Source organism: Paramacrobiotus metropolitanus, unplaced genomic scaffold (assembly GCF_019649055.1).
Source record: "Paramacrobiotus metropolitanus isolate TYO unplaced genomic scaffold, Prichtersi_v1.0 Parri_scaffold0000086, whole genome shotgun sequence".
Taxonomy (NCBI): Eukaryota; Metazoa; Tardigrada; class Eutardigrada; order Parachela; family Macrobiotidae; genus Paramacrobiotus; species Paramacrobiotus metropolitanus.
Genome location: NW_026570306.1, coordinates 185,240 through 237,435, shown reverse-complemented (window position 1 = coordinate 237,435; position 52,196 = coordinate 185,240). Strand labels below are relative to the sequence as shown.

Below are 52,196 nucleotides of genomic sequence, written 5' to 3'. Positions count from 1 at the left end.
TAGGCAACTTTTTATCCTTATTTTTAGCAAGATTTGTAGTGTCTTATGGATAGTAACTATATAGCATCAGGCATGGGAAGCCTTCAAAAGCAGCATTTGTTCATGTGTTCTGGAGTTCGATACTCAGCACAGTCATAATTTTTGGTAATTTTTATATGAATTTCAGTAGGATTTATATTTGTAAATATACGGCAGTATTTATCGTCAATTATCAGCGGTATTTGGAGTTGTACTTTTAGTAACTTCGTAGTGGGCGCAGTGAGTGCGACCTTCGTGATATTTTCGCATTGCACACCAAGAGAAACTGGTATCAACTCTTCAAAATAATTTTTGGCGAGTATTATTTTTCAGTGGATGAATCTTGCAATTATTAAGTCGCTGAAAAGCCAGAATGTTATTATTTAGCTATAATATTAGTAATTTATAGGAAATCAGTTTTTATTTTGGCGGTATATGTAAACTTCGATTTTCGCGGTATGTAAAAGTTGTAGAGCAGTGGCTCTATTGAACGAACGCATCAGGAGTACGCTGAGAAATCTTACGTATAGCAGAGCTGAACATGTAGCAGAAATTTCTTTTTCTTTTGAGAAGCAGTAACGAGTGTTTTGTAGTATTTTTGCGAATAGCAGTTTGTGTCGCGTAAATCACAGAACATCAAAACTATAGTAGTACTGATGTGGCGCCCCCCGGTGTCATCTCTCCACATCAGTTACTAGCTAATCCAATTATATTTTCAAATGAGCATGGCAGATTTTTGCTTTATTGACGGTGGAGTATGTGAATTTTAGTAATTACTATAGGCAGAAGTAGTAGTGCAGCGGCTATAGGATAAATCTGTACAGCAGCGTTATAATGTATGTTCAAGTGAAAAACTATACAGCATGATTTGGAAATTCCTTTTATCGAAAAATCAGTAGGAAATTATTTTTGGGATGAAAATGCGGATTTCAGAATTTATCAAAATTGTGTTGTAATTGAGTAGCGGTAGTTATGACGTTTATATGCTTCCGTATGGTCTATGGTATGAGCCAGTTAGATTTCAGTACGACAGTCAGTCTTGTGTGTTTTTGAGCGGTAGAATTCTTCAGTGTTTCAGTCCGAGATTTTCAGTGGCAGATACTTGATCTGATAGCGGCGTTTGAATTATTTCCTTTTGTTGAGAATTTCGCGTTATCATGTCTAAGCGTGGTGAGATTATTAAGCAGCACAGTGGTGCTCGAGCTCTTGTATTTCCTGAGAATGCATTCGATGATCGCGTGAAAATGGCAGACAGTGTGAGAGAGCGTGTGATGGAAGATCTCTCTTCCAAGGTTCTCGATTGGCATGTGAAAGACGACTTGAAGAACGAACCTAATGCGGCGAAAGTGGTGGAGAAAGCAATGTTGAGACTCCAGTGCAGTCTCGTGAAGTTCCGAAAGAAGCAGAGAACTGACCAGCGGGTCTCAGCAGTCAGCTATGAGTAAGGAAGAAGCGGACAAAGAGTTCTTCTTTCGCAAGTATTATCGTCCCTACAATCTTCCGCAGCCGAGAATTGATCCTCATTTTCCTCATGGTTGGTAATGGACATGTTTTCGATTTTATGGAATTGTTCTCACTTAGTACCTTGACTTATCGGTGATTATAGCTTTTATTCAGAGATTTTAGAGAGATTCCCTTGTGTTTGTGGAGCAGTATTTCTCAGCATTTCAGATATTTTATTTGCGGATGTATCGGCGTTTTTGTTAAGTATTTAGTTGTAGATTTATTCAGAGGATTTATTAAAGCTTTACTTCGGGTCTCTTATTGTTTGTTTGCGGATTAAAGCGGTGATTTTGCAGTGATTTTGTTTGCTTGTCAGTATATAGCAGTGTGTCACCATAATAACAGCGGCAGTAGTGGTGTTGGCGCCCCCCCGGTACCAGCAAACCTCACCATTCACTCGCCGTCTGTAACACCAAAAATCCAGTAAACACAGGAGAAAAAGTAGAATTATAGAGTATGAGTAGTTATTATTGCACGTCAATGGCGCGTAACCGTTTGTTCCTTGTAAACTTGGATGTAGGAAATGTGCTTTGCGGCATGTAAAAGCAGTAATATTGTAATATTGAAATTTGTAGTATAGTGGCGTGAGGTGCTGTATCCACTTGTCGGTTTAGCCTACCTTTAATAACGAGTAGTAGTGGAAACTTTAGCTTTTGCAGTGAATCGTAGTATTTTTATTTCGGTGAAATTCGTAGTGGCCTAGTGGCTGAGAGATCTCGCAGTAGTTATTCAAGACGAATAGTAACAGCGATGATCCGAGTTCAACTCCTGACTTGTAATTTTTTTGTTTCGTAGCGTGTTTATTTCTAGTAGAATTATCGAATTCCGTAGTAGTCGAGTGGTCATGAAGTGGCGCTACAGATCTGGACATTGTCATCGGTAGCAGTATAGCCGTAGTTCGAAACCCGAGCAAGTTGAAATTTTTGTATTTCGGAGTGTGTATTTTTGCAGTAATTATGAATAGGGTGTAGTGTCCGAGTTGTTATGCGGTAAGGTGCACTACACAGATAACTCTAAGGCATTCAGTTCCAGTTTGCAAGTAGAGTAAATTTTTGCAGAATTATGTTTTTGGAATTCTAGAAACTTTGTGGTAAAACTCAGTAGGGCATTTATAACAGTAATTTTTCAGTATTAGCGGTGTTGTGGTGTTGTAATTTTAGTAATTTGCGTAGTGGCGCAGGGTACATGTTTTTCAGATCATAGTAGGAATAGTATTATGAATTATGAAATAATCAGAAATCAGAGAACTTTTATGACAGAGTATATGGAGAATGGTTGCGGTAATATTTACGGAATTATTATAGTCAGTCATCCAGTAACAGTTTAGGGCGTGGTAATTTACGGCATTTATCGTGAAAATTCGTAGTAGTGCAGCGGGTCCATTGATTAGCATATGTTAAGCTGAGTCAGATTTTAAACGGCTTTACTTCCGTAGCACTTGTTCGATTTCCCCTTAAGGGCGAACTTTTTGCAAAACTTTGGTTCTGTTGTGATGTGGTCAGTGTTCAGTAATTATTCTTATTAGTATTTATGGCGAAACTATGTGTGAAATGTTGAAGCTTGTGTTTGTGGTATTTATGCGGATAAGTTTTCCATACTTCGTATTACTCAGTGAAATTATTAGCGACTTTAGCAGTAGCAATATTGTCAGTAGTTTTACTTCATACTTTTATTGGATTTCGTAAAACACAGAAATTGTACTTCGTATTGAACATTGCGGCAGTGTCAGAATACGCCAGAAAAATAAAATCAAAATAGAACTTTATCATCAGTGTTCATCGCAGTTGAACAGTATTCACTCGGGAATTTGTGCAGAATATACAGAATAAAATCGCAAAAGGCGATTGGAATAAAATTGAACGTAAATATACAAGACCTAAAAGAAAAGATAAAAGAAATAAAATCAATACAGCAGACACGGTAAAAGACTTCGTAATTCAGTTCTTCTTGAAACGCTTGGCAGCAGGGGTTTTCAGATGCAGAGATCCATCAGGTTTACGTGAGAAAACCATAGCAAATGATTTTGGCATATCTCCACGTGTTTCAGTTCCTGGTGCGTTAGGACGCTCAGCAATCACAGAAGTTGGATCGCGCAGCAGAGAAAGCGTGTCCTCAGCAGTCTCAGTTTTTGGCAGTAGCGGAATAGGATTTGCGGCCAAGAGTCCACACAGAGGCATCGGTCCGTGCATCGCAGCAGCATCGATTTTCATAGCAGTTTGACGCAGAATACTTTGTGCCTCAGTTCCGAGATAGGGAATTCGTACTTCGATAGTAGTTCCTTCGCGAGCACAGCGATCACAGCCACGATTATGCTCCTGAACCAACATTCCTGTAATGATAGTAAATCAGTAGGGAAATTTATACAGAAATTGTAGTCGTGAAATTCAGTATTAATAGTCAGAAATTGCGGTTTAATTAGCGGAAATATATAGCAATTAATTTTGTAAATATTTAAGCGGAAATGAAAAGTATGTAGATTTATTGTGGTAATTAGTAGGGAATACTCGCAGTAAACTATAGGAAATTATGCAGTAATTATTGATGCGGAGATAAAGAGATTTAGTAAACGGTGAAATTGTATGTGTTTGATCTTACCGACTCCTCGTACTAATTCGTCCGACAGTCCTTGAGCTCGTCGATCTGTCATTTCGCAGTATACAATCGCACTCACGAACTTGTCTCCTCCGATAGACGTTAGGCATCCGATTTCCAGTAAGAAGTTTCTTTCCTTGTGGTAGTACTTGATCCAGTTGTGTAAGCAGACAGTGTATGTTGTTCGGATGACGCGTTGAATTTCGAATTTCGTCATGGCGTATCCTCCTGCCTCCAGCACAGTCAGTACAGCATTTCGCAGTTGCAGTCGCGTGGTAATTTCCTCGTTGCGATCTCGCTGAATTCGTGACGATACTTCCAGGAAACAACGTCCTTCTTTCACTCTTTTGCGTAGGAACCCAGAAGTTACAGCAGTCTCAATGTACTTGTCGATGTTCAGCATGGTAAATTCATGATGTGCGATGTGCAGTGTAGCCTTTAGATAATCAACATCCACGTAAAATCCAGAATCGGTGTGATGTCCAATGATGGTTCGGACGGCGAACTGAAAAGCTTCGTACAGTCGCATTTTTCGCGTGTAAAAACTCGTAGTGTCACGATCGAAAATCTGTTCGATACCAACATGCAGTCCAGCAGGAGCAGTAGATAAGGAAGCAATAGCGTTTAGCATAGCGGACATTTCAGTAACTATAGGTCACGCTTTAAGGAAAATATAACGTCTCAGTAATAATTCTGGTAGGAAAACATATGAGGAAACAGAACTGAAAATTTTTCGGAAGCGGTGATGACTTTTATAGGCTTGTAGCAGGAAATTGTGCAGTTGTATGTGTGTATGTGTGTATCGCCCTTGTATGGCAGTATGTCAGTGCAACCCGTAGTACGTATGTTCTTCTCATGTATTGTACGCCTCAGTACTTTAGCGCGTATTTCAGTGCAGATGTACAGTTTTACTTCTTAGAATTATGGAATTGTTAGTTTTTGCGGTCAGATTTTCAGATTATCAGATTTTAAATAGTAGGATATCTTTTTCCTTATTGCACGACTTGCGCCCAAACGTGGTTCAAATATGCGGAAATAACCTTCAGTTTGTGGAAAAGTCAACTTTGCGGTAATTTCAGTGTAATTAGTAGCGTATGGTTAACCTCCGTGGTATGGCAGTTACGTATGGCAGACTCTTGAGAGTGATGATAGTGCAGATTTGTTGCGGTCTCTAACTTCAAGAGATACCGACAGTGTTGTGGTTTCGTCAGAGCAGTGAACTCTTTTGTTGTGGTTTTTCGATTTTTGATATTTTCGGTAATCATGCCTCCTAAAGCGATTAAGCGTAAACGGGAAGAGAGCTCTTCTTCTTCTTCTTCTTTCAGTAGTAGCAGTTCGAGTAGTGTTAACTTTGCTGATGAATCGGAAGTGTCCTTCATTTCGATCTCCAGTATTCCTTCGAATGAGTCAGACGTGACGGAAACTCAGAGATTTTTGGCAGATGTTGATCCTTACGCAGTTGATTATATTGTGAGAGAACCTGATCCTGAAATTGGTAATCGCAGTGACGTAGCAGATGTTGAGAGTGTGCACAGCGGCAACTCCAGTGCAGGTCTCGAGAAACCAGCGGAAATGTTCGATTGTTTTCAAGAAGACGGGAAACGTTATAAGGTGATCTCTACGACTGATACTGAGAGTTTTACGACCTTGATGTCTACTCCCAGCGAAACGTATGATGACGAAGATGAATGTGCGTCGTGTTCAACTGGTCCTTTACCTAATACAGCGGAGAGATTAGCTAATTTGTGGATGAATGTTGAAGTTGAGTCAGATCGCAGTTCGGAATTTGAAGAGCAACCCATGGTGTATCACGAGAAAACTCCTCCGAAACGTGATGACAAAGGTAACATAGTCCTTCATCCTGGAACTCGTTTGTTTTTGAATGGCAAGTTGTACCATGCCGGAAAACTTATCAGTGTGAAGAAGTTTAACCATTTTGTGCGTAATATGTCCAAAGAACGGAATCGATATCTTAAAACCCAGTATTTATTTGCTCATCCTGATTCGATTGAGAGTTTGAACTTGATTGCGCAGTTGCATCGGAGAAATGACAGCGTCGTCGACTTTCCCACGCGAATGATGTACAATGGCGGGTTATTGCATTCGCAGCATGTTGATAAACCTTCCCAGCAGCAGTGCGGAAGAGGCGGAAATGAGTCCTGAAATTGTTGAAATTCCTTCAGTTGTGTTGGCGTGAATCTTCTCCTGAAATCCCTGTCCAGTCGCGTAAGAAGCAACGAACTTTTGAACTCTTTTGTTGTCGGTTCTGTATTTGTTGTGTTTTTACTTGGAATGGTGTGTAGTATTACGGTAACTACGCGGAAATTGTCTTTGTTATGCAGTCGTTGTACGGAATGGTAGTATTTTTGTGTCAGTGCTTTTCGCGGTATTTTCTAGTTTTTTACTCTGGTCGTACGGATCGGTGTACTATGACGTATTTCACTTTTTTATTCTTTGATCAGTGTAATCTGTGTGATGCAAGTACGAATTGCGGATGTATGGTTGTTCAGTCATTAAAATTCGTGAGCGTGTTAGCGCTAATGCGGTTGGAGTTTCGCAGTCAGAATTCAGTGTGTGGTTTGAGAACTTTGAATTCGCTTTTTATTTTTATTCGGAGATTTTATTGCGACCTTTTGCTTTTATTTCCTGGTTATTTTTGCTTGGTAGTTATGGATCTTAATGCAGCTTTTAATTATATGGTAGATGCTTTGTGTAGTAACGGTCATCAGTATGGTAGTCGCGGAAATTATCGTGGTCGTGGTAATAATCGGCGTATGAATTACTATCGTCCTTATTCTCGTGGTGGTTATCGTGGAAGAGGTTATAACGGATATCAGAATAATGCTCAGCAGTGGCAGCGCAATCCTCAGTATCCTTTGGCAAATAATGGCGGAAACGGTGTTAACGGTGTTCAGTTGGTTGTACCGGAGAATGTACCTATTGTTGGAGCGGTTATGCCTGTTGTAAATAATCCTGGTTGGCAAGCTCAGAATGCGGAAGTTGTCCAGCAGAACATGGCGGCTTTGCAGTTGAATCAGGCTGTGGCGAATGAGGAAATGGACATTAACGAAGAGAACATTATTCCTCAGCAGCAAGGTCAGAATGTCGGTAATGCTAACGGTGTTGTTGTTGCGAACGATCAGAATCCTGTGGCGGTTGGCAATGTGGTGAATCCTGAAGTTGTGGCTCAAGTTGCTAACAATGTCCAGAATGCGATGAATGGCGGAAATGTTGCGGCAGAACCTTCTCAGAATGTTGTGGTGAATGAACCTTCAGTTGTGGTTCCTGGTATTGCGTATGTTCCTATGAATGGTGACGGAAGACCTCAATATCCTTCAATCAATCCCTCGGATATTTTTCAGCGTAACGCAGAGGAAGAACGTCGTAAACAGTCGGCAGAGCGAGTTCGTATGGCGGCGGATGCTAAACGTAATGATTTGTCCGGTTTGCAATCTCGTTCCTCATATCCTGATGTGCAGCGCAGTCGTCTTCGTGTTCAGTCTTCAGATAATCTTGTCGCTCCTGATCCTAGAGCTCATCGTCGTAATAATTCTGTTGATAATTCTTTGCAGTCAGCCTGTAAACCTCAGTGATGTCATGGTTTGTAACTCTCTGTGTTGGCATTTTTGTCATGATTTTGCGGTGTATTGTGAATTTCTTTTCGCGTTTATATGTTCTCAATTTTTGCTGTATATACGTTTGCGAAAGTAAGTCAAGTTCTCAGTTCAGTCGTGTGTTCAATAAACGTTCGGTGTATGGATGAAGTATGAAGTATGGAAGTGTGAAGATGGAAGTAGCGGAAGTAATTGGAGCAGTAATTTTGGAGTTATAGGACATTTTCCATCGTATTTTAACTGTGCGGTATGATATGGTAAGATTTTAGGCAATGTAGAATTTCGTAGTGCATTGGCTCAGTGATCACAGTTTATGGGCAATGTTAGCGGTATTAACGGGTGCTATTACTCAGTATTACTATAGCTTGTGAAATATCATTTTGCAGTATGTAATTCGAGATTTTATTTTTCGTATAACTTCGTAGTAAATGGGCAGTTGAGTATTGGTATGAGTTCGGTATAGTCTAGCAGTGTATATACGTCAGCGTGTTGAAGTATTACAGTACTATCTCAGACATATGATTTTGCGGTGTGTAGTTTGAACTTTAATTTTTTGTGGATTTTCGTAGAATTACGGCTAGTAAGACTAAGAATGTTTCGATAGCGGTCGGCATTTACACTCTTCTGTCAATTTTGGGTGTGCTATAGATTTCATAATATTGCGGTATGAGAATTAGAGTTTTATTTTTCGTGGAATTTCGTAGTGTGTCGGCCTTGTAGTATTTTCGGCAGATGTAGTAGCGGCATTCTAGCCTTGTAGTTCATCAATTGACTCACTCTAGCTAAGAGATTACTTAACAATAATATGCGATATGCGGTTTTGAAATTAAATTTTTGTTAAATTATGTAGTATTATGGCAGTATGGATATTCAGTGTGATCTGTCAGATAAAATGCAGTTAGTGATCATTGTTTCAGAATTAACCTTTTTGCATTATGAGCTTACGCAGTATCGGTTTGCGGTGTGGAATTTTGAACTTGTATTTGTGCGGTGATATCGTAGTGTGAGCGATAGCTTATAACACACAAGTGGTCATTTTGAGTGTATTGAGCAGCAAATAGTATTGCTTGCAGAATAATCGGTAAAACTTCAGTTTTTAGTATTATTTTTGCAGTATGAGCAGTGTTAACCTTGTCAGTGTAGGAATTCGTAGTGTGATGTACGGTCTGAACGTAGGTGATTTTGACCAATGAATTTGTTCCAGCTTTGTGAATAATATCAGTAAGCAGTTGAATTTTCCTTTTTCTCAAAAATTGATAGCGGTGTAGTATTTTTGTGCGTTCCCACCCTCCCAATCCCGTTTCAGAAATAATTATGGATGCAGCATGAAATTGGTAGTAGTATTTTTCGTGATTGTTCGTAGTAGAATGGCTCTATGAGAACGGTGCTCCTCCGGTTGCAGCGGTTTAAATCAACAGTTGTTTCCAGTATTACGCGCTTGTTCTAATAAGCTCAAAAATAGAGTTTTGTCAGTAGAATTTTGAAATTCCTTTTTGTGGTAATAACTCAGTATGTTTTCTTCATAACATCCATATGCGGTGATACTGTTGGCGTCCTCCAATGTCACCAATCTGCACTATTCTTTTGCATTTGTTTTAACAATCTGTCAGTTTTCGAATTTTGATATTCAGCGCTTTGTGCAGTAATTTTCATTTCGGTATCGGTAACTTGTAGTCCAGTGTTTCAAATGGAATATCAACCAGTTTAATCAAGGAAGCGTTATTAGCAGTGCAGCATGTGATTTTCGGTATTAATTTTTGTTGAACTTTGTAGAGTAATGGTTTTATATCACTGTATCGGCGGTCATTAAAAGCTTACTCCAGCATATGTGATATTCGCTTTAATAATTATAAATGCAGAATTTTCAGTACCTTTTTACCTTTTGCGGCGTGTTAGTAGTAACTTTTAGCAGTATCGGAGTATCGTAGAGTAGTGTTCGCATATGCAAGGAAATCGTACCAGAACCTTTCCTAATAACTTTATGGGGTGTGTGAATTTCGATTTTAGTTTTTGCAGTACTTCGTAGTAGTTCGGCTTGTTGGTGTAGATAAAATTGAGCATCGAGCAAGATTCCTTAAATATTAATATGCAGTAGTTCAAATTTCCTTTTTTTGTAACACCATAATAACATCTTATATATCTTAACAACATCTTAAAACCATAATAAGTCTTGACGCCCCCCGTGGCCCTTAAAACTTTTAACACCTTCAGATAATTATAGATGCGGTATGTGTATGGTTAATATTTTCGGTATCGATAGTTCGTAGTTGATCGGCTTTGTGTTGTCTATACAGATGGATGTGTGGAAAGTTTTATATAAATCCTTACTTGCGGTATTCTGAGTCTCAGTAGTATTTTTAGTAAATTCTTGTAGTTTATCGGCATGTTGAGTCAGCGCGACGTGTAACGGTTTTCTTTAACCAACAGTGCGTTAGAGCTAATGCAGATGGCCAGTTTCGTAGGAATTATCTTTTTGTCAAGATTTCGTAGTATATGAGCTTTATGACGGCAGTGTTGCAGGATTAATTAGCGCCTTTTCTAAAAATTCAGTCTGTGCAGTATGTAGTCGAATTTCAGTGTTTTTGTCGAATTTCGTAGCTTAGCGGTCTTTATATCCATTTCGATGTCTTCTTAATCTTCTGTAGCAGTTAAAACCAGTGTATTTGCAGTATGTCGGCGGTAGAACTTTATTTTTGTGAATCAGCGTAGAATTTCGGCTTTAGTGTGTGTTTCTCATCATCCAGTTATAAGCTTATAAGACTCAGATTTTGGTGCATGTAGCGGTAAAACTCCCTTTTTCGTTGAATGCTCGTAGTTAGACGGCTTAAGATCCAGCAAATCCAGACAGTATCTATATCGTCTATTATTTGTAATAACTTTGTTGCGTTTAAATTTTGAACTTTTTACCTTGTTTCTCGATATTACCTTTGCAGTATGATTTTCAGCAGTCTCTAACTTTGTGGCTTATCGTAGTGTTTCGGCTTTAATCGCTTGTAGATCTTTGCATCTTAAGTACAGATTTACTCTTCATTTTCAGTAGCAGTATAGCAGTTGGCTTCAGTTTTTGTTAATTTTCGTAGTATTATGACTTTCAGGCTCTGCTTTCACGTACAGACAGCAGTGAATTAGCAGATAAGCTTTCGCAGCATGTGCAGTAGAGTTTTTATTTTTGTTAACAGTCGTAGTGTAGTGTCTCAGTTCCCATTCCAGCATAGTGCGTTGTAGAGTGCGTTGTAGAATAGAATGATGCACAGATCTTACATTTTATCAGAGTCAGCAACTTTAGAACTCTCAGTTTTTGTTAATTTTCGTAGTATGTTGTCAGTCTAAGCGTTTTGCATTGCGTATCGTCTGAACTTAGTATTTCCTTATCAGTGCAGTATGATTTCTAGCTTTTTTCTTTTTAACTAGCTTTCGTAGTATAATGTTGGATGGTTCGCTTTCTACCACGTTTCACGGCTTAGCGCAGGTATAACTTTCCTTGTTGCAGTTAGTCTTTTAATCCTTTAATTTTTATTAGTTGTTCGTAGTGCAGTGGTTTTAGTAGACGAATACTTTCGTGCTGTTGCCAGTCGGATAATACGGAATAACATTTAAATGTTCAGTCTTAAAGCACTTAATGCTATAAACAACATCTTTTTCAACATCTTTTTAATACGATAACACCTTGGATCTCATGGACGTTCCTGCTCTCCGCCTTTCCACTTCCTTGGACTTCCGGATTGCCAGTTACGCTCCAGGATCCGATGACCTATAACACTCAAATTCACTAACAACTTACCGGATCAAACGATGTTACTTACCTTTTGATGGCACCGGATAGTCGGGATGGAATTTGGCGATAGTGCTAGATGTTGCACGCACTATGCGGATGGAGCAGATGTTACTTTTTCCTATGTCCCTATGTTCCTTCCTCTTCGTTCCACGTCGTTCCGCAGAGCTTCACTTTTGTTCCACTACGATCCAGAGAAATCTCGTTTGCGGGGGTGACGTGTACTGGTGTCCCTTAGTACACATCGGTACTACTTTACTACTTCTACCCCTACAACTAAGGCTTAGGCTTTACTACAACTCCTACGCGAGTCATGACCGCGACTCCGAGTGTCGACTTCTCAGAAATCCCCAGCAGAGAACTTTGACCGCGACTTGCCATTTCGACGTGACCGCGCTTCGATGACGTAGCTCAACCTATTGTTCTAGTGTATTAGTTGACCTGATGTTCTCATTAGTCCACGTGTAGTGATGCAGCGGTGTGATTAGTCCACGTGTCCTCAGATGTCTCTTATTGGCTAGAGTTTATATCCCTATTGTTCTCAGACCCGTACCTGCGCGTACGAAGAGCCAGCACTTGCGGTGCCCAGGGCTATATAAGGCGCTCGTCGCCCACACAAATGTCAAGAGTTGTAATCCCAACAAAAGTAGAGTCTTGTTACTCGATCTGATTAACTTCAGGCTTTTGCTCTGGTCTTCTCTTTCCAAGTGAGGCTGTTCAAACTGACCTCTGGGTGACCTTTCACCTATTGTCAGGGGTCATTCCTCTACTTCGTCGACGTGCATTATCATCTTCGGATAGTCTCGTAACGTAACAGGCTACCCACTTGATCCCACTTGTTTGCCTTGACCTTTCGGTCCCTTCGATCTTCATGCCCTGTAGCGCCAGGTTGATGGATTTGTCATACTCATACGCTTCGGCTACCATCTAGCGTCGGACAGGTAACGTATAACTTCACGCATTCCTTGTGTTTCCTTTCGTGTCTTCTCTTTCAGCAGGCTTTCGAGTTCCGGATCCTCTTCTTCATCCTTGCATATCATCTCATACTTGTACATCAACATCCTTGAACTTTCGCTCCATGAAATACATAAGAAGTTGAGATTAAGAGTCGCTCTATTCCTCCGACTGGTCGTGGTCTGGGAAGTGCATATTTCCACCGCACAACCCCTTCATTTTATTTTATTATTCCTTATTGCACGACATGGCGCCCACCGGGGGGCCATATTTTTATTTTTACTTATTCTCTATTGCACGACAGTAATTAATTTTGTCCTATGGGCAGCTGTCTTTGCCGTAAAAGCATACCTAAATAAAGTGAAGCTCCAATGTTCTTTATCTCCTCCACAAGTTGGATAGAGTGGCGTACTCCGCGTTGTCATTAAGCACCAGGTTTAGATGCACCTCCAGCCGAAGACATGAGGCTTTTCTGGTTAATTGACCCCGCAGTCGAATTACCAGTATTTGATGTGGTATTCGCGATTGGTATTCGCACCAGTGGTGCATTTAGGTTAAGTGCCGATCGATGGCCACCCCCAAGAGCGTTGTCCACCGCAACTCCAAGAACAAGCAAGAGAATTACGACACCGAACATTTTGAATTTACGCTGTTACTATTACTGTAACTGGGTGCCTGCACACTAAAATTTATGAGATATACTATACGCTGGATTGGAGACTTATAAAGTGGCTTTAGCAAAGCGATAAACCTCACAGTTTTATACGCTCTGAGCTTTTTTCGATTGCTCGGAGCACTGTGGCGCTTCCGGTTTCTGATCGAAAGAAAGTTTGTCACACACTTATATAAGCTGTCACAGGCACTTCGCAATACCCACACGCAAGTAACAATAACGAATCTTTGTTATTGTTACTTGTGTATTTTTGAATTAAAACTCTGAAAAAAAAGATATATTCTGATCTACATTCTGTCTCATGCAAACATATGTATATATTGGTATGATATTCCTTCATCTTTTTGCGGTTTCTTCCTACACATCTTCGTTTATTTACCTATTGTATTGTAATGAATCCATAATTAATTGTCATGATTGTTTGACAAGTATCGGCAGCGGCTTGGTGTAGCCAAGTAAATTGCAAAGACTGCATGTGTCAAACAGCACTAAAATTTTTTGTTTCCACAACTACTTTCAGCACACACGACAGTGCCAGCAAGTTAGTAATAACGTCAGGCGAATCTCGCTTTCACGAGTTTTTTTGCCAGCGACTAGCTGCACATAAAACGAGACAGTTATGGGATACAAATATAAATATGCAAACCAAGAAAAGCACTTTTGTTCACGTCACAGGCAAAACGGAATTAGCCAATAAACCGTTGCCCATCTTCGTTGCGTAATTTACGCGCACTTTCTAGCTTTGTGTTCCTTTTTCAAAACTGCATTTTACTGTAAGCATATTAGTGATATTACTGCAGTCTGTAACTATTTCAGTTTTTTCGTTTGTCATAATCTCAAATTTTAGCAATTATGCGGGCCACGGCAGTGTGTTTCTCTCTGTTGCTTTTAGAACCAATCCCTGCCTCGTGATGTTTACCAAATTTGAATTACTTCCATCTACCAGAATCAGCTGCTCTGCCAGCCATTTAACTAAAACTTGCTCTTCATGTTTCGACCAGTTCCTGTATTTTCTTGAGACCGAACTGTGATCACCGTAGGAATAGGCACAGGCTCAGGTACTGATGGTTCGGAGACGAAGAGCAGAACATGATTAGTTCAGAAACAATATGGAGTTACAGACTACAGTCGTTAGGTGCTAAATAAAACTATTTCAAACATAACATCACTAGTATGCGAGAGAAACATCAGGGAAAGCTGAGGAACCTGCTGATAAGCCTCCTGATCGTAATACATTTCTGTACGATGTACGTTGAAATAAGCTGCTTATTTGAGTTGCCATTTCAAAAAAACTACTCCTGAGTAGTTTCTTTATTTGCTTATTCTGGGCGGGATATGCAAGTTCTGCATATCTGTGTCACGCAATATGGACCAACTGCCGTAAAGGGGAGGTCGTTGTGACGTGAACAAAAGTGCTTTTCTTGGTTTGCATATTTATATTTGTGTCCCATAAGTGTGTGATGTCTAAACTCCAAACTCGGAAGTATATGCTTTTGTGCTGTTCATATCGTTCTGTTTTTTACTTCACTTTTATTGCTTTTAAAATTAACCAATTATTATATGAATTGGCTCTTGGTTGGTGATGGAAATTGAACCATTGCAAACGCAATTTTCGTCGGACGAGAACTAAACAAGAGCTGAGCCTGGTTATCTACAGTAGTCGCAAACAATCCTTTAAAGGGCAGCTCACCAGAAAGAGATTAGGTATCATAACCATGGTTAAAAAAAACATGGCGATACAGTGATCTAGGACAGAGACCACATTAATGCAATGCTGTTAAACTCTAAAGCCACCAGAAATTGTTTTGTCGAATAACTGCTAAATAGTCAAACGGCCGCTGACCGGCGTTTTTGCCGCATCGTCCGTTCAGTTTCGGATCCATGATATTACTGCATGTGCACGGCAAGATACAAGGCTGATACACGTTGCAGACGGCGCCGATGCGGCATGTCGGTGGTGGGCCTGGTGTGGTCTTGAATTCTGGAGAAAGTCCTTCAGAATTACTGGACGCGACTGGTGCACACGATTCGGCAGCACGCACGATCACCGCGGACGACCCAATCACGGCGCTAATGACAATTAACAAGCGAAACATGATAATAATGACAATTCAATTTAATTTAATTGCAATTAGAGGGAGTAATCCATTTCTAGCGAGCTTGGCACACTTCATAGTATGGGATTACAACTGGCAAAACAGCATTTGTTCACTGGAAGTCGTGAAAAAAAAATTCTCTGTCCGTTAACTAATGGTAAGCTTTATAGAAAATTAAGGGTCAACAAAGCGGTTTTAAAACGCATCGGTGAACGTAAGTTGAGAACCTCAGAGCGTTGCTGTCGACAATTGGTTGAAAAATCACAAAAACCTGTCATCAAATCAACAAATAAATGGCGCCGAATCATTACATATTTGGGAAACGCTTCTCTGATTATAAGAAATTTCCAGTTACTTAAATTACAGCGGATGCTGCTTCCGCCCGGCAAGTTAAAGAAACGTAAACATTCCTTCCGGCGAATTTAACTGTTTGTTGATTCCCACGCGGCTAATTTTTTTATGTGGCGTAATAAGTATTGTTTATCACGGTGGTTTGGTCACGCAGAGCGTTGTGTGGTCGAAGGATTTTATTTATTTGTTGCGCTGTCCCGAAACCGGATGTTGACGGCGGTATCCGGAATTTATCACGTTTCATTTATACGTAATGTAGGCATGCTAGACTGTCGTTTCGGACTTGACGGTGGCTAAGATGAAAGTGTTTTGTTTGTCCAAGACGTTCTGAAATGTGTTGCCGGCTACGCAGTGACAGCCCACATGCACTGGCTAATTTGGTTTACACTGAACATGTGGGAAATAATTATGTACTCGTGTTATTTTGCTGTCATCCGTTTCATCAACAAGAATGCTTGTGTTCCTTCCGCAAGAACGATTGTCAATTAATGGGCCTCTCCTTTCTGTATTAATTTTGACGAACCGGTTCATTGTTTTACAACGGTTGGTTGAATAGGCATGCGTGATTTGCGATTGACAACGAAGAAGAGTACACGTACGCTGATATCATGCTCGCCCTGTACTAAAAGACAGTTTGTTGTCTGTTGATAACGATTTCCGGCATCGAGACGTATTGCGGTAAAAGAGCTGGCGCTCTTTCCTGACGAATAATTGTTCCATGGTGCTGTGCCTGTACCAATATGCAACTTAAAATGTAGCTCGTAGTTGTAAAGGTGCAAAAACTGGGATTACTAACTACAAACTTTGAAAACAACCCTTGCAGACTTTTGCAGATGTCGTGTAGTAACTGTAATAACTTTACTCATTTGAGCCGTTCACTTGTTATATGATACTGCAAACAATCATTTAAATCTGATCATTGTAATACTGTCGCGTCATATTTTTAGTACACAAAAACAAGGCAAAAACCGAAAGCACAAACCAACCCTCTGCGTGCATGAATAAATGGCGCTAGGCTGATTATGCATAAAGGTTATGCATCGATTCGAGTGCACGAGTAAATAACTGCAGAAATAGATCCGGTAGCCGCGGTAATAATAGCCCAAATTGTTAATTGCTTATGATTAATGTGTGATACAATACGTAACTGGATTGTTATAAACCAAGAAATTTATTTATCAGAGATTTTGTGGCAGCAGAATGTCGTAATACTGTACCTCGGCTATCCAACAGAAAAGTGAATACTCGTACCACGAGAGTAAACAGCCGTGAAAACATAAATCTCTTGTGGTTGCGGTAGATTTTTTACATATCGGTGGTCATACTCCCACGAGTTTGACGAAGCAACAGAACGCCAAAACCAAACCCGTTGTTCCAATAGACGTAGGGAGAGCGACTCATTTGGCTGACTCTTCGGCCGCAACTGCCGTTGGCTCTCCAGTCCATGACGTTGCTACACATGCCCCTCGCCATACACGGTTTTTTCATGTTACAGATGGCCCCGATTTGGCAGGTCAGGGGTGCTGGGGTTGTGGTTTCATTAGTCACGGTTGTTACGAAATCTGCAGGGGCTCCTTTGGAAAAGCTGGGGAAATCCGTTTGCACCTACGATTGTACTGTCGCTCACAGTTGCTGCAGAAGAGGCGAAAGTGGGTTATTATATGGTTGATGTTGTTCTTGGGTGTTAAATCACCGTGTTATACATATAAAATGCGTCTGAACAGCCTAAATTTATAAGGAGACCGCTGGCGCAAAATGCTTAGTTTGCGAACGGGATTTGGTAAAGCGTTGCTGCAGTTTATTGCAATGTCCGGACGTTCGGTTAATGTCCGGCTTTCGATAACTACATCAACGTTTTTTGCATTCCGGACATTTTTCACATTCAGGATCCGCGTAACGGAAACCAAGATGCGGTATTCCCTGCGTTGTTCCACATGACAAAAATCGATTATGTCATAATTATTACATACTGTTTTTATGCAAGCTTGTAAATGAGGAGCGACGCAGAGAACTGTAGTACTGAAGAAAGTGCGCCGACTTTCGGTGAAATGTGTCCTACCTGAAATCCAGACTTTTGGTGCCGGTATTTTGGTCTAGCAAAAGTTATTTACCTACCTTCGACTGCTATAACCCGATGCAGATTTAGATTTTCGACACTCATGGTCAGATTGCAGTTAGGGTATCAATTCCCCAAGTTGTACGCTTGCGATAACTGAAAGTCCCGGGATTTCGGTATTTGTTAGCACTTAGCACCATCAAAACAGTCAGACATTTTCGGTCACCTTTACGGAGTTGTACCTGAAAGTACCAAAAGTCAATATACTCTGGACAGTGTCGTTAACATTCAAAACCCATACCGAAATTAGAAAGTCAAGACTGCGGCAGCTTATCACCAGGATTGTGTTTATGGTTAGTCAACTTCTGCATGACCGATTTTTCACACGGAGAGAATAATCTTTGCTTCTTACTTACAATCTGAGACGTTGGTTTCCAATGTGGTAGAGACGGTGACACTTGGTTCAGGTGTCGTAGCAATGGGAGATCCACCCGGCGCCGCGGATGCCAGTTGTTGCAGCAGCGCTATCACGGCACTCACTTCTGACTTGTTAAATGTTTCATTTGCGGCGCTCTGGTTGATATGGTCGCGGATATGCGCCAGCAGGGCACTTTTAGATGTCGTCGAGGGAATGCCAGTGCTTACCCGGTCTTCAGTGTTCGGCTTGGCAATTTCCTTCACCGCAGCGTGCACCGGACTCGGCTACAACACTCACGACAATGAACAGGGAAAACATATTTCGATAATAATATACTCTTATTAAATAGAAGGTTTTAAAATAAATTGTCAAGATATAAACGAACATGTTGTTCAAACCTTTTATTGCCATGTAAAAATTAATAGTGGGTTAGCGTTTGCAAACTTCATCTATACACGGAATCTCTACATACAAACACGTGACGTCACGGCCGAACCCACGAGGCAGCGATTCGCTGCCGCGCAAAGTAGATGTATGCGTGTATGAAGGCGGTGCCAAAGATCCATCCACGTAAGGCCCTTACGTGTATGCATGTAACTCCACCCCTTTGCACGCATACAAACAAGTAGCTGAACCAACTGCCAGTTGATCTCGAAATTTCAAACGCTCGTCTTTCATTTTCTTCTCAACGGATATTTTCAGTCGACATATCAGAAGATGTAAAATTAAATTTCAAACTTTTTGATACCTAACGAGTGCATATTTATGACGAATCGACATAGTTATGACTGTTTTGGTTTCTCGTAGACTTAACATACGATGCAAGCAACGCCTCCTCGCTCGGGCTTATGCTGTGTCTACGAGAAACTAAAACAGCCATAACTTTCTTGATTTGCCATAAATAGCCACCCGCTAGATATCAAAAAGTTTGAAATTTGATTCTACATCTTCTGATATATCGACTGGGAAGATCCGTTGAGATGTAAACGAAAGATGAGTTTTCCAAATTTTGGAGATCAACTGGCAGTCAGATCGGGCCGATCGGCTACTTGTATGTGTACCTGCCAGGTGGCTGGCACCTCCGCACACCCGGTCGCTCAAACACGTTGTGAGCCATATATACAAGCCCATTTCTGAGCGGTCCCTACGTCACTTGTTTGTATGCATAGATTTTACAAGCTGTCAACGCACTCCCCGTAATGGTTTCTGTGTTTTGTTTTTGATCGCTGTCGCACCATTTTTACCCCTACGGCGCGCCCCAGCCTCGGTCGGTAGTTACGTTGAATAACTGCGTCGGTAGTTACGCTACTGAATCTTGATGCTGGTGAGCACAATAGGGTGAAAAACGGTTTGACAGTTGTCTTGCAAACATTGTCAAACCGTATCCGGTAATTACAAAAAATTCCTCTGTTGACTATGCTGAGCTGTCAATCAGTATGTGGTCAAACCGGTGATTTATTGGTCGGTATGCTACTTGATTGTCTGCCGCGTTCGTTGGAATTGACAGGCTTAGAATTTTTTGTTGAAAAGCGGACATCACACGATGCGCGTAAAGCACAAAATTCGTCACTTGTCGAGACACAGGATGTTGTTAAAGGCGTCGACCACTGAAGCGCTTTTATGTGTGATAGCGGCCCTTTTCCCACCGGGAGGTGCGCGCAAGCCGGTACTATCATTTTCATAGCGGCGCGGGAAGAACGAAGCAACGTAATACTGTACAAAACATAAGGAAGTTATATTAATTAGTAACGTATTAGTGATTGTTTAATCACAAAAATAACCAACATACCTAAATGTGGAGATCTCTCCAGATCGCTTCCATTAAGCTGGCGCGTGCTGAAATTACTATAGCAGTTTACCTTAATGATGACCGAACTTGTGCATTCGCTAAAACACGAGAGATTTGCGTGTCCGTAAGTGCCGTGCCGTGGATAATTTACTTACAAAATTCATACTGTGTAAGTATTGAATTAAACATTTTGTTTTCATTGAGGGTTTTTTGGTATGACGAACGTTGCGAACATCAAGCTAGTCTTCTCGTTCCCATTAATAACACATTAATTTTGCGATAGAGAAAAGGCACCAAGTGAACGTCATCGCATCCCATGTACAAAGTGCGAGTCATAAAAAAACGTCGTTTACGGCTTCTTTTTTTCTACCAATCATGAATCCCCGGATTCAGACAATGACGTCAAATTCCTCTTTTTGCAACTGTTAATACGAAAAAGTGATTACCGACAGTTACAGTATTGTTAAGTGGTGCTCGTGCTTATAATGCCACAAAAAGCAGGTATCGGAAATTATCATGGGGAGAAATCATCGGATGACAAGCAGCCCATCTAAACATGTAGATAAAACGCCTGACATTCGTGACCCTAAATCTCTTGTAGCTGTGGTGGAGCTGGCGTACTGCCGTGCCCTCTAATGTTCAACGGAATAAACCCCACGTAGACCCATGGACGAGGAGGCTGGCTGGCTGTTTTGCCGCATCGACCGCTCATCCTCCGATTCATCACGTTGCTACATGTGCACGGCCAGATGCAGCGTTGGTACATGTTGCAAACGGCGCCAATTTCGCAAGTTGGCGCTGGCGCTGGGTTTGTTTTAGCCAATGTTGCTAGAACATTTTCATGGCCCCATCTGGAAACCCTGGGTGCATCCGTGAACCCCACGACTGTGTCAATGTTCGCAGTTGCTGCAGAATAAACGATGTTTCGGCACGCAGCAATACAGATAACCTTAACATTATCGCGATAGCAAAGCAATTTTTACAAAACGCGTGAATACGCAAAGATACTTATGGTATTTGCTCCTATTGATGCATTCGTTGCAAGCGGATAACAACCACTTTCGAATTTACATAGATGATGTTAAGCGAACTGCGATTTCATGTTTTCATGCTGTAGTTTAGCCCGACATAATTACGGTAATTATCGAATTTGAAGCCCCCCCCAATACAAGCCCCCGTAATTAGGCCCCCCCCCAATACAAGCCCCCCCGTAATTAGAGCCCACCCCTAAGGTCGTTTGAAAGTTATAAGCCCCCCCCCCCGAAATAGAAGCCCATGGGCTTAATTAAATACCGTAAAGCCCATATTAAAAAATGCCAAAAAGCTGGTTTGAAAAATTGAAGCCCCCCCCCCCAAAATACAAGCCCATGCCCGTAATTAGAGCCCACCCCGTGGGTCATTTGAAATATTTGTAACCCTGGGCTTCTAATTCGATAAATACGGTAAGTACGGCATATTCTCTTCCTTTTACTTACAGTCTGTTTCCACTGTTGTAGACGCATCGGTCACTGGGCGCGGGGTGGTGACGTTCTGTATCCCAGCAGCGATCCCAGTCCTAATTGTCCTAGCAACGCTAACACGGCATTCACTTCGGCCCTGTTGAGCGATTCATTCCCATTCCCCTAGGCACCGTTGTTTGGGTTAAACACGAAGTTCAGCGGGGCTTTGGTGGTCCTTGACGTCGTGGTCGTCGATGAAGTGGTAGGCGCGAAGCTGGTAGCGATATTTGGACTTTCATTGTTCGGCTTAGCAATGTCGTTTAGCGCATTGAGGGTGTCCAGTGCTTTCACCAGTACCTGGGTTAGATTTGTCAGTGCCGCGATATTGAACTGACTAGTGGTGGCTGCATGTACCGGCGCTATGGGACCCATCACCGCGCTGAGCACAGCTAACAACTGCAACATATTTCTGATAATAGCAAAAATTACGATTAATCTATGACGCTTTGGAAAATGCAGCCAACAGCGGCTGTAATATTGCTATAACTTTTTCAGTATGCCATCTTTCTTTCGTAATACAGCCTTAATACATAGACTCCTAATCAGGATATTGTGAAATGCTGTAAACCAAGTGACACCGATCCTCTGTCTGCTGCGTGATTTATGTACTGCTTCTGCACTGCGTGCGGTTAAAAATACGAGTACTAGTTCCAGAGCTACCCTAGTACATTAAAGTTGTCTAATACGTGCTTAATTTTATGCATATGACAAGCTGGCGAATTTTTTAACCGGACTGTTTTTAATAGGTTGGTTTGCCAAAAACTGCAAGTACGCGTACAGGCGCATAATGCTCGTCACCTGTCGAAAAGACCGGATATTGACAGGCACATCCGGTCCTGTAACGCCTTCTTTATGCACGTTGACGGATTGATAAAAAAACACAGTCGCAGGCATTGTTTTTCAGCCATGACAATGAGACTCTACTAGAATGTTTTGCAAATGAGCTGTAAGCTGAAAGCGCATTTACTATGGGTCTTACTGACAAATGAGATGCATAAACAAAAAAAAACGCTTTTTTGTGCAGAAATATGTGTATTACTAAAAGCGCTTTTATTGAGTGTTCTACTGAGATGCCTGCATAAATAAACGATTTTTTTGCAGTAATGTGTAAGTTGTGATGCGTCAAGTTGCAGCGTAAAGATATGGTTTCAAAATTAATCAATTCGTTGTATAGTTGTGCTACTCCATAGGAAATGTCAAAATCACTGGAAGTGCAGTCTAGACCGGCTATTGACAGGCGACAGACAACATCCGGCACTGGAACGCCTCCTTTATCCGCGTTGATCATAAAGCACAGGTGTAGTACTGACAATTTTTTCAGCTGTGAGTCGGCCCATGACAATAGGCACACGTAGAAAGTTTTTAAATAAGGCATAGGTTGACAGCGGTTTTACTGTGTGTTTTATTGAAATAGCACCGTTGAACTCACTCCGACTCTAAAACACTTGCCGAATTTTAATTTTCACCATGCCATAATAGCTCGGCATCGCTAAGATACCATTTCGTGGGCACCTGCGGTTTTGATCAGACGGAACAAGATGCATCAATAAATAAACGATAATTCTGCAGAAATGTGTAAAGTGGGTTGGGGTCGTTTTGCACAGAAGTGTAAAGATATGGGTGCACAAATTAAGCAATTCGTTGCACAGTTGCGTACTCCATGGAAAATGCCAAAAAACGGTGCAGGTGGATGCTTGATACGGAATAGAGACCAAGCGCTTCGGAGGAATGCGTAGGAATACGTAGAAGATGGTAAAGAAAAGATCGTTCACAAAGAGTAGTACGAAAGGTAGTTTAGTATATACAGTAATACTGGTTAGCCATGTTATGGAAAATCTGCACCGGACATTATTTCAGAGATGAACCATCAGCATCAGATAAGCTAAGACCAAGGTGATGATGACCATAAAATTCTTGCGGATATAGAACGGATAACGTATCGTCATGTCACCCAAAGTGCGACGAAACAACTGCCGCCTAGCCAAAGGGAACCCAGCTAACGATTTTGCCGCATCGACCGTTGATTCTCCGGTTCATAACATTGCTACATGAACACGGCCAGATGCAGCGTTCGTACTCGTTGCACAGGGTACCGATTTCGCAGGTCGGTGGTGGCGCTGTGCTTCTGTAACCCGCTTTTGCCAAGAAGGGTACAGAACTTTTTCCAGCAACCCGGGGCGCAACAGTAAATTTCGAGGCGGTGCCGTATCTTGCCGTTGCTGTAAAACAGAACGTTTTCGTTAGCATAATACACACATACAGATTACTGCTGACACATTGGCGCGACAATATCTTTTTCTAAAACAGGTGGTAATGCAAAATGCCATTGGATGGTGTTTCGCTCTGTTGATAGTTGATACATCCGTTGCTAACAATTTACAGGTAATAATCGCTTTCGATACGAGATTCCGGTGTGGCAGTCTTATACCGTACAATATCGGGATGTGTATCAGTAGCTAATAGGATTTTTCATTCTTTCGCTTACATTTTGCGGCTGCAGGCGACTTTGTAATCTTGATGCCGGTATCTGGCTCCGATGTGGCAGCACTGGACGATTCACGTAGCGACACCCCCAGCAACGCCATTATGGCACTTAATTCGTCTCTCGTAAGGTGCTGTGTTCCATCGCTGCTCGCACTCTGGTTAACGGCATAAGCCGTCGGGGATTTCGTTGTCGCAATGATTTCTTGGATCGTCGTCGTTACCGGTGGTAATCCAAGCAGCGAGCCCGGTCTCAGTTGGCGCAGCAACGACACCACGGCATTCACTTCGGCCTTCCTGAGTGCTTCATTTCCAGTGGTACCATTGTTCTGGCCCAAGATATAAGCAAGCGGGCTTTTAATGGTTGTAGCGTGAACCTTCACCAAAGGACCAATCAGAGCGCTGATCGTAACCAACAAATAGATCATGTTTCGACGGTCGCATAAAACACGAATCATCGATGCCGTTCCTTAATAATGCAGCCAACAATTATCAAATTTTTTACAATCGATCTTCGAAAACACGCCTTAGAATTAAATCCTACTTCCCCCTGATCCTTCTGAGCATCGTGACTGTGCAAAATACGTCATATGACACGAAGCTGATGGCTTTACATTAACCGTTTCATTGTGCATCGTTAACCTATGGGCTCGTATTTGTCAGTCTAATCATTCTGCGGTTAATTTCATTCGTTTGTGAAGTGCTTAATTTTTTGCTGAAGTCGCTTGTGTAGGCGGTGGCGATTTGCGATAAGACAGACATGCAGACGCATAATGCTTGTCATCTGTCGATCATCAGACTGTTCATGGTCTCAACCAGCATTTCTAACAACATAACTATGCATTTCGGCGGCCAAGATTAATAGAGCTGTCAATTTTTGTTGAGCTAAACCTTTAAAGACCACCGCATAATGAAAACGAGTCTCCTGATGGCTATACGAGTACCAAACGCCGCAGTACCGTACACCGATCATTGTGAATGCCTAATCGCTAGCCGAGGCTGCGATTTCGAAGGTGTGGTTGTTACCGGCGAAAATATGGCACAGGAGTCGGCCACTTTGTTCATCATACCTGCTGTAACTATCTACGTACACGGTACAGATATACCTTATTTTTGGTTGTAAAATATTGGTTTGGTTGTAGACTTCTGACTGATGTAACAATTAACATAAGTTTACGTATTGCAGTATATGTATTCCATTAGAGACAAACAATCTGTAGAATAGTCTTATGGAGTTTGTCTCAAAGTTTCCAACGCGCTGCTACTGGCTAAACTTGCGTTCCATTTCAATTTGAAAATCGTTAAAAACACGGCTTTTAAACGTGAAAATAAGGATACTTGTTATGCATATGGCTGCCAAACCTTGTATGGATAGTATATACAGTGTCTGTTTGTACGTTAACAACAAGCAAACTAAACAAACAACTTTTAAAGTTCTAATTTAATCTTATCTAAGGAAGCAGAGTTTATGGCTTTTCGGCAAACCGAATACATCTTATCACTAGGCGGGCGTTATTAATTTCTCGCTAACTCGCCTCGCTTAGAATTAGATTGTTATACAGCTGCCACAACACGGTTTTCATTGCATTCGTTTCTGTCACAGACATTCACAGTTTCCGGCAGTCCTGCAAGTAAATAAGCCAGCAGGCTGTTATTATTCAGCAGTTCAATAACTGCACGATTTGTTTTCTAGTAGACCCTCATGAAACGTAAGATTTACACGCAAGGGTTTCGGCAAGATGGGATCGAGAGACCTTGTGGCTGGCATTCATCTTGGGGCATCTAGCTGTACTTTAGCGGTGTATGATCGCCGCAGTGGCCGCATCACCGCAGTCTCGGAACCCAGCAGCGGCTTACAGGTAATACCTAACTGCATCGCATTTGATCAAACGAATACGGTGGGAAAATTGCTTTATGGCAGTGCGGCAAAAGCACACCAATCAATCGAACCGAAAAATTGTGTATACAATATCAAACGTATCCTTGGAAAATCTTACCATCATGCAGATGTGGCAGATCAGAAAAATTCCGTGTATTACACGATTCTCAACAAAAACGGCTCTCCTGTCGTTCAAATCGAAGAGAACGGCGCACCAGTTTATTATTCTCCAGAAGAGATCATCGGAATTATGTTGTCGTACCTGAAGCATATTGCGGAAAAGACATTCTCGGCAAAGATTTTTGGCGTTGTAGTAACTGTTCCAGCAAATTTTAGCATCGCACAGCGCCAAGCGATGAAAAAAGCCGCAGAGTTAGCAGGACTGACAGTCATCCAAATCTTAAACGAACCGCTTGCCGCTGCGCTGGGCTACTGGAGAGATATTCGGGACACACGAAATGTCCTGGTTTTCGATTTCGGAGCACAAACATTGTACGCGTCAGTTGTCGAAGTTGACGAGTCCAGAGAATTTCGCATCCGCGCGACAGCTTGTAACCAGCATCTTGGCGGTGACGACATTGACCTTTGCTTGGTTCAACACCTTGTGCAGGTTATTAAAGATTCATACTATACTGACGTTAGCACCAATGCGAAAGCGCTGTTTCGACTCAGAAACGAGTGTGAATCCATTAAAAAAAACCTGAGTTTCACTAGTAAGAAATTACTCATGCTGAAAGAAATCGCCGAAGACCACGATTTAATATCTAATTTTACTCGTCAGGAACTAGAAACTTTGTGTTCTTCTTTGTTTGGCCGCATCATACATCCAGTGCAGAGGGCTCTGACGACGTCGGGCTTACAGAGCACGGATATTTCGAACATAATTGTTGTTGGCGGCGGCAGTCGAATTCCTAAGGTGAAGGAGTTGTTAGAGCATCACTTTCCTTGTGCAAAATTGCTTATGACGATTGATCCATGCCAAGTTGTCGCAGTAGGAGCAGCAGAATTAGGTGGATTTCTATGCTTCGACGAGAGCGATTTAAACTTTGAGATAGATGGTGTAACACTTGCACCATCTAGTTTTCCGAAGACGTCGCAGTGTACAGCGAAATACTCATCAGTGAATTTGAAGCCACAGGTGTTAAAGAAAGTTGACTACCGGGCACGTAAACACGAAACATATTTGGCCAAATTAATTCAAGCGGAAAAGTCTCACGTTGAGCATTTAACTGCGTTAAGAGAAAATTTTTACCAGCCAATACTAAGCTGCCAACTAGTTCCTCTGGATATTCTGAACCAAATATTTCCAAATATTGAGGAAATTATTTTTCTGCATGCTGAATTTAGTCGGAATCTGCAAAAAAGCGCAACGGATATTGCTTCGTTAACGGCTGGAGATGCACTGGCTTCCCGATTCAATGGCCAAAACGGTAAAGAGTTTCAACGAGCAGTTTCTGCATTTTGTCAGCACCAGCGTAAAGGATTCGCATCTTTAACGGACGATCGCAACACGTCCACCGTGTTAACACGTCAATTGCAAATTTGCGCTGAGCGTTTGCTATGTTGGAACCTGACATTAGAAGACATCACTTCAGTCGAAGTCAAGATATTGGCCAAGTATTCAATTTTTATAAAGAAACTGATGAAATATTGTAATGGTAAGTCACGGAGCAATTAACGTTTATAACTTGCTAGGGGCATTGTGAAGTAAGTACAGATATAAGTACGCGTAATGATATATTTTCAGTGGATTTACTGTAACTTTTAATAAGTAAGTACACACTGAGTACTAAAACAAATTCATAACATAAACACTTCTTCGATTCTCGGGGATTATACCCATAACACATATCGCGTTTCCCCGTTAAATTTGGATAGATAGCGGCTGTCCTACATATACTTTATAGCTTGCACTTTGCACTTTTATGCGATATTTATTAGAAGTCCATTAGTCTCCCGCGCAAAAATGGGTAACTTTAATAATACAACATGATAAATCAGTCAGCATCAGTCACACCACCGTTAGCCTCCGGAAGCTGACAAGCAGTTACGCACGCGTATTCCAGCCCGGTCATATGGCATCACATATTACATCGGCAAGACGGCCTATTACACACCGTTAGGCATCCCGTCATTGGTTTGTCGCCGCACCAGCCCCACCCATGCCAGCCGAGCCGATCCATACCAGAACTATAATAATATAAGCCACCCTCCCCACCGTACCAGACAGTAGTCTTACAGCAGTCTGCCAGTCGACTATCAGTCTACAACTGCCACCTAGCATAGCATTGTTATAATGGGCATAGTATTTTGTTTATTGAATAAAGGTCACAATCGTACGGGGGCGTTACCTAGTGTTATAAGTACAGGTAGGTAACACACAAAGGTCATCGTCGATCTGCACAGGTATAACACAGGTCCACTATAAGAGAACTCTATGTTGCAACAGTGACTGGCCAGCAGAACGACTCACTTAGAAACAAGTACAACAGGAAGTAAAATTTAATGTAAATGCAACATGAAGTTGCAAGGACGTAAAATGAAGACACGATATTTAGGCGAGATATCTGGGCAGCGACTTTGTGGCTCTTTGGATATCAATGGCGTCGTTTCGCGAAGCGGATTTGAAATTATAAATCGTCTTTTAATTCGCGAGAATACAAAATTTTATTAAACAATGATTTTGAGCAAAAGGTCGTCTCCGACCAGCTTTTTAACAAGCGTAAGTACGTAACTCAAAATTGCCGCTGCGGTTCGAGGCGGTGGGATACCCTGATGTACAGGGAGTATAATGATACACGCTCTAGAAGGTATGTACTGAAGCACCAGAACCGTCCCAAACAACTGCGCAAAATAGCAGTTTACGGTAAAATCGGTCCGATTTCGGAATTATACTATGATACCGCATGGTCGGTACCCTGTGATATTGAGAGCTAGCGCACCGAATAGATTGTAGTGTAAAAGGTTTTATGCCGAATGAAAGGTTATGCAGGGAGCACTGCACTGCGCGACCCAAAAGGTGTCAGAAAGGAGGCGTGCATTACTTGTCCATGCCACTAAATCTGGAGTGACATCATCTAGAGTATCTATGGGTGCAAGGACTTGCATATTGGCTGCATATTAAACTGTTTAACTACATCAGCAATTGGCACTAACAGAAAGCATTTAATTTGTTTTGCTTGAGCCTGTCGTGATAGTTGAAAGAAAGACGTTGCTTATCCGTTCAGCACTACAGTAAAACCTGTGTAATTTGAACACCCGCGGTTCCTTCAAAAGCGTTGTTTAAGCAACTGTTCAATATTCGCAGTAGCATTCGCAGTCTAAAAGACGCTGCGGTTCCTAGCCGAGCGTTCAATATTCGCGGTTGTTCAGTCTCGCAGAGTTTACTGTAACACATAACGACCACGACACAATCGGTAAAACCGACTCTTATCTCAGACTGTTGGGAAAATGGGACGGCTTTACTATGAAGAAGATCAGGTACAAGACAGGAACTGCTGGAACTCAGGAATCCCTGCTGCAAACACGAGAATATACACAAATATACGAGTGTACTTACCTGACCTCACGCTACATGTTAGCAGAAGCGGTGAAAGCAATATCCATCAACCAGGCGATACTGGGCATGAAGAGACCAAAGGTGAAGGGATGCAAATGAGAGCTAAAGGTCACCTATCTTATTGCAAGACTACCTGACTTGAATAGTGCACGCCAGTAACATGAAGGAGAACCACAAACGTAGGTGAGTGACCAAGAGGTCTGGTAGCGAAGCCCTCACAGCGATACGAGAATAACAGAGCAAAATCGTGAAGTTAATCACATCGAGGCCAAGTCTCTAATCTTGTTGGAATTACAACTTGTGATGTTACAATGGGCCGTCTGGGCGGTCCATCCTTTCATTGGTGATGGTCTCAATTGTCTCGCGAAATACCTGGTCCAGTCTGTACAGCTCTTGTTGAAATATCCATGCGAGGGAAGTGCGCAAGATATGCACAATTGTTGGCACCCCTAGGCAATTCTTCAACAGGAACAGCGCTTGATGTTTAGGGATAAACTGCAAGCGGCCGCACATAATTCCCAACTGGTTAATTTTTTCGTTGACCATCGGGATTACGGCGGCTGATAGAAGAGGGAATCCGAGCAGATTTAGTTTATCCGCTGCTACTATAGCTATTCAGGGAATAAACTGGTGAACTCGTTAGCGGCCGATGAACAATGTGCTTCGGTACCCCACACAAAAACAGTTTGCACTTCGCGATGTTGGCTTCCAGGCCGACCTTCTTAGCTTCCACTATCAGCAGTAGGAACTTCCTATCACCAGTAGGAAGTTGCGGATCACTTCCGATGATGTTCTTCCTAATGTCCCTTCATCCATGTACCACGCGTTCAGGTAAGCGCTTAGTTTGTCGATGACGAACTGCATACCAAACAAAAGAAGACCGGACCAAGAGGATCCCCTTGCTGCACGCCAGACTGGGAGGCAATTATTGTTTCATCTAAGAACAGCGACGAATATGAACCGTAGAACATTTTCACAAAGGCGTAATATTTCGGTATGACTTCAGCCGTTATCCGCAGTACTTCCTCGCGTGACACGCAGTTGAAGGCGTTAGTGAAATCTATTTTTAGAAGAGCTTTAACGCCGCTGCTGTATTGGAGCAGAAAATCTCTAGCTGCGTGGATAATTCCTTCGACTCCTCTCTTTACTCCGGAGCCTAGTTGATGTGGCTATAGGATCTTCGCTGTGACAGGCCTTATTCGGATATCCACCGCCTTGGCAGCAATGCGGCGGTATGTATTTCCTGCGGCGATTGGGCGAAAGCCCACATCCTCTTTTACGTAAGGCAGCGAGTCGATCGCCAAACAAGAGTGGAACCACCTCAGGAGGAGCTTTGCCCGCTAGGATAAGGTTGAGCAAGTCCGTCAGGGCACCACACAAACTAGATGCGGCGTCATCCATTCTTGCGCCAATCAGATCCAGCAAATGTTGGGGACGCAGATAATCCAGGCCTCCTGCGCTGCCACGTGGCATCGCCTCTATGACAGATAAAACCTCAGCGGGGGTAAGAGGGGCAAAACTAGAGGCTGGGGGGTCGGGCGGCGGTATGGGTAACGGGGCAGCAGGGTGTTTAAGCTTCATTGATTCTATCACAATCGGGATACTGCCAGCTACAGAGTCCGACGAGAGCAGAGTGCTTACCGCTCCACTGACGTTAAAATCATCAATATGAACAACAGAGAACAATATGTAAAGGCTAAAGCTACGTCAGTGGACACGCGGTCACGTCGAAGTGCACAGTCGCGGTCAAAGCTCCTTGCTGGGGATTTCTCAGAAGGCACGGCTCGGACACGGGGTCATGACTCGAGTAGCCGTACTAATATAAAATCGTGAGAAGGGGCAATAGAAGTAATAGAGTAGTACGATGGGTACGGTGCAGGTACACCCGTACACGTCAGGCCGCAAGCAACAGAGCCTAGAAACCAAGATGTCAAATGAAACAACTAATAATGTTTTGACGAAAGCACGTTTTTGGCATTTGCAGTGCATGATACCCTTGAAAAGGAAAGATTTTCTTGTGCGTTGACGGAGTGTGAGACAATTCTTTCCAGTGTGCAGCAGCCCCTTAACAGTATGGATGAAACTTGGAACCAGAGTCGATTAAAGCATGTATTGGCAAAAATGGATACAGCGCCATTCATAGAACGTTGCAAGAAACTAAATTTGTCTCAGGTACTCCAAAATAGAATTAGTATTTTGCATTGATTTTTTGTCCATCAATCATGATGCTGAGTCACTTTTGTAGCTATCAAACCTTCAGGACCGTTGCCTGCTGTTTAGTGGAGATCTAACCTGGCGCTTGCCGAGCAAGATTGTCAACTTGCATGTGCTGCTTTTGGACAGCATGATTTGGCTTGTTACCAAAGTCGATGGAAAACTGGTCCTGAAATTCCATTCTCCATCGAGATCTGGATACAATAAAAGCTTTCGACGCAGTTTACCGGCTGAAACCTGGAATCCTGTTTTGTCGCTTGACAGTATTCACGTGAAAAGCAACGCTTTGGATAGCTTAGCCTTCTTTTTATTGATCAATGTGACTCAAGCAGATGCTAAAATGTATGAAATGCTTGCGGCCACAGCGTCCGAACAAACGGAATGGGTAAAACGGATAACCGAAGCCGTAGCAAAGGTATTCAAAACGAAGGACGTTTCGGTGAAAGCCGAATCATCAAAATATTTGCCTGAAAAGCCGTCTACCGAGACGGAAGATAAACTAGATACGGTGGAAAACAGTGCGGTTGTCCAGAAACCATCACACCGGGATTTGCAAAGTCTGCAGTCATTTTCGCGGCAGTCACCTGCCTCAAACCTACGGAGCAGCAAATCGTTTTCGGCTTTCAAAGGAAGTGTTCTAACAAAAATTCGCGGTTTAATACAACCCGGTAGCAATATCACTGAAACATTTGGTTGCAGTTGGCAGTACAGTTACCGCCAAAGCGATTATATTGGCCGAGGCGCTTTTGGCATTGTTTATAAAGCCAAAATAACCACCGCAAGCTCAACAAAAGAATTCTTACGAAACCGAAGCACTAAGCAGAATTTACTGGCCGTCAAAGTCACTCATTTGCACAAGGAAGCGGAACTGGTGGTGAACCCCGAACGCTATAAAAAACTTCAACGGCAATTCAGTATTCTGGTTCACCTAAAGCACAAGAATTTGGCGGCCTATCACAAGATCACCGTGCGCAATTCGGATGGAGGATCGTTCGTGGAGCTATTGATGGATTATTATCCCGGTAAGTAATAGGGAAAGTCACATGGTACTGTATTTTCACAAGTTTAAGGAACGCTCCGGGGGCCGGGTTGTCGGCCCCTTTGCGATCAAAAGAAACCGACGGTCCGGCCACGCCCCCACCATGTTCCTTAAACTTGTAAAAATACAGCACATTATATTACATTACTGTGCACTATGCATTCATAAAAGCGGTTGTACTTCAGAAAGTGATGCAAATAACGCTTTCATCATAATAACATATTCGGCTTTGCACTAATACGTGACCGGAGCGTAGCGACTGACAGAGGCCTTCAAATTCAGCTAAAACACAAAAAAGGACGTTGGTTTATTGCATCAGTTAAAGGGTGGCGTTTAAAGGTCATCTAAAGTGAATAGCCAGTGAGTATTGCTGCTTGTTTGTTACAAAGGGAGGCGACTATATGCAAAACGCCGGCTGACGCCACCCAAGTCTGGTCGTCTTTAGTGGAAGCCAGCGCTTATTACTGGTTTGTTATGAATCTGAAGAGATGTCTAAATTTCAACATCTCCGCTATAGCCATAGTAGGAAGAACACCCCTCATGGCGTCATGAGCGCATTTTCGCAACAAACTAGCAGTCAACTTGCTAGGCTTCCGCAACATTCATATTGCCGGGTTGCCTGAAAATTCAGACGGCATTGTGATGTGGCACCAAAAGCCTCCGATTATGTTATTGTTGCTTTTGAATAAGAAACTATGAAGCCATAATAAGTTTCTAACCATGGTATGTTAGAATGCTATGTAATAACACTCTCGTAAATTATTTCGTTGTTTTATATGAAAAGCAGATTGCACGACAAAATGCTACGCTCCGGTCAGCGAATACACGCCAACCGCCAGCGTGCATTTTCCCAGAATACAAGTACGATAAGTACCACAAACATCCATCATAAAGACGAAACCATATCAAATACTCCTGTCTTACTTGTCAACAGAAGGAGACATGGCCGCTTTATTGGAAACAATAAAGTCAAACCATTCTTCGCTTGACCCAAGCTCAGCAATCCGGTTCGCACTCGAAATTTCCCTCGGACTGGATTTTTTGCATAAAAAAGGGATTATTCATGGAGATTTGAAAACAGAAAATGTGCTCGTGAAGCGTTCAAAATCAGGACGAAAAAAGCTTTTGATTAGCGATTTCGATGACCTCGTCCCTATGCAACGCAGTGTGACCTGTTCCGGCGATATGACACACACCCGTGGCACAATACGGTATATGTCACCTGAGATGCTCAAGAATTACTTGGGATGGCCGACCGTGTCTCCTGGCCGAAAAACCGATGTCTGGAGTTTAGGCTGTATCATGCTGGATTTAGGCAGCTCTGTTACTCGCGAATACAAGAAATGGTTACAGCGTTCCAGTGCGGATGAACTAGTTGAATCCGGCGATAAACTCTCTAATTGGCAGTACTGTACCCTGATACTTGATGGCTACGCTCCGTTAATTATAAAATCGTTTCCGGAAAAGCTAATACAGTGTGTTCAAAAAAGCCTGTGTCATGTCAGTGGAAATAGGGCTTCTGCCGAAGAACTAGTTGATTTGCTAACGGCGGAGAAGCTTCTGATATTGTATTTTGAAGTCGAATCCTTGGAGAGCCATATTCCAGTCACAGGAGATACGAGTATATTGTCGTGCAAGCCATACTCAGTGCGCTTGGTCTACCCGTTTATGTTTAATCATTCTCAAAAAATCCTCCAACAATTTCCATTGCCAGAGGAACTGCGGAAAGAGTCTTTCTGTTCGTTTATATCGATATATGACAGTAAAATAGCCTGTCAATTACAAAATTCAAAAAGTGGAAAACTTGAAATAATTGTATGGGATACAAATAGACATTCCTGGCGTTCGGTGTGCCTTCAAGACTCGCTGGGGTACATGTCTGTTCCTGTGGCTGTGAAAGACAAAATTTTTTTCTGGGATAGTTCCTGCCAGGCCGATGGGCGTCTATTGCTAAAAGCTGTTGATTTCAAGACTCAGACTATCGCTGAGATGGCACTCATACCGCATGCAAAAGAGTAGGTTGTGTTTATTCGTGCTTTATGCGAAGATATGTGACAAAGTCTTTAAACGATCCTGAGCTGTAGTATTGTAGAATTTAATTTCTGAAATGTTTTCGTTGCAGGATCTGGCGAATAGATTGTGGTGCACGATTGGGTCACAAAATAGTGTACACAGGCAGTCGGCGATTCGATCATACAGGGTTTACCGGATTAGTGCTAATCTGCTTTAACACTCTGACCAACGGCTGGGAAACGGCTTTCCCAGAGCTACCTGAAACAATTCGCCGGCGTAGCTATGCGGTCTCCGTGTTGCACGATAATATTTACGTACTGGGTGGATTCTCTTCGTCTTCGAAGCTGCCTCTGTCGTCCTGTGTACGCCTCAACTTGCTTTCCGGGAAATGGGAGGAAATTTCGGATCTGTGTCGACCAAGGTTTGGACATTCTGCATTTGTCCTAAATCATTGCATATATGTGCTAGGTGGACGACATTCTGCGGAAGAAACCCTGTCAGATGCGGAGGTACTGAGTCTACTGACAAATCAAAATGCAGCCTGTTCAGGGGAAATATACGATCCGGAAAGTGATAAATGGTCGGAATTCGCTATCCCGGCACCTGACTACGAAAATAAACAGTTCTCTTTCTACAGTGCAATAAAACTGTGACCGTGTTCACTGTTTCCCGCTACAAGTCATTAAGTATAAATCAGCATAGAGTGTTGATTGTTATTAGCTGTTGCTGAAAGACCTGCCCGTCCTGGTTCTCTATTGTTTCCTTGTGAGCCGCTAGCGATGTCACCTTTTCTCGAACGATGCTTAGTTTCGACTCGGTTTAGCTGCCATCTGTGCATTGCTACGTTGAAGATCCTTCTGCCGGCTGCCCTTCTGTGTTGGTTATTTCCTTTTGCTCAATAACTTCAAAACTTGTATGTTAATCATTTTACTTTGCTCAATAAAGAGGGCCTTTGATTGCGCAGGAAACTGGTCGCTCTGATTTAATACCCAGCTTCCGGGCATGTGCAGGCGCCGCTGCACATTAGTACTCGTATAATAAGGAAAATATCTATAATACGCGGGGCCTTCCCATGGTTTTGAGATCTCGCTAAAACGCTAACCATAGCATTTTAAACAAAACTGACACCACCTTAAGATCCACCGTGTACAGAACTGATTCACATGAGTTTTGTTTTGAATTCGTCCTTGCAGAAAATAATCGTGCCGGCATGATGCCGCACTCGATTCAACCCTGTTTCAAGGTAACCAGGAAACTTTACTTCGTTTTAAATCTTAAACATACATTTCTGATGCAGCCTAGTAAGAACTTGTAGTGTATGTAGTACTCGTACAAAGATTGTACGAGTATCTCGTGAAATGGGATAGTGGCCTATGGCTAATGTGCCGTAGCAACGGTATTGTTGTTGTCCGTTATTGTTGCCATGTCTAGTGTTTAGTTGGTTGTTTGCTGCTGTCCCGAGCGGACATAATAAAAGATTATGCCGTTCGTTCAATACATGATTGAAAACCAAAAGTACAAACACTTCATTCACTTTGTACGTACGTATTCATGCCTCAGGCGCATCATCATTATGCAAACACATGTTAGTACGTATTATTTTATCGATGCAGTCGGAAAGTATGCAATAATGCGACACATGCATGGGGGGTTAGGTTTATTCAATAAAAGCTAAACCATGGGCAGAAAGCTTCTACCAGTCGGGCTGAGGCTCTGACCAAAATAAGCACAATATGCTAACAGAATGCGGCAATCCAATCAGACGGGCCGCAAGGTCATCTTAAAACAGCATGTTGTACTAAAAACATAAAATTAGCACAGTAGCACAAGGAACATTCTAGAAAAAGCTATGCAGACATCCACCATCCACAATAATCCGAAGACGGGAGGGTGGGAGGAAACAACAATCGGGGACAGCGGCAGCCGGTTGGCTCACTGACATTCTCAAAATAATAAACAGATTCCAAAGGAATCTTCCACAACTTGTCACTGCAATTAAACTTTCGTACTTCCCTAGCAACCTTTTGCTGGTCCTTCCGAAAAGTTCGCCACTGCGCTCTCGTACGGTACGCCACTGCGTCCTTCACAGGCAACGCCCTTCGGCAGTTCCTGGCACTCTCCTTCCTTTCTTGCTTTCATGGAGGCACTTCCGCAGGCCACGCCATACTCCATTGGCTTCCTGTCGGACGACTCATTTTCACTCCGCAGGTCACGCCCTTTACTGGCATCCTGTCGGGATAACTCCATGTCACTCTTCTCGCCCTTCGGATGGACAACCGCTCTCTTCTCGGTTCCATCTCTGGCTTCACTTTGAGGATAACTCTCTCCTCCATTGCTTCCTCCGGATGGCACTGGCCATTCATTACTCTGGCTTCCATCACGGGATTCACTCGGTCTTTAGGATCGTCCTTCTGACCTTTCCTCTTTCTGGCCTTCTTTCCAGCATATTTGACATCCGCTGTTTCGGATGGAGTGGTCTGCATCCTTCGCTGTCGTTCCGCTCGTGGTGTCGTCACTCTGGGCACATACGCCCCTCTGACACAAAGCTACATCCTTATCACGCCATTGTCATGTATTGAACGAACGGCATAATCTTTTATTATGTCCGCTCGGGACAGCAGCAAACAACCAACTAAACACTAGACATGGCAACAATAACGGACAACAACAATACCGTTGCTACGGCACATTAGCCATAGGCCATTATCCCATTTCACGAGATACTCGTACAATCTTTGTACGAGTACTACATACACTACAGAACTACAGATCTAATGCTACGGAATACAAAAAATACAATGATTTACTGTTCCGAAAGCACTGAACACGTGTATTGCCGATAAATCTTCATGCAGGGATCATAAAAGATCTCGCGCTTGGCCGCCGCCGGTGTCTCGTGGATGATCACCCAATCGCGCCCGACGCAATCACAGTTGAAACGTACGGCATTCGCTCCTCCGGAGTTCGTGCAGTTTTTCATCAGGTTCTTGGCTTCACTTAATTGGGCGCGTGTCGCAATGTGAAGGTGCGGGATGCGCAACAGTGCAGGGATTTGTCCACCAATGAATACATCGTCCAACCAGTGCATGGACAGACGCTGGGATGCGGAGAGGACACTAGGCAGGAGATCATTGGGAAAGACGTATAACTGGCCGAGCGGGAAGGGCGGGTACGTGTCGTTGGGGTACTCTTCAACGGTCAAGTACCTGCAACGTATGAATACGTCATGCTGTTAAAACGTTTAATCAACCAGCCATCGGAGCGCTATAAAATTACGTAGTCAGCTGCGTCGGAAGCTAACCAACCGGCAAAAACGATTAATTAGGCCGGTAGAATTCTATTTATAAATCGTTTAGAGTTGGTAATAAATTTAGGAAATTACGAGTATTTCCTTTCCCTCGGGTCGTCAAATCAATAGACCAGCCCACTAAAATTTCAGCGATCAAATCATAAAGGCGACGTCTACTTTGTAAGCAATAAAAAAAACTGGTTTTTCGGTCTTCTCTCGGAAAATTCGTTTTTCCGGCACACTATTGCCTCTCACATGAGTACATTTCTATGAATACAGAATCACTTCGTTACGTTTGAAGCAATTACCATGACGGACGTCGTATACTGCCTGGAACGGCGCAGTTCTGACTCTCTAGTTATGAGCCATTGCCAAAGAGGAAAGTTTTCTTCGAATAGAACCCAGCAGTTAACCGATGTACCCCGTAATAACAATAAATTGATGTGCTATTCCAGCGATTGATGTACGGTTTAGCGAATTAAAGCCTACCATTTCTCTTCCGGTTTCCGGAACACCGTCCCGTTGATAATGAAATGCCCGGTGATGGAGTACGCCGCCTGCGGCATCTCCAAGTACCGCATCACTTCATGCAGATTGATCCACGTATCCTCGTCGGCTTTACCGATAAACCGGGCACCCGGGCAGTTGGCCGCGCCCCATTCTAGAAACGCCAGCACAAGCTTGGTCTGGCTGCGGTACGCATCCGGGACGTCGGCCACCTGCAGGAGATCCCCGTAGACGCTGTTTTCTACGTACACTTCATGCTGCGTCTCTGTGGAGTCGATGCGGCCGAAGCCGAAGACGATGCGGACGTTGCAGAGACGGGCGTGCATACCCCAGGTTTCCCGTATGGCTGCGCGGTCCTCTGTGTTGCCCGGACGTGAGGGGATGAAGAGCACGAGGTGCGGATGCCGGCCTGCAACCAAACAATTGCAGTCCCTTATCATATCAGTCAAGTTTTGCATGACTTTACATGATTTGCCAGTCAAGTTTTATTTGTTGTACCGTTGGCGATATGCCGTATGCCGTGCACGAACAACATTTTTAATAATCACGTATGTTATATGAATTTTTAAAGCTAAAGTTTCCAAAGCGAGCATATTTTTAATTTACTGCATTTTGCCGAAACGGGAGTCGCAAATAAATATTTTAAAATGCTTTTCCACCTAACCAGAAAGAAATGCGCGGAATGAAAAATAAATAAAAATTAAGAGACTAACATTGCTTAGTATTAACGTAACCGCTTTTATAAATCAGTGCGTGGAGTACGGAAAGAATTTGTGGTGGGAGAAACAAGGGAAATGAGCATAAGTTAAATTATTGATACAGTATTTAATGTTAACATTAAGAGGGAGGTGACACGGAACATGGGATGACCATACAAATTGCGAGTACGAGCACATGTTCTTGCACGGCGCATCTTTCGTATTCACCGCACTTCCAAAAACGTTATTGTATAGCTTTATATTGTGTAAACGTATTACGTATTTAGACAGTGCTAATTCTGACGCATTTCTGTATATAATAAGTCAAGTACTGCTGTTTATTTAAATGCCCCGTAAATCGACAGTAGCATTAATACATAAAAGTTACTGTAATTTACTGTCGTATAATTTTTGAAGTCTTCCTTACTGTTATTTTCTCTTCCTTATTGTTATTTTTACTTCCCGCACCTTATTCCATGGTGATTTTCGACACTCCTAGGAAATTATTGGTAAAACATAACTGGCATGCGCGTATAGCTACAATTTTACTATTTCACTTAAAAAATTGCAGATGCAATTTAACTTTGGAAAAGACCTACCATTTTGTGAACACACGTTGGGCTGAATGGAATATAGCCGATCCGATGTAAAATTCAAAACGATTCCGCTGGCTGTCGCAGTTTTCCCATTATTATCAAAACGGTACACTGACTTCGGATGGGAGGGACTAATAAAGATGACGACACTCAATAACACCGTCCCCACAAACAACAGCGCAATGACCCCTGTCCGACGGCCCACAATGGAGAGACCCTTGTCGATCCATTCTGTGGGATGAAGATACGGCATTTTGCCTATACATTCCGATTTCCGGTTGTCTAAGACGACGATGCGTTAACTCTGTCTCGTAATATAAACTGCAGACAAGAGCCGCATGGCAGATTTATTTTTTGATAGGAAAGTGCGAGTGAAACGGTGCTGATCGGAGTGTGAGATTTCATCAACAGCCGCGGGCGGTGTGCTATGTACCGTCTGGTCGCGTTTAGTGTCCGATGCACCGTGTTATGAAGCGTTAAATCAATCTGTGTAAATCTGTGTGCCGCTAGTGGAGCGGAACGTTTAAGTCCATGCGGCTTGTACAGTACGACTGATAAATATAAACGTTGCCGCTGAATTACACTTGCAACAGTGGCCGTGTTTTTCCGGCTTACTTACAGCGGAGACGATAGCGTCCGTAACTAATGACAAATTATCAAACACACCGAAAAAATTGCACTCTCATTGCTTGTGCATTTGTTAACCGTGAGCCTGTGAACAATTTGCTAGAAGTATCGACTTTCATTCTGCATGCTTATGCAAAGGGTAGATGAATGAAAAATGAATGTAAGTAATAATATTACTAGAAAAATGCACGTTGGCGTGCCTTAGCAGACCGGAGCGAAGCGATTTCACAGCTTGGTCAAGAAGCTTTGTTGCATGGCCCGCCGACAAAAATTCATTGAAATTTTTTGTAAATCATTCTCGGACAACATGTAGGAAAAACTGAAAACCAGACTAAACTTTTTTGCCACCGTTCTTCTGTCATTTCTGTTCTTTCTTTCTTCTTTCAGTTTTAGTTTTCTCACTTTGTAGTTAAGCAAGCTTAGAGCCGTTGTTCCCAGAATTTGCCACATATCACCCGTCAACAAATACAAATTGATCATTTTTAAGTTATTACCGTATGTCCAGTATCTTTTGCGAGTATTTTGAAGTTATTTCTGACACTAAACCGTGATTACAGCGAAATTAAAACTACGGCAAATTTGCTTAACCCGGCAATGCCCGAGGTATCAAGGAATTTTTTTGTCGAAGTTGAAATTCATACCATAGAATAACAATAAATAACCCTGAACTATGTTTTTCAAAATTTTTGCTGCAGTAGTTTAGAATTTGAAGGGTAGGTGGGTAGGTGGGTAGGTGGCACCGCTTGGGCATTAACGATATACAATACGGGCGGTGTGGGCAGTGGGCACGGTGGTTGCCGGTGCGACACCACACAAATTCCGTTGTACACAACATTGTGGCTACTTGATCTACTCGAATCAACCTGGCTGTGGTAGCTGCTTACACTTTATAATAGTTAGCTTGTGCAATTTAATTCATCATGAAAAGGTTCATGGTTGAATTTATACTCAAAAAAATGTTTGAATTCCGGTCAGTATGCAACAGGGTCATGGTGGGCTGCGCCAGTTTACATGAGCATAACACTGATCATAGCCAGCCATATTTATTGTTGGCTGCTTCGATCACAACGTCGTTCTATTGTTCTTTTTCCTATTGCAGTCGAAGAAAATATTGTGATATGATAAGAAAAATGTTTTATTAGCATTTATGCTATTATAAAAGCACTGAGATGTCCTTATTTGTTTGATATTTTGATCAGTTTGCTGACAGTGTTATGGTTTGGCTACTCTCTTAGTACGCAACGGCTGAATCATATGAAGTGTGCGGCTCTGGTTATTGTGCCTGTTCAGGCAGCATGTTACTGTCCTACGACAATGCCCAAGCGGTGGAATTTCCACCAGCTGTTTTTGAAAATTCACAGTTTTTTACAGAAGAGCTGCAGACTTTTGTGGGATACTGAAATTGTGAGATACTCATATGAAGTTATCACCAATTTAATCCCAAATTTTTACCATAACAGCCGATTTAGATACACTTCGTAGAACTTTGCGTTATTTTTTGAGTGTTTTCTGTTTTTTAGTGTTTTTTTTTTCAGTGTAAATTCACAGTTTTTTCAAAAGAGCTGCAGACTTTTGTGTAATACTGAAATTGTGAGATACTCATATGGAGTTATCACCAATTTAATCCCAAATTTTTACCATAACAGCCGATTTAGATACACTTCGTAGAACTTTGCGTTATTTTTTGAGTGTTTTCTGTTTTTCAGTGTTTTTTTTCAGTGTAAATTCACAGTTTTTTCAAAAGAGCTGCAGACTTTTGTGTAATACTGAAATTGTGAGATACTCATATGGAGTTATCACCAATTTAATCCCAAATTATTACCATAAGAGCCGATTTAGATACACTTCGTAGTACTTTACGTTATTTTTTCAGTGGGTTTTAAGCCATGTAGGTTTTTTAAGGTACTAAAATACAGTATGCAACTAAAATACACTATCTTTGCTCTATCTAATCTAACGCATATGTGACCCAGGCAATAACAATAGTCCTGGTGTTGTAAAAACTGGCGAACTATACTGGTGGTTTTTCCACCTAGCAGACGTTGCCGGGTTGAAGCAGTTCAACCCAGGGTCCCTAAAGCACCTCCTCCCATTAAAAATTCGTTTTTAGTTGTTGCCAGAGTTGAAGGTAATTAGTTTAGAAACCGTTTAGGTATCATAAGCCCGCTTCTCTAAATAAATGTTTTAACAAACAACGGAATTTTACGCAAACAATGGAGTGTCTATTTGCCAGTCAATTTTAACCAAGCTCTGGGTGACCTTTTTGAATTATTGCCGGCACTGTTAAAATTGGTGATCACCCCCAGTTGCTTCTTACAACTGCCTAAGCCAGGGTTGGCACGGGTCTTCATTATCTAAGCCAGGGTGCCCTTACTTGTCGAGCTTCTTCTATAAGTTAGGCACGTTTTATTCGAATGCGACATTGGGAAAGGTTGCTATTTGAAGTGCCACTGTGTTCTTCATTAGCGTTTTAAGCATACAGGAAACACCACGTTACCATCAACGGTGCTTCCCCAACAGACATGACAAGATAAGCAGTGCAAAACTGTTCTACAGTCTCATGGCGTTATCGGGCTAGTCCGCGGTAAAGTCATATTTGGGACTTTCGTAACGGACACAAGTTAAGCACTGCAAAAGTACTGTACAGAGCCGTGACGTCATCTGACTTATCCAGGATGACGTCATAGCTAGACTTCCGTAACGGACACAAGTGAGCACTGCAAAACTACTGTATAGAGCCGTGACGTCATCTGACTTATCCAGGATGACGTCATAGCTAGACTTCCGTAACGGACACAAGTGAAGCTAAGCACTGGAGCTGAATTAGGAAGACCTTCGCTTCGCTCCGGTCAATTATGATGCGCATCACACCGTTCACTCTGATTGACATGTCCTTCCTGGAACTCCAGTATCCCAATCTTAACTTTAAGCGCGGTCAACACCGGTTGTTTCGCCTTTCGACGGGTTTTACGCATAAGATCATCTTCGTACATACCATATCATAGCAGGTTTTGTGAAATAACGAGAAATTCTGCATAACTATTATTGCGTAGTCATTGGGAAAGCAGCAATTAGTACCGCAAAACAACCAAGCTTCTAAAATTAGCCTTAAAAAATTGCAGCCAGAGATGTATGCTTTCGTTCTATCAAATTTTAATCCGCAAGATGAAACACAAAAATGGAGAATACGAACACCGACATGCGAAGAAAAGCTTGTCCACAATATTCACAGTTTAGAAGAAAAATCAAGGAAAAGTAAATCCGATACCGGTTTCGGTCACTCTTCAAGACAACTGAAATTATCGCCTACTTTACTACCGGTGGTGATATCAGCGCTGCAGATATGTATGCCGAACTGGCTTAACCGCGGTTGCAACCGGCTCGACCCGGTTTATTGGCATGCAGAAGTCGAAATGAGCATTTCCTGCCCATGAAAAGGCGCTACACCATGAGTACACGGTCAACTATTTGGGGAAAGGTTGAGGCACAGCACTGCAAAACGGGAACGCCTATCAGCACCGACAATCTCGCCTCGCAGTCTGTAATTGCAATGAATGACGACGGTGGGCTCAAACGTAGCGGACTATAAAGTAGATGAATAATTGTTGCCTGCATTTGTCGTCAGTCACCCAAGGCGTCCGGTCTCAGAGCGTCGTAACTGTGTAGGTATGATGACTAATTTTGAGTTGTAACTAAAAAGGTACGATGATTATTTGGACATTTCTCGTCTTTTGATCACTTCAAGTCTTATGTCAGACAAAGCATGCCGGTCATCAGTGATGTCAGCAGAACCAGACAGTGGCAGACACCCACGTCATCCACACAGTTTGGGTTTGCCGTTTGTTGACTGCTATAAAAGTGATGGTTCGCTTCTATTTGCACAAAAATCGTTAATTTTTGCGACTGCATTGTGAAGCTTACAGTCATGTTGTAACTGGCTCGTGTATTACCATAACCTTTTTTTAGATTGCCTGAATCGTCTGTTTCCAGTGAAGTGTGCATCCCAGTAAGCCTTCTTACTTCCTCATCATCGTTTCAAGATGTCACGAACGCAGTCTTCAGGTAAGCACAAATAAATTTCGACCCGGTTAAGCAAGAATATTACACCGTATTGCACAGTATCGTACAATGCATTAGGATGACAACAGCCGAACTGACAACAGTCGTGGGGTTACGAAACAGTCATCAGCTTAAGGAATTTTGCTCGGTACATGGTATCAAATTCGTGTACATGCACGACAACTTTTGCTTTCGCGCACTCCGAAACACTCCTTTGTTTTGTTTTTAATGATATTCTGTAGCTACATAGATGGTTTGTATATATAAGCGTAAAAACCGTGTGTGCGCGCAGTATTGGGTTCGGGAGTTATGGCATTAAGAAAATTCCAGAAAACTTGAAATGCATCAGGTGTTGCAAATGTCTCGTTATTAACCGATCTCATTTAAATTTTGCATGGAAACGCACAGAGGTATAAAGAGCGTTATTACACCGAACCACGGTTCTAGCATTGTTTTTCCAAATTTTAAAATAAATTACACAATTTCTGAAATTCATTTTAAAATTTGAAAAAAATGGCGTCCATTCTGGTTCGGTTTAAAAACAATCTTCCACTTACGTGCATTTGTGTGCAAACTTTAAAGGAAATCGGTTGATAACAAGACTTTTGGTACACCTGAATGCATTAAATTTTAAACTTTTTTGAATTTTCTAACAGCCATAACTCCCAAAGCGAATGTTGCGCGCGCAAACGATTTTTACGCCTATGTATACAAACAAGAACTTACTATAGCTCTCACACTATAGTAAACACCTGATACAATTCATCTGGCTACAGAATATCATAAAACAAAACAAAGAAGTTTTTCGTAGTGTGCGAAAGTAAAAGTTTTCGTGCATGTACACGAATTTGGTACCATGCACCGGGCCAAATCCCTCAAGCAGAATCTAAAGACATTTTGTGGCTCTCCAAATTATCTTGGCTAATTTGCTTTCACAGGATCGCAGCCTAACGCTGACATGAAAGAACTGATGACCGTGCCGTATCACGGCATCGGTGTTCCCGTGTTTGAGAAGGACAATGGCAGTGCACCGGCTGAGTACTTTTACTCTCCGCTCCTGATCCTCCAACGAAACACCGTCAAACCCACCCAGAACCGTATTCAGCGAGTATGGCAGGCGACCTTTAGCGTCTTAATGTGGGATCCGAAGTTTACCTCTATTGTCCGAGATGCCATTACGAATGCCACTGGAATGGACGCCAGTAATGCCACCATTCAACCGCTGCCTATCGAACGAATTCGCTTGGAAGTCACCGACAAACAGTGGTATGAAGCCGACACGAAATGGTTGCCCTTCACTATGCAAGAAACCGTTCAGTTTACGCTCAAGTGTGCCGATGAAGCCAGCGCCCGGGAACTGTGCAGCATCATTCATGAAGACACGGATTCTTTCCTGGACACGGTGATGGTGCGCTACATGCCCAAAGGTCATAGCACCGTTACAAAGTCCATCGCGGTGGAGGCGGATAAACTGAAGGACAACGACATGTTGGCCACGATGTTGGAGCAGTTTCCAGATCAAGACAGCATCTACCTGACACCCGACGATGCCAAGGCGCTGGTTAACAAAATGTCCGGTACACTAAGACAGGCTGAGTCGAACGATTTGAAGAACATTGACCTGACACCGCTAGTGAAATTTCTCGAAGCCGCTTTGGAGGTCCAACCACTGAAAAAGGAGGACTTTGTCCGTGATCTGTGGGACGTACTGTACTGGTCCAACAGTACGCTCCGACCGGATGAACTGGCGCAGAAGCTGAATCAGATATTAGGCGAGAGTGACGAGGCTAAGAAGGCAGATATACAGAAATGGTTTAAAAGTCCTGTAACCACGCGGAATAAATTGAAAGACAAGGACGCTGCGGACAATGACAGCGAATTAGCGTCACTCATGCCCGACGCAAGAAAATATACGGAATGGAATGGACAGGAATTCGTGCCGAAGCCCATGGATCTGGTGCAAATTACAGTGTCCAAACTACGCAAATCAGCGTCTCTCGGCACTGTGGAACTATCACCGAGCCAGTCGGATTCCAGATTTTGCGGTCGTCTACGTATCCTCATCGTGGAACAAGAGGAGGTCCTCCCCAACGTGACCACAGCCGCGACTGAGCAACCATCGGGAAACGGTGTGTTGTCGCCAGAAGAACCACAAACGACAGTGCTGAAGACGGAGACCGGCACCGAGCAGGCACCCTCAGCACCGACGGTTCGGTACCTGGACCGCATCCTAGCCGAAAGTCAACGGATCACGGCCGGCCCACCCGAGATCTATCAAGCGGCATTGCATCTTGTGGCCGAGGATAAAACCCATATGCTGCGCAAATTCACCGTAGGAACGGCTCCGCAGCCCCATGCCGGTTCGAAGGTCATACTGGTGGTGGGGTCGACGGGCGCCGGTAAAACCACCCTGATAAACGGGCTGTTCAATTATTTCTTTGGAGTAAAATGGACTGATAGCGCTCGGCTAAAGGTAAGTCAAGAATTCTTTTACCGTGCTCATATTATCCAAACTAATAATTCTGCTTAATAAAACAGAAAACTCCGCACTCAAAAAAATTCATGTACAGGCGTAGAATAGAATTTCTTTTCCAGGTTATCGTGGAAGAAGGCGAAGCCGAGCAAGCTCACAGCGTAACCAAATGGGTCAGCTGCTATGAAGCGGTGCAGCAGTTTGATTCACCCAGTCCGTACTCACTCACCATCGTCGACACTCCCGGATTCGGCGACACCGCAGGACTGACCCGGGACAGGGAAATTGTGCAGCAATTGAAAAGTCTCTTCACGACTAATAATACCAACTTTGTCGGACTGGATCACATCGACGCCGTGTGTATTGTCGTGCAGAGCGCCCTGGCACGGCTGACACCGACGCAGCGCTTCATATTCGACAGCATCCTCTCCATCTTCGGAAAGAATATTGCAAAGAACATTTTCCTCCTGTGTACGTTCGCCGATGGCGCCACTCCACCGGTGCTAGCCGGCGTTAAAGCAGCCGACGTGCCGTATCTCGATTGGTTCCCGTTTAACAACAGTGCTCTGTACGCCGACAACGATCCCAACGCGAAGACCCCTAGCAAGCTGTACTGGGACATGGGCACGGAGAGTGTGCAGAAGTTTCTGGCGTCTCTGGTACAGGTAAAACCGCAAAGCCTGTCATTGACACGGGAAGTCCTGAAGGAGCGAGCGCAACTGGAAGCGGCGGTCAGCGATCTGCAGCCACGCATTAATTACGGTCTGGGAAAGATGGAGGAAATTCGTCAACTTCAGGTACACTGAGATATTGTCAGAATCATCGCACGTCATCAGACTAGATGTATAACCGTCTATGTATAGTATCTGTCCTATAATTGTAGGAAGTGGTCAAACAACATGAACGCAAAATTGAGGATAACAAAGATTTCAGCGTTGAGGTGGATGAACCGTACATTATTAAAGTGACTTTAGATCCTGGACAGTACGTTACCAATTGTATGGTCTGCAATATGACCTGCCATTTTCCTTGTCGCTACGCCAACGACGAAGACAAAGTGCACTGCTCGGCCATGACCAACGGCCAGTGCGTAGTGTGCCCGAAGGGATGCCCGTGGGATAAGCACTGCAACAATCAGTTTCGTTTTGATACCGGAACAAAGAAGATCATCCGGACCATGGAAGAGATTAAGAAAGCGTACACGCAGGCGAAGGGCGAGAAAGTCACCAGCGTAACCCTTCTTAAGCGGATGGAGGAGCACCTGCAGCAAGTGACTAAGAAGGTCATCGAAAATCTCTTCACGTGCAACGACTGTCTGAATCGTCTGGACCAGATTGCATTGCGGCCAAACGTCATGGCCACGGCGCAGTATGTGGAAATTCTCATAGAAACCGAAAAATCGGAAAAGCGGCCGAATTTTATGCAGCGCATTGCAGCGTTAGAAGAAGCCAAGAAAAAGGCCATATTTATTGAGAAAGCTCGGCAAGTTGGCGGTCGCCATGACCCTAAAAACATACTGAAACGCAAGGACGGCTGGTTGGAAGAATTGTTTGGCGGCCAGTGCCAGTAAAGCAGCATACTGTAGCCGGCAAAATTCGATACAGCCTGCAATGCGAATGCGTATTCGTTTCAGGAGCTTATTTATGGTTATGGTTATTCACGATTACATGGATTATAGCTTTACCATAGACTCTTTAAATTTTAAGAGATTTCTAATCATTCTTCTTACTTTTGCTCTTGAAGTTCTTGCTCTCTACTTATAAGTCCTTTACCTGATAGGTCTCGTATGTTGTTACCCAGCGAGGATGTGCTTATTGTCCGATTATCGCAAATCATGTGTTTGCCTAGTTAATTTGAGATCAATTTATGAAGACTAACAAAAGTGAAACTGTACACCGAACCATAGACTGTATAAACTACCGACAGTTGGTAAGTTTGTAGCACACTGTTTCATTGAACGTACTACGGTACAGTACACTGAAGATACAAAGTTCTTTCCGTTGGAACAGCGGTTTGGAATGGCAGTATTTAATAGTTTCATCTCGGTAGCAGGTAACCCAGTAAGCACTGAGTAATGAGAAACTTGACGATGAGCAAGTCACAAAGGCTGGTTTAAAGCTTTTAGGCATATATGGACGCATGCAACAATTAAGTAAAATCTGATTGTCAACATATTTGTAACTTCCCAAAACGGGGCACTGGCGGATAGCCCATTCTTAGAATTAAACACATTTTACACGATGTGTGGTCGTGCAGTATCGTGTTGTGGTGCGTTTTCCAACTTTACTTTCCTGTATATGTGATGTTTTACAGTATACAGTATATCGGCGACTACGATAAAACACTGCTGCCGGACGCCTGTTTGAGAACACGAGTTTGAAAGCAAACAAATAAACACTTAAAGCAAACAAATAAACACCAACGAGGCGTTTGCCTCCTTTAGGCTTCAGACAGTATGTACTTATTCTAACACAGGCGAGGACCTTGAAAACAGGGAGACAACAGTATTCAGCTATAACAAAACCCAGCGTAACTTTAAATATTTGTTCGACATTTTCGCAAATGAAAATCACACATTTAAGCAGAAAATTAGCAAACCCATTCCTTTATGAACATGTTTGACGACCAGTATATTTCGATCATTGGCATATGAAATTCAGCATAGCATTGGCATCGATTGATAGTACACAGAAATAGAGACTAAAAATAAACTAAACTAAAAATAAAACTAAATTTTTAGGTTCTACAGAAACCACAAAATAAACTCAAATCTGTAAAACTAAAAATTTCTCATGTTGCTGCGAAAAGTAGCTTCGGAATATCTGTTGATGCAACGAATGACATGACAATGGTCAATGAACAAAAGAAAACAGTTACACGATGACCTTTCATACGCAGGAAGAATTAGCTTTTGGCAGTTTCAAGAAACATTGATGCACAACATGTGCTAAGAAAATCGCAACCAAGTTTCGACCCGCGAATCTTTGGCTGGCGTCGTATTAAGCGGGTTGCGAATTAAAACTTTTAACACATACGGACAGAACATTTTAGTTGGGGGACGCAAGTGACGCATCCAAACCGGTCCGTAGTGGTAGCTCGTTGGTTCGAATCTCAGAAAAATCTCCGTCAAGAAATCCTTCGCTCTTTGGTCAACTGGGGTTTGTTTGTAAAAATCGTTCAAGGTTTCCCCGGCTTCTTCTTCAAGCAGATTCTCATTGGTAGTCCCCGACAGCAGTTCATTTCGGGCATGGCAAATCTCGTTCAAACCGTCCAGTAAAGTCGGAATAGCGCTTGCTGCGTCGGCAACCGTATCCATTGTAAAACAGTACATCCATTTCCGGTCTGAGATTTTCATGATGTGTTTGGCTTCAGTTGCACTTACCGTTAGAAATTCTGAAATTAACAGCTAGCGGTAATTACTGTTCTCGTAAGGACTCAGCAAGGAAAGCTTTTCTATAAGGACTACCAGTGCATGTCCCGTATTTGCTTCACCTTTGTACTCGTACTCGTACCTAATGTTTTCCAGCTGGAGTCTTTCATCTTCATAGTACAGAAAATGTGCATATTGGTGACGTCGGCATACATTTCCAGTTCCCAGTCCATCGCAATATGCGCGTGGGAGGAAGAGCGGTAGGATAAGTAGTAGCGCAGTGGCAGCGATAGATGGCGTGCTGTCAACAGAGCCGTGAGATGGTGCGTGTTGTAGAACTGGTCCAGCAATAACGTGTCCGTACAGGAACTAGCGCAGGATAACAACGCATTGGCAAGGTACAATGACAGGTCGTCGCGTGCTACATGCTGGAGGTCAGGACAATACAGGATGATCTTCCGACTGTACTGCCTTCTGGTTAAGATGTAATACCACGTATGGCATACACTGCAATTAGAATGGTATATTATGTACTGCAGTACCGCACTTTTTTATCTCCGGTGTGATACCATCATTTGTATAAAATTAAAAATACTGTAACAGCAGCCTATCTGGCTGCTGTTCTAGCGGGGTGGCGATCAGCCTTTACCACGATTTTGCGGCTGCTGGGATGAAAGGTTGACACGAACGGCAATGATGCGGTCGTGGACGCTCTTAACTGAACAGTTATTTTCAGTGGCTCCGATTTGGTTGACGCTATAGCAGTTCATCCCAAATGGTCAAACGCAACAGCGTTAATAAGGGCATGTTAAATGACAAGAGAATGCAAGAAATGGAGCAAGGTTGTAAGTTAGGGTTTGAACAAGAGGAACAAGTTGATGCAAGCAGCAAGCGAGTACAGACTGAATTCTAGGAATTGTAGACAAGGAGTGAAATGGACAGAAATTCGCAACGCAATGAAATAATGAATCATAACTGGGTGGCTTTATCGGTCGTACGTAAAATACCACTACAATACGTACGTAATATTTTCGATCGAAACGCCTAAAAGATGCCCTTGACTGACGGGGAAGAACTGATTGAATAGAATGTTAATTAACTGAACTGAGAGACGAAGTAAACTGACTTTTTCCGTTCCACAGTATCAAAACCGAGTTTTTAATGGATGTTCAAATTACCGGTGAAGATCTTTCTGGGTCACGGCGTCCACATTCGCAAAGATTTCCGCTGCAATGATACACGGAAGATCCATAGGGTCTTCGGAAATCGCTGTAATTAAGACTTTTGATGAACCTTCAGTTATGTATCCAATAACGAAATACAAACTTCTGCGGCCACACTATTTTGATCAAGGGTCAAACAATAGTTAACCGATACTATTACCATATTATAGTAACATTTTCGGATCGCTGCTAGTTCATTCGCCAGTTGTGTACAAGTATCTGCTTTCACACATACTTGCACAGCTGGACTTGGCGCATGTACTGTACAGGTTAGCCGGAAGACTGTGCTTGGCATTGCTTGCTAACTTTAAACTTACGCAGTGGTGCAGGACAATGGTATTCCTGCCATATACGAAAGAAATCAAGCCTTCCGCGGGTCTTTGTGAACCATGAGTACTGACAGTTTCTCAATCCTAGAAAAACAATCATTTCTAGTAACCGAATATTTGCGATGAGTATGTGTTGAATAAAAATCAAAAACCTAGCATTTGTGGTTAATAAAAACTGACAAACTTGGCACTGTAGAACAAAACCAAAACGTGTTTCAAAGTGTGCGAAAGCGAAAGTCATATAGGATGTATGTAAACAAAACTGATACCCACGTACCGGGCCATCTAACCCGGTATATGCGGTATATGCAGACACCTTAAGATTACAGACACTACAAGTACTCAGAGTCTCAGATGTAATTGTTCTCAATCTCTGCACCATAAAAGGTTCAACACCTTACCGCATATATCTAACTCAGCTAACACAACTATGAGAGAAATTAATTACGCAAATGCGTCCTGTACCTATAAAAGAGAACGTTTTCCGATAATTGTCCACTAGGTG

General features: G+C 42.6%; 4 protein-coding genes across 4 annotated transcripts; 2 read left to right on the top strand and 2 right to left on the bottom strand.

Moving 5' to 3' along the window:
• Positions 1 to 23,188: 23,188 nt before the first annotated feature.
• LOC129596121 (uncharacterized) lies at positions 23,189 to 24,443 on the bottom strand. Its single transcript, XM_055493312.1, has 3 exons — positions 23,821 to 24,443; positions 23,413 to 23,554; positions 23,189 to 23,312 (listed from the first exon to the last, which is right to left on the bottom strand). The coding sequence occupies exons 1-3, from the start codon at positions 24,272 to 24,274 to the stop codon at positions 23,189 to 23,191; spliced, it is 720 nt and encodes a 239-aa protein (XP_055349287.1). The 5' UTR covers positions 24,275 to 24,443.
• Positions 24,444 to 25,383: 940 nt separating this feature from the next.
• Positions 25,384 to 35,469, top strand: LOC129596103 (uncharacterized). The gene is made up of 5 exons (XM_055493285.1): positions 25,384 to 27,353; positions 31,239 to 31,426; positions 31,500 to 32,490; positions 33,442 to 34,522; positions 34,630 to 35,469. The coding sequence occupies exons 1-5, from the start codon at positions 25,556 to 25,558 to the stop codon at positions 35,171 to 35,173; spliced, it is 4,602 nt and encodes a 1,533-aa protein (XP_055349260.1). The 5' UTR covers positions 25,384 to 25,555; the 3' UTR covers positions 35,174 to 35,469.
• Positions 35,470 to 36,162: 693 nt separating this feature from the next.
• LOC129596102 (beta-1,3-galactosyltransferase 5-like) lies at positions 36,163 to 39,977 on the bottom strand. The gene is made up of 3 exons (XM_055493284.1): positions 39,614 to 39,977; positions 38,299 to 38,725; positions 36,163 to 37,726 (listed from the first exon to the last, which is right to left on the bottom strand). Exons 1-3 carry the CDS (start codon positions 39,861 to 39,863, stop codon positions 37,324 to 37,326), a joined length of 1,080 nt encoding a protein of 359 aa, XP_055349259.1. The 5' UTR covers positions 39,864 to 39,977; the 3' UTR covers positions 36,163 to 37,323.
• A 4,169-nt stretch (positions 39,978 to 44,146) lies between these two features.
• On the top strand, positions 44,147 to 48,619 carry LOC129596107 (uncharacterized). Its single transcript, XM_055493289.1, has 4 exons — positions 44,147 to 44,299; positions 45,235 to 46,769; positions 46,892 to 47,566; positions 47,653 to 48,619. Exons 1-4 carry the CDS (start codon positions 44,278 to 44,280, stop codon positions 48,337 to 48,339), a joined length of 2,919 nt encoding a protein of 972 aa, XP_055349264.1. The 5' UTR covers positions 44,147 to 44,277; the 3' UTR covers positions 48,340 to 48,619.
• The last annotated feature ends 3,577 nt before the right edge of the window (positions 48,620 to 52,196 follow it).

What these genes read in the sequence shown, in the direction of transcription:
- LOC129596107 (XM_055493289.1), top strand. Translation starts at nt 44,278, where the DNA reads ATGTCACGAACGCAGTCTTCAG. An exon ending in CTGATAGCGCTCGGCTAAAG is followed by an intron (nt 46,770 to 46,891) that starts GTAAGTCAAGAA and finishes TTTCTTTTCCAG; the next exon opens with GTTATCGTGGAAGAAGGCGA. An exon ending in AGGAAATTCGTCAACTTCAG is followed by an intron (nt 47,567 to 47,652) that starts GTACACTGAGAT and finishes CTATAATTGTAG; the next exon opens with GAAGTGGTCAAACAACATGA.
- LOC129596121 (XM_055493312.1), bottom strand. Translation starts at nt 24,274, where the DNA reads ATGATTCGTGTTTTATGCGACCGTCGAAACATGATCTATTTGTTGGTT. An exon ending in GTCGCCTGCAGCCGCAAAAT is followed by an intron (nt 23,555 to 23,820) that starts GTAAGCGAAAGA and finishes TCTGTTTTACAG; the next exon opens with CAACGGCAAGATACGGCACC. An exon ending in ATCGGTACCCTGTGCAACGA is followed by an intron (nt 23,313 to 23,412) that starts GTACGAACGCTG and finishes CCCTTTGGCTAG; the next exon opens with GCGGCAGTTGTTTCGTCGCA.
- LOC129596103 (XM_055493285.1), top strand. Translation starts at nt 25,556, where the DNA reads ATGGGATCGAGAGACCTTGTGGCTGGCATTCATCTTGGGGCATCTAGC. An exon ending in ATTGATGGATTATTATCCCG is followed by an intron (nt 32,491 to 33,441) that starts GTAAGTAATAGG and finishes ACTTGTCAACAG; the next exon opens with AAGGAGACATGGCCGCTTTA. An exon ending in CTCATACCGCATGCAAAAGA is followed by an intron (nt 34,523 to 34,629) that starts GTAGGTTGTGTT and finishes TTTTCGTTGCAG; the next exon opens with GATCTGGCGAATAGATTGTG.
- LOC129596102 (XM_055493284.1), bottom strand. Translation starts at nt 39,863, where the DNA reads ATGCCGTATCTTCATCCCACAGAATGGATCGACAAGGGTCTCTCCATT. An exon ending in CAACGTGTGTTCACAAAATG is followed by an intron (nt 38,726 to 39,613) that starts GTAGGTCTTTTC and finishes GTTTGGTTGCAG; the next exon opens with GCCGGCATCCGCACCTCGTG. An exon ending in CGGAAACCGGAAGAGAAATG is followed by an intron (nt 37,727 to 38,298) that starts GTAGGCTTTAAT and finishes CATACGTTGCAG; the next exon opens with GTACTTGACCGTTGAAGAGT.